At 35.7% G+C, this 72,089-nt stretch overlaps 5 protein-coding genes across 17 annotated transcripts in view; 3 read left to right on the top strand and 2 right to left on the bottom strand.

Moving 5' to 3' along the window:
* Positions 1-2,798: 2,798 nt before the first annotated feature.
* On the top strand, positions 2,799-7,542 carry LOC105173373 (uncharacterized). Of its 9 annotated transcripts, none has more exons than XM_020697714.2 (8): positions 2,799-3,034; positions 3,106-3,404; positions 4,991-5,159; positions 5,715-5,791; positions 5,893-5,932; positions 6,974-7,001; positions 7,080-7,149; positions 7,239-7,542. In XM_020697714.2, exons 1-8 carry the CDS (start codon positions 2,896-2,898, stop codon positions 7,314-7,316), a joined length of 900 nt encoding a protein of 299 aa, XP_020553373.1. In that variant the 5' UTR covers positions 2,799-2,895; the 3' UTR covers positions 7,317-7,542. The 9 variants fall into 9 exon arrangements, with proteins under 9 accessions (XP_020553373.1, XP_011093384.2, XP_020553374.1 ...); XM_011095082.3 differs by having other exon boundaries at positions 2,800-3,034; positions 7,248-7,542; XM_020697715.2 differs by having other exon boundaries at positions 2,805-3,034; positions 3,121-3,404; positions 7,230-7,542.
* Positions 7,543-15,258: 7,716 nt separating this feature from the next.
* On the bottom strand, positions 15,259-16,212 carry LOC105173779 (uncharacterized). Its single transcript, XM_011095658.1, has one exon. The coding sequence runs from the start codon at positions 16,210-16,212 to the stop codon at positions 15,259-15,261; it is 954 nt and encodes a 317-aa protein (XP_011093960.1).
* A 6,194-nt stretch (positions 16,213-22,406) lies between these two features.
* On the top strand, positions 22,407-23,135 carry LOC105173780 (uncharacterized). Its single transcript, XM_011095659.1, has one exon. The coding sequence runs from the start codon at positions 22,407-22,409 to the stop codon at positions 23,133-23,135; it is 729 nt and encodes a 242-aa protein (XP_011093961.1).
* Positions 23,136-24,114: 979 nt separating this feature from the next.
* On the bottom strand, positions 24,115-30,558 carry LOC105173374 (protein EMSY-LIKE 3). 3 transcript variants are annotated; one of them, XM_011095085.3, is made up of 10 exons: positions 30,197-30,558; positions 28,268-28,488; positions 28,067-28,176; positions 27,721-27,970; positions 27,425-27,637; positions 27,280-27,348; positions 25,842-26,084; positions 25,704-25,772; positions 25,553-25,616; positions 24,115-24,526 (listed from the first exon to the last, which is right to left on the bottom strand). In XM_011095085.3, exons 2-10 carry the CDS (start codon positions 28,439-28,441, stop codon positions 24,480-24,482), a joined length of 1,239 nt encoding a protein of 412 aa, XP_011093387.1. In that variant the 5' UTR covers positions 28,442-28,488; positions 30,197-30,558; the 3' UTR covers positions 24,115-24,479. The 3 variants fall into 3 exon arrangements, with proteins under 3 accessions (XP_011093387.1, XP_011093386.1, XP_020553622.1); XM_011095084.3 differs by having other exon boundaries at positions 30,201-30,557; XM_020697963.2 differs by lacking the exon at positions 30,197-30,558 and having other exon boundaries at positions 28,067-28,213; positions 28,315-28,452.
* A 36,353-nt stretch (positions 30,559-66,911) lies between these two features.
* The window catches only part of LOC105173375 (uncharacterized), a 5,236-nt gene continuing 58 nt past the window's right edge, over positions 66,912-72,089 (top strand). The window contains exons 1-7 of one of the 3 annotated variants that reach the window (XM_011095086.3): positions 66,912-67,453; positions 68,039-68,091; positions 68,212-68,257; positions 68,444-68,521; positions 69,704-69,814; positions 70,238-70,317; positions 71,502-72,089. The exon at positions 71,502-72,089 is cut by the window's right edge and continues 58 nt beyond it. In XM_011095086.3, the coding sequence (XP_011093388.1) occupies positions 66,977-67,453; positions 68,039-68,091; positions 68,212-68,257; positions 68,444-68,521; positions 69,704-69,814; positions 70,238-70,317; positions 71,502-71,613 (957 nt within the window). In that variant the 5' untranslated portion in view covers positions 66,912-66,976 and the 3' untranslated portion in view covers positions 71,614-72,089. The remainder of the gene's footprint in view (positions 67,454-68,038; positions 68,092-68,211; positions 68,258-68,443; positions 68,522-69,703; positions 69,815-70,237; positions 70,318-71,501) is intronic. The other 2 variants (XM_020698152.2, XM_011095087.3) reach the window with 2 other exon arrangements.

Consider the following 72,089-nt stretch of genomic DNA (forward strand, 5'->3'; position numbering starts at 1 on the left):
ACCTTCCTATTTGAGGAGGCAAACTGCTTCATTTTAAAAAATATTATAGAGAAATAAATTATTTTTTTTTCTATATAATGATAATTTACTTATTTACAATATTATTGGGAGATTGTTTGCATCTTTTTTTCCTTTTTGTTACCCTAATTCTTTTATCATTTTATATTTTTTGTCGAAACAATTGAATTTAATCATCGAAAGATTATTAATGAGAAGACTCCCAGCACGTCCAAAATTGACCTAATTTGTTTGGTCAAGAAACTGGGAAAGGAGTTTACCGCTCGGAAGAATTCCAACGACTTCAAATTTTATTCCACGGCAGTGGTTTAGATGATCAAGTCCCTTAAGTCAGTTAGACCACACTTGAGTCGATGGATTTTGATTTGATAAAAGGATTTGAAAACAAGTATTTAAATAATTTTATATTAATAAATTTTAAAATTTATAGATATTCGATAAAATATAATTTGGAATTAAAGTCGAAGAATTTGGAATCCTTTGAATTTAGTATTAGGATACTGTTTGTGTCTGATTTTACAAGTGTTTAAAGATAAAATCTATTTCAGAAAAGTTTAAAAAGGCTTAGATAAGCTAGTAAATTCAATTGCGTGTTCTACCTAAAAAATAAATAAATACATGAGAATAACATCGGAAAAACTCCTGTTATAAAATGATGCTTCAATCAGTATCGTAAAGAAGGAAATATGATTAAGGTGGTAAAATTAGTTTTGATAGCCAAGTTGTACGTGGGGCATAGAGGACTAGGATTTATAATTAAAGAGTCCCGAATTATACGGTTACCCGTAATTAATCATTGATACAGAAATGATATATGGTCGTCATGAGCTCTTACGTACTGGAATTCAAGTTGGATCGAAATTGAGTTGATACAAGTCAAATAAGACCGGCACGAATCTTTTATCATTTTTAATATTATTAAAAAAATTGGGGGCTTTGATTTATATAATTTCAATATATCCTTATGTAGTCCATATAAAATAATTTTAAATCTATTAATATAAATAATATATATGTATATATATATATATCTGTGTGTGTACAAATCTATAATCTTAACATTGTTCTTATACTTTGCAGATTAGTCTTACAATCCTGTCCTCTTTTTACATAAAGTAGGAAAATAATATTTTTTGTCTCATATGTTAGGTATATTTTATTTTAGTCCCATTCATCATAGGATTATTCATTTTAAATCTTGTTACTTACAAAAGTTAATGCTTTTGATCATCATTCACTTTTCTATCTATAATTTAACGGTGCGGATCACATGTCTAGCATGTAAACTTTAAGCATTTTCAGCTGAAAGGAAATTGACCCTTCTTCCGATAGTAGCATATGGATGCTCCTTTTGGTCTACCTGAATCACTTGTGGATGACAATAATCTTTATATTATTTGTAGTTAATTGTTTTCAACTTACAGAAATATAGAAAACGCAAGATTTAATTTTTGTGATTGGATTTGTGATAGAAGAGAGAAATCCCCGTTTCTTTACCTTAATTTCTTTGTCGTTTTCTCTCAAATATATTTATATTCCTCCAAACAGTGGTCCCAAATTAGAAAATGTGTCAATTTTTCTTCCAACCAAAAATATTTAAAGCGATGTGCCTGCATTGTTAAATTATAGGCTAAAAAGTGAACGAGGATAAAAAAATATTAATTTTAATTAATTATAAGACTCATAATGCTAATTCCATAATAAATGAGAACAATCTAAAGAGATCTAACTTCGGACCAAAAGTACTATTTTCTCAGCATAAATCAATTGGGACAAAGATTCTTTTAACATTTTACCTAATGCAAGGATTAGAGCAAAGGGTCAACTTGCTATTTGTGGCATTCATATTATTCCTAGTCCTGGAGACATTGTGACGACATCCCTCTTAGATTATTGAACTGAACATTACATTCTTAAACAAATCTTGCACTATTTGAAACTATTTCCTGATAATTATCTCTCATATTTTACACATAATCCATCCTTAACTACTGACACGTACTGCAGATTAGAAGATCCAATTCTTGTTACTTAGTTTTTTTTTTTTTTATAATTGAAAACAATGAACTATTATTAATTGAAATAAATAACTCTGATAAATAATATTAGACAAATTAAATATAAACAACACCTGCTATTCCATTAGTAAACTCTTAGGGCCTTTTTGGTTGTGTTTTCATTTTCATTTTCAGTTACTAACAATTGTATTTATGTAAAAATGCTTTATTGGTTTCTGTGCGAAAACTGAGAATACGTTTGTATTAGTTATTTCCAAATATAGGTATATATGTGTGAGAATTAAGAATATAGGTATATGTATTTTTTATGTAACAGAAATTAATTATGAGGGTTGACCAAAATGGTTGGGAGAGAAAGCAATTTTATTTGATTTGAAACAAGAAAAAACATGCTGACAAGATAAGACAAGTATGACAAACCCATGTGACCTATAATTTCAAAAAATAATGCATTCTCAATAAAAATGTCTTGATCAAACAAAATTCCAACTACCCAAATGGTGAAAATTGAAAATAATCTCATTGAAAACACAACCAAACGGGCTCTTACTATGGCTGTTGAACAACATTCCACACATATTATGGAGTTCGGATGTATGAGCTTTAAAATTATGAAATCTCAACTTCGCCAACTCAACTAAGCCTCGTTAAGAATTTTTATTACTTAAAAATAAGGACAAAACACAAAAAGTCATGAAAATGTGGACATTTCTTGTTGCAAGTGTGCTCATTGGTTCAATCTCCTCCTCCTTGCACTTCTCTCGTCCTTTTCTGCACAAACTATATTAATGATGTTGTTCATTTCTTTTCATTGTTTTTCAATATTATCCCAAAACATTTAGGATTTTAGTGTCCAAAAATGAACAACCAGCAGAGATTTGGATCTCTCAGCAGTTCCTGTTTTGAGCTGCACAGCTTTTGCTCCAAGGGTTTTTCGCCGCAGAAAGGTTGCAATTATCAGTCTGATCATGATCAGTTGACATTAGGACTGTTATCAGGTACTCGTGTTTAATTTCCTGTCATTTTCATTACCAGACTTGACGTCATTTATGAAATTAATGTACTGTAGCATCAGGTGCCGCAGACGGCGAGCGGCTTGACTGTGGTTCCAACGGTGTAGGGTTCCTGTCGCCTACGGAAGACGAGGACGATGACAATGATGAAAACTTTGGATCCGGAGACACTTTACAGTCTCTTGTTCAGTCTTGTCATCGTTGTGGTAATCGAGGAAATAGGTGGCGGGAGAAGCCGAGGGGACCGACAAACGATGATACCCAAGAATGGAAGCACCTACCATCTCAACAAAATAAGTCGAGCTCGAGAAATTTGATCCAATCTTCCCTCCTAAGTTTTGAAAAAAATACTGATGTGAGTATGTTGTTGCAATTCATCATAATTATTTTATTTTATGCTCACACAGAGGGAAAAAAAATTGACGTACACTTTAGGGAAAAGTATTATTTTAGTCCGCTAAGTATGCCTAATTTTAATTTTAATCCGTTAACTATGTCCATTTTTGTTTAGGTCCAGTAACTTATTAAATTGCTTACTTTTAGTCCTCTAGCAGATTTTCGGACAATTTTACCCCTATGAGTGCATATGGACTAAAACTGTCTTTCAAAAGTTGCGTAGGGGTAAAATTGTCCGAAAATCTGTCAGAGGACTAAAAGTAAGCAATTTCGTAAGTTACTGGACCTAAACAAAAATGAACATAGTTTTTGGACTAAAATTAAAATTAGGCATACTTAGCGGACTAAAATAATACTTTTCCCTACACTTTATTATCAAGGGTTATGTTATAATTTTATAATATCTTATAACAATCTCTCTCTATATATAGTTTCTGAAGAAATTTGTAGTTTTGGAAAACTGAATAAGTTTAGGAAAAACTGAAATTTGAAAAGTAAAGGTAGAGGTTTGTAATAAATAATGAGGAGCAGAACATTTGAAATTGGATCATTTGGGGAAAAAGAAAATGAAGAGAATATTACGTTTTTAGTCCTTTAATTTTATTCTATATTAATTTTAGTCCTGTAAATATTTTTATTTTTTATTAAGTCCTTTAAATTTCAAAATTGAGAGAAAAATAGTCTTTCGACGGGTGTAATTTTGATTTTTTGGATGGAAAAAATGACATGGCAAACCAATTGGACATTTATTTGAGTTCTTAATCCTATGTGGCTTTTTTACATGAATTGGAAGACATGTTTGAGAAGGGCGACCGCGGAAGCCTTCCGCTACGGTGGGTTACGACAAGTCGTCGCAGCAATTTAGCAAAATAAAAAAAGTTGATTAATTTTTAATTAATTTAATTAAAAGTAATTAAAAAAATTAAGAGAAAACTAAGTTTCTAAAGAAAGTTAAAAAATATTTTAAAAAATTAAGAAAATTGATTTACTTCTTTTAAATTTATAAGTAATATAAAAAACTATTTAATATTATTTAATTATAGTAATCCCTAGTCAACTTCAGGCTTATGTGATTGTACATGATGCAATACACGTGGATAAATAACTCAACACTTAAGCAATGAAACGACATGCGTGCAATTTTCAGCTAAAATTCAAAAATTGACCAGAAAAATACATATAAAATTCTAAATCAGACTAAATTTCATCAATTTTATAAATTAAAGGACTAAATTAATAAGAGACATATTTACAGGATTAAAATTAATATTGAATAAAGTCAAAAGACTAATTTTTTTTTAAAAATATATATATATACAAAGTTGGAGACGGATAATTCACTATGTATATATATATATATTTAAATATATATAAAATTTTCCCTCCCCCTTTCACTTTCATTTTGTTTTTATTTGAAATTAAACGACCGCTAAGTTAAAACATCATTGTTACACGAATGTTATTATCTAGACCACATAAAACTCGTATATAATTATGTTTGCATAGCTTTTTGTTCCAACAGACGTTTGCACGATTTGATGACAGGTTGGGAATTTCGAGTGCAGCAAAGTTCAACAAGAGAAGCAACTGGAATTTGCTTCTAGCAATGTTGCGTCTGACAAAGAGGCGACGAGGAACAAAACGCGGATTAGATGGACTGAGGAGCTTCACAAGAAATTTATCGACAGCGTCAATCGTCTCGGAGGTGCTAAAAGTAAGTATGAAAACAAATACAAATATGTACATAAATTGAAATTAATTAATTACAGCTACCTTCCTGAAAGTTGACATAATTACAAATATCCAGTCATTATTTAAAAAATTACAAATACTTTCTCAAATAAGAAACAATTGTGCACGCCCACTAAAATGTGATCTACTTTACCCTCGTTTATTGAATTTACCAAAAGAAACATTTAAAAACATGTGAAAGAATTCTGATATTGGGTTAAATAAGTAATCCATAGAGCACATTAGTCCATAACTTTTTAAAATAATATACAAATTTTAATTTATAATATAAAAGAGCATTTTGGGTGGTTTATCACAAGAATTGAATGAAAACTTAACTAAAGCTAACAAAATTGCTCCTTCTCAGACGGGAGTTAGAAAAGTAAAGGGATATTTATAATTTTTCGAATAATCAAGAGGTATTTTTAATTATGTTAGATTTTAAAGGAGGTAGCTGTAATTTACTCGAAAAAAAAAATGACGCAAAAATATTGAAAATAAATTAACATGAAGCACTTGTGTTGTTGGCTGAGTGCAGAGGCAACACCAAAGGGAATCCTTAAGCTAATGAACTGTAATGGATTGACCATTTTTCATGTTAAAAGCCATTTACAGGTCCCAAAAACTACTCATGAGTTCATGTTCTTGATTGTAGATTAGCCCTTTATAGATTCATGAAGATTTTTCCTTTTTCTTTTTTCTTTTCTTTTCCACAGAAGTATCGTATCGCTCAACTCATGGCAGAAGTAACAGAAGGTAACACTTGAATTTACTATGTGATAAGTCTGCTTATCTACATCATTTGTTGGAGGGGTGAATAGCAATTTATCCTACTGTGAAATTGAAAATGAACACATACCCCTATATGGAAAAAATATAGCAATTTACTTCCCTATACTTTTTAAAATGAAGTAATTTACCTCCAATATGAGGAGGTAAATTGCTTCACATATTGGGAGGTAAATATGAGGAGGTAAATTTACCTCCTCATATTGGGAGGTAAATTGCTTTATTTTAAAAAATATAGGGTGGTAAATTGTTGTACTTTAAAAAATACAGAAAGGTAAATCGCTATTTATTTTTTTATAAGGGGATAATTTGCTCATTTGCGATATCACAAGAGGGTTGCTTGCGTTCTCTCTTTGTAGGAGTGAGGGCGTGCGTAATTCTGTTTAACATCTTTTTCTGTAGTTTTAAAGGGTTTTTCCCTTTTCTATTTATTGTTTAGTGGTACTTTTTATTACATGGTGTTCTGTTTTTTCACATAGTGACTAAGTTTTTTGTTGGTCTCTTGTCTTATTATGAGAAGCAATAATTCTAAGTAGTACTAACACAGTATAATGGAATGAACACCCCTGAAAGCGAGCTTAACACAATCTTAAACTTGTGCTAGTTGTTTTATATTGTTTGGAGCAAATTTGTAATTACACAATATTAGGACAAAAATCATATTTTTGATCCGAGGATCTTTTCTATTTAGTATCATTTATTATGATTTTCTTATATTACATTTCATAAGTTGAAAATTTTATGGATGTTAGTTCTCACGTCCATTTTTTGTGTAATAATTAGCAAAAACTGTACGAAAAATCTTTACAAGGGTAGTTTGAATTTAACCCTATATAGTTTGACGGGAGATTGTACGTATGCTATAACCTTACGGAAATTCTATCTTAATAATAAGAACTTGAGCCCTCACAACCAAGAGGTTGTGGGCTCGAGTATCACAAATATAGGTATATGGTCTACTTTTAGGTTGTTACCACTTCAAAACTGACTTATTTGTGCATAATGCAGGAAACTCCGAGCAGCTCGGTCCAAAAACGTAAGCGTTAAACGTCCTGCTCGTTGTTTTTGTCTTTGTAAAACCACTTTCTCGGCACTGACATTCATCCGTCCGCAGGGGTTTGCAAATCGTGGAAGCTTTGCGGCTGCAGATGGACGTCCAACATCGTCTATACGAACAATTAGAGGTTCGGACATCACATAGTCTTTTTCTTGCCGTTTTCACTCAACGTATGGTTACAGTTTCATGTTTTGTTTCTAATTTTAGAGTCAAAAGAAGTTGCAGATGAGGATTGAGGAACAGGCAAAGCAGCTTCAGACAATGATCCAGTGCCAGTTGAAACAAAATAGTTAAGACTTCTGCTTGTCGGGAATGAATAAAGCTGTTAGCAGTCTTCGTAGAGAATCATATTCTTTGACTAATAATCAGCAATATTAGTACCAAGTTTTGCACTAAAACCACTTACCTCGTACTTGTGTGGGATGGATTTATTGCTGGCCATTCTCCCTTGTAAGAGAAATTTCTAGACGAGTTTAGTGATCAGAGTTTTATGCATGATTTTCATAGTGGGTTAATTTTCTATCCTAATTTTTATTTCATTTTATATATATATGTCAGGCGTATAAATTTTTTTTTAGATAAAATTGATGACGTAATCTTTATACATGTGTCTATAATGTTTTTTGTTTTTAACATAGAAAGGAACTTGATAATACAAAATTTACTACAAAGATTTTTTATTTTTTATTTAAATGTAAATTTCATTAAGTAAATGGTAGAGTCATACAGTACAACAATATTTAACGTGTGGGCTCTCCCTCGACAAGCCAAGAGATACACTATGTTTTATAAAACGCACAAGAACTAACAGAGGGAGGTAATGCAGCACTAAGTATCCTCCGCCAAACATCCTTTACAATAAGAAGGGCGAGCGAATCAGCCGTCCGATTCGTCTGTTCAAATCGCCGAAGGTTACGTTCCCGCCATATGTAATAGACATAGGAAGCCAACAATACTGGATATGCCACATTTGGTGATGTTTTTCCTTCTCCATGTTGCTACTTAGATTTAATGTACATAGAAACTTTATCGTTGGATTACAAATATTTGAAGAAGCTTGGATAGTAGTCAAAAACTTGCTTTATATCCGAAGTAATATTATAGTTAGCTAGTATATTTGCAGGCTAGATTTGAACCAGCAATTTCAGACAAGTTAATTAGAAGAAGATTCCCCAAACCTGTTGGATGTTGCTGATGCAGGTTGTTCATGCTATTGGTAATATACATTGAACACTAAAAAAAAAAAATTACTATTTGCTATGGTAAATACTTATTATTAACCACGATAAATAAAATCGATGCAAAAAAATAGTTTTTTCACTATGAAAAAATTATTTGCCACATAAAGAACAATGGTAAAGATATTTGTCATGATTTTTATCCATGATAAATGTTTTATTAGCCATCCCAACAAAAATCACGACCAACAATCATTGTATGGGCATGGTTAATGACTATTTGCTACATTAATTTATTATTAACTATGATAATTAGCCATGGCTAAATGTTATGATTCTTGTACCGAAAAGAGGCGAAATATACATGGAATCAGTCTCAGTAATTAAATTTTGAATGTCGAGATCTTTCGCAAGGCATAGTCCGAACCAAAGTGCTAAGGGTTCTGCTCTATTGTTTGTTGTAATTCCCACTTGATCCGGCTCGAAATCGCAGCTCACTTCTCCAAGCCTGTTATCTACCTTCTGTTCCCGACCACCGATATTCTGAAAATGAGAAACAAACGTTACTTAGCCGGGAAGAGTCCCGACGAAGATACTCCGACGCTCAAGTCAGTTTTCATAAAGATTAATATTCACAGAAAAAAAAATCTCATCTCTGTCTCAATTATCCCAAATAAAAAGAAGACAAAAATTACCTCACTCCTTAGGATTTTCTCCCTTTTATGTTAATTGCCCCCACGTCCTACTAACATGCTCTTTCACGTCTTCATGTCTACTCTCCACTTTACGCAAATGGTGCTAAGTGTCCGAGGTTATAGGCATTAATTATGCCATAAATACGTAACCCTCAAGGGGTTGACTCTTGGTCAAATACCTTCAAGGCGTGAAGTCCTTTTTACCCTTCTTCAGGAGGATATATTGGTCTTTTCCGGAATTACCCTCATCATTACTCCCCCACTTTTCGAGTGACATCACTCTAGAAGTCGAAAAGTCTCATCCGACTGTTGGGCTGGTGATCTCGGAGTGTTTTCGAGCTTACACGTGTCGCTCATCGCCCTATTCTGCGATTTATATCTTTTTGCAGTACAGATGTCGCTTGTTGATTGGACAACGGACGAATTTGAAACCGCCTTCCTTGTGATGTATATACAAATTCATTTCAAATTGTCCTTCTCCTCCCACCTATACTCCTCGACGCCGCTGCATTGAAGAATTTAATCTCCAGTTGTTCTCTCCAGTTGCTTCTTCGTCAACCTTCGATCCTCACCTCCATTGACAGGTACCATGTCTTCTCCTAATACTTTTGACATAGGGTCTAATTCCGCTGCTGTTTCTTCTTCCACTCCATCCAATATACTTCTTAGAGATTTAGTGCCTTCTAGACATAGATCTCGCCCCCCTACTCCCTCGAATAGGTCTAATTCTAACGAAGTCCCTGCACCTGAGTATTCCCAATCTACGTTGCAGCGAAACCCTTGGATGGGGATATTGTAAGGTTACAAATCCAAAATATAAGGGACAAGTTTTTTATCCCCTCTAACTATGAAATAATTATTCTTCGACCTACCGACCGTAGGCACCAGCCTCCTCCCGGCTTCTGTTCTTTTTCCTTTCAACATTTTGAAGCAGGATTGCGTTTTCCCTTGGCTCCTTGCGTAGCCCATATTTTGCGCCGCCTAAATTTATGCCCTATGCAATTGTCGCCCAATTCTATTCGGCATATTATCCTTTTCGTCATTATCATGCGAGTACATAGGTTTGAACCAAGTTTCGAAAACTTTTGGTCACTGTACTCCTTTACGACTTCCGCGCGATCCGGGGATGCCGGTTTTTTCTATCTAACATCTCGCAAAGAGTGTAGGTTTCTTGATCCCCTTGCTTCCAATGTTGGTCCTTGGAAGACAAAATTCATCTTTGTCAAAACTCCTCCTGGTCGCGAGTGGCCCTTTTCTCTTGATTGGAAGGTAGATAAACCTACCCCTGTGATCGATAGTAAGGGCTTAGATAGGGACCAAATAAGCAGCATTACCACCTATCGGTATAATCCAAAGAAGATTTTAGTAGAAGAGATCCTCTGGCTTGCTCACTTAACTCCTGCTCCCCTCCAGGTGGAGGGTTCCTTAGGTGATACAATTTCTCACATCTTATTTCGTCTGGTGTGGCAACTTTTTAACTGAATCCTTCTCTATTTGCAGTGAGCATGGTGAGTCAAGCTCGCATTAATCGGCGTCTTCGAGCCCAATTAGAAGCTCGTGCTCGTGCTCGAGCTACTGCACCCCCTGCCTCCTCTCTTCAGCCTACCCCTGTGGCGTCCTCAACACCCGATGCTGACATTCCCCAAGCCCCTGAGCCCACTCCTACCGAAGTTGGTAGCGAAGAGACCCAATCAAGGAGTTTTCGTCAGCCTCAATCCGTGATCCCTTCAATTAGTGCAAGGTCGCAAGATCGCCCCCTGAATGAAGAAGATCTTGCTGAAACTTCGAGAAAGCGGAAATCTCGTGGTAAGTCCCCCCTTCGACCCAACTCGATTAGAACACGGTCTCAATCTGGTGAGGAGGGATTACCCTCTGAGGAGACTAGGCTGGAAGAAGAAAGGGATATGAACATGCTGCGGAGTATCACGGAGTGTTGGAGGACCGCCAGGTTAGACCTACGTGGCCCAGATCATCCTATAGCTCAATTGGAAGGTGAGAAATGGGTTCTAGACTGGCAGATTCTTGGGAGCTGTACGATGCGAGCTGCCTCCCTTGTGACCAAGCTGCTCTTTTACATACCCCCTTCACCAGAATGGAAGAGCACTGTGCTCATTCCCTAATTCAGGTATCTCTTCTTTTGCTTCTTTCTCTATACTTTACCCTTTTCTGACGCTTACTTTTTCTTGCTAGACGGCTAACTTCATACGAGGCTTAACTCTAAAATGTGCTGGTTTTCGCCAAAACCATCTCCTAGCTGATCGAACAAATCGAGAGTTGAGAGCTCAAATTATTGCCTTCAATGCCAAAGAAGAAGAAGGGTTGAGGTCGAGGTCGTTGATGGAAGCCCGCATTAAAGAGCTGGAGACTCAGATGGCTTCTGAGGCAGAAAAAGCAGCTACAATCGGGGAGAAGAGAGGTTTTGAGGCTGGCCATGCAGCGGGAAAAATTGCAGGGGCCATTGAAGGTCGCGAATCCTTTCTTAAATCCGAAGAGTTCGCACAGCAGGTTCGTGAAACTCGCCTTAACGGTGTCCGGGATTTTCTGAAAACCTCCACTTTTGACACAGCCGTTGAAATTAAGGCAGCCGACTACCTGATGCAAGGATTTGATCGATGTAAGTCTCAAGCTACTCTTCTCCATGGCTTTGCTCCTGGTTTTGATGTTTCTCGCCTCAATCCTTGCCTCGATGCCAACCTCCAACCTCTGCCAGATGAAGATGACTCCCCCGCTCCTGACAATGATGAATTTTCTGTTCTTTTAAGCGAGATTGAAGATATGTAACTCAGTTCTTGGAGTCTTTTGCTATTTTGTTTAACTTTCCTTCTTCTGAACTTATCGCTTGTGATCGTGATAATTGATCTTTCACAAATTCAATCTACATCTTTCATATAATTTACTCGTATAAACCATAGAAGAACTATTTTTTGAAATTCCTAGAACTTTAATTAATCTTTCACAGATAAAGAAAAGAACTTTATTTGCCTTTTCCAGGCCATATTCTAACCTTTCACAGGTTACAACATATATCGGTCTTCTACAGACTATACGTTCATAATCTTTCACAGATTATTCTATCCCGTAGCTGATATCCTTTAATTAACTATCCTTTCTCAGGCACCCTTCTAAGGATATTCTAAAGATAGAATCTTTTAAGATTCTGTATGTTCCACGGTCGTGTTACTTCATTACCTTGAGTATCTTGTAACTTATAAGTCCCTTTTCCGATGATCTCAATGACTTTGAAAGGTCCCTCCCAATTGGGATCGAGCTTCCCAACATGCTTTGAAACCTCCACCTTTCTTAATACCAAGTCTCCCACCTGCAACGATCTGGGTTTTAAATTCTTGCTATGACCTCTCAGCATCAGACTTTTATGGTGTAGCATCCTTACTCGCGCTGCATCTCTTTTCTCTTCCACTATATCCAGGTCGAATGCTCGTTGTCCTCCATTCCTCTCGGGGTCGAAGCTTACAATCCTCTGCGATTCTTCACCTATCTCTGCAGGAATTACAGCTTCAGAACCATAAATTAAAGAAAAGGGAGTTTCACCTGTTGAAGTTCGAGGAGTCGTTCTGTAAGCCCATAGTACTCCCGGGAGCTCATCACTCCATTCTTTCTTTGAACTCAACCTGGCCTTCAAATGCTGCAATATAGTTCTGTTCGTTACCTCTGTTTGACCATTCGATTGGGGATGTCCTACCGCAGTAAAGTTTTGTTGTATCTTCAATTCCTGGAGCCACGCAGCTATCTTTCTACCTTGGAACTGTGTCCCGTTATCGGATATCAACACCCTGGGTATTCCAAACCTGCACACTATGTTATTCCATATAAAATTTATAGCTTCTCTTTCGGTGATTTATGAGACAGCCTCCGCCTCCACCCATTTAGAAAAGTACTCCACTGCTACTATGACAAACTTCTTTTGAGCTTGAGCTGGAGGGAAAGGTCCCAGTATGTCTATACCCCATTGGTCGAATGGGCACGTAACTGAAACAGGGGTCATTGGTACTGCATGCGTGTGAATCTGTGAGGCAAATTTCTGGCATTTCTCACACCTTCGTACGAAGTCCTTGCAATCCTTCATCAGCGTCGGCCAAAAATACCCCTATCGAGTTACCTTCTGGGCCAACAATCTGGCCCCCGAATGGTTCCCACAGCTACCTTCATGAATTTCCCGCAGAACGTACCTAGCTTGTGGATCATCCAAACATTTGAGAAGAGGTCCTTCTATTGTTCTTTTATATAACTGAGTCCCTACTAACGCAAATCTCGGAGCTTTAAACTTTATGCGTCGAGCATGCCCAAGGTTAGCAGGTAAGACCCCTTCTTTAAGGTACGCTGTGATATCTTCTATCCATGGGCATTTTGAAGTTACCACGTTAGTTTCCATCCCTTCTGAGATCGCTGATCGTTCCTTTATCATCACCGTGATTTTCCTGTCCTTTATCCCTGCTAATGTAGCCCCTAGCTTTGATAAAGCGTCGGCTCTTTCATTTTCACTTCTCGGAATTTGCTGGATAGTGCATTTGGAGAATTTCTGCATCCATTCTTTTGATCTCTTCCAATACTCCGTCATAGACTTTTCCTTGGTTTCATACGCTCCCTCAATCTGCATAGCGACTAGCTGCGAATCTGTGTAGACTTCAAGGACCTGCGCTCCAGCTTCAAGTGCTAGTTCCAGACCCAAGAGCAGGGCTTCATACTCGGCTTCATTATTTGTAGTAGGGAAAGATAATCGAACAACGACTCAATCTCAATACCTCCGGGTCCCTCGATCAGTATACCTGCTCCTCCATTGCTAGAATTAAAGGATCCATCCACGTGCAACATCCATGTTCCTGGATCCTCTGGGGCGCCGGATATTTCTATCACAAAGTTAGCTAAAATCTGAGCTTTTTCTGCTGTTCGACTCAGATAGGTAATGTCGAACTCTCCCAGTTCGACTGCCCACTTAATCATTCTACCTGAAGCTTCTGGCCGCGTGAGGATATTTCTGAGGGGCTGATTCGTCCTTACTACTATCTGATGCGCCTGGAAATATGGTCTCAATTTCCTGGCAGTCACGACCACAGCTAGTGCCAATTTTTCGATCTCAGCATATCTGGTCTCCGCCCCTTGTAACATTTTACTCACATAATATACAGGGTTCTGAATCTTTCCCTTTTCTTTTACCAATACCGAGCTAACCGCATTATTCGAAATAGCTAGATAGAGGTACAATATATCCCCTTCTTTAGGATTTGCCAAAAGAGGCGGCGACCTCAAGTAACTCTTTAATTCCTAGAAGGCTCGCTCGCATTCCTCGGTCCAGTCAAATCCTTTCACTTTTCTCAATATTTTAAAGAAATGTAAATTGCGATATGCAGATCTAGAAATAAAGCGATTAAGAGAGGCGATCCTACCTGTCAATTTCTGGACCTCTTTGATGGACGTGGGTGATTTTAGGTTCAATATGGCCTCTATCTTCTCAGGGTTTGCTTCTATTCCCCTCTCGCTGACCATGTAGCCTAGAAATTTCCCTCCAGCAACACCGAACGTACATTTATTGGGATTGAGTTTCATCCCATGTTCTCTCATGATCGCAAAAGTTATCTTCAAATGCTCTAAGTGTTCGTCGGGCTTATGACTCTTAACCAGCATGTCATCCACATACACCTCCATGTTCTTCCCAATTTGCTGAGTAAACATCTTGTTCACCAACCTCTGGTATGTTGCCCCTGCATTTTTCAATCCAAAAGGCATAACATTATAACAAAAAATACCACGATCAGTCACAAAAGAGGTCTTTATTCGATCTTCCGTTGCCATATAAATTTGATGATACCCTTGATACGCATCCATCATAGAGAAAATTTTATATCCCGCCATTGAATCCACTAGGACATCAATCCTAGGCAACGGATAGGGATCTTTTGGGCAGGCCTTATTGAGATCTGTGAAATCTGTGCACATTCTCCATTTACTACCCGATTTCGGTACCAACACCACATTAGCTAACCAATCCGTGTATTGAACCTCGGACACATAACCTGCTCTAAGCAGCTTATTTACCTCTCCCTCAATGATGGTATTTTTCTCACCTCCGAAAGTTCGCTTCTTCTGTTGGACAGGTCGCACTGAAGGGTCAACATTCAACCTGTGTACTATCACCTCCGGGTTTATACCTTGAAAATCTGATGGGTCCCATGCGAACATATCAACATTACTTCTTAGGAAGGCGATCATGACACCCTCAAACTGCCCTAGATTGGGCCCTATCTTGGTGGTCTTCGACGGATCTCTTTGTATCAACTCCACCTCTTTGTGTCCAACGGGCTCTAACCTTCCCGCCTTCAATGTTTGCCACTCTTCTTTCTTTGCTCCCTATATTTTTCTCTTTTCTTTCTTCTCACCCTTTCCCAAGGACAAGTTATAACACCTTTTAGCTTCAATCTGGTCGCACACGACTTCCCCTATCCCGGACTGAGTAGGGAACTTTATCTTGAGGTGGTATGTTGACACTACCGCCCTGAAAGAATTAAGTCCGGGTCTCCCCAGGATAACGTTATAAGCAAAAGGCATATCAACAACTAAAAATTTTACCATTAACGTTCTACGCTTTGGCTCTTCTCCCAGGGATGCGGGTAAATCCACCGTCCCCAGCGATGCAACCTCGCCTCCTCCAAACCCGACCAACGTAGTACTCGCTGGTTCCATCCTTACATTATCAAGCCCCATCTTATTCAGCACTTCTTTGAAAATTATATCTGCCGAACTCCCATTGTCTATCAAAACCTTATGGACCGTGAAATTTGCTATATCCATCCTTATCACCATTGGATCATTATCTGTCACGATCCTTGCACCTACATCTCGATCTCCGAACACGATCTCGGGGTTGCCCGTCATATTTACCCCTTGCTTACGTCGCTCCAACCTACTCTCTCTTTCAAATCTCCTCCTAGCTCTTCTCGACCATCCCACTGATCCCCCTGCGATAGTATGGATGATGCCTTTCACAGGCGCATTTTCTCCTACCGTCTGGTTCTCTCGTTCAGTTGCCCAATTTGGCCTGCGATCCCTGCTTCTCGACCTACCTCTTCGATCACATCTCCTTTCTTCAAAATTATGAAGGTTCTGTCTCCTGAAATACCCCTGTCGAACCAACCGCTCTATTTCGTCCTTCAACTGGTAGCACTCCTCTGTATCATGTCCTTTCTCTCGGTGGAACCGACAGTATTTGTTCGAATACCTCTTAGCTGGAGTAATCCTTGTGTGCTTCGGCCATATCAATACATTATCTTTTTCCACCAACATGAGAGCTTTGGCCCTAGTCATATTTAAAGGGGTATACTTACTGTATTTCGACTGGTAAGGTGGTTCCTTTTCTTTCTCCCTTTTAGGTCGCACATCACGATCTCTACCGAATCTTCCATCTCTCGCTCGTTCTGATGCAACTCTCCATTCCTAATCCTTCATTGCGTTCATCTCCTCTTCGTCAATGTATTTCTGCGCCATCGCCATCAACTGCTCTGTATCTATTGGCGGGTCCCTTGCCAAAGCAGATGCAAAAATCCCTTTCTTCAACCCGTGGATAAGGATACTAGTCATCATATCTATCCTGAGATCCTGCACCTCCAACGTTTCGTTATTAAAGCGTCCCATAAAACTTTTCAAACTTTCATTCTCTCCCTGCCGAATAGTGAATAAATGCGTGGCCGATCTTTTTTGCTTTCTCTTACTTGCGAAGTGGAATGCAAATTTTTGTACCAATTGCTCGTACGACTCTATGCTGCCTGGGGGTAAATTCGTGAACCACTCTTGAGCCTTTCCTGTCAATGTGGTAACAAACAATTTAGCAACTATGGAACTTGACTGCCCATATAAATTCATTACCATATCGAAGGCGGCTAGATGTTCTTGGGGATCTCGTGTTCCATCGTATTTTGGGAGATCTGGCATCCTAAAACTCGGATTAGGCGTTTCGATAAGTATCCGATTAGCAAAAGGTGAGTTACGATTGTGTGCTACTATCTCCCCCCGCTTCTTGAGTTCATCAATTTGCTTTCCCAGCAAAGCTATCTGTTTACTAACGTTGTCTACCTCAGCTCGAGATATAGCTGGTTCCCTTGGACGACTTAGAGCCCTACTACTGGACCCGACCTCCGAAGGCGGATGGCCTTTCTTATTCGCTCCCTGTTTACTCATTCCCTCGAGATCGCGCCCTTCGTCTCCTTCCTGGAACAACCTTTTTCCCGCTACTTCTTTTTCAAGCGGAGTAGCTGTTCTCCTTTCGTATGCTACAAGGGCATTTCTACCGGCTTCTTCCATCATCTGCTGCAGTTCTCGTCGGGTCAAGTGTACAGCTAATTCCCGGTCAGTCACCGGAGTTTCCATTTCTCGCCGTGACAAGTGTGCAATTTGTTCTCGGTCTTCCGCCGGAGTCTCCATTTCCGGCATATGCTCCTTAGAACGTCTCTTCGTCACCTAACGTTCCCACAGACGGCGCCAAAATGATCCGGCTCGAAATCGCAGCTCACTTCTCCAAGCCTGTTCTCTACCTTCTGTTCCCGACCACCGATATTCTGAAAATGAGAAACAAACGTTACTTAGCCGGGAAGAGTCCCGGCGAAGATACTCCGACGCTCAAGTCAGTTTTCATAAAGATTAATATTCACAGAAAAAAAACCCCCATCTCTGTCTCAATTATCCCAAATAAAAAGAAGACAAAAATTACCTCACTCCTTAGGATTTTCTCCCTTTTATGTTAATTGCCCCCACGTCCTACTAACATGCTCTTTCACGTCTTCATGTCTACTCTCCACTTTACGCAAATGGTGCTAAGTGTCCGAGGTTATAGGCATTAATTATGCCATAAATACGTAACCCTCAAGAGGTTGACTCTTGGTCAAATACCTTCAAGGCGTGAAGTCCTTTTTACCCTTTTTCAGGAGGATATATTGGTTTTTTCCGGAATTACCCTCATCACCACTGAACATGCATACTGGGCTTGGCTTTCAGAAAAAAAATAATTAATCACATGATAAGTGTATTACACTTATTTTATAATTGATTAAGTTCGGCCAAATATATCGAAACATGTTTATTTTGTTTAAGTTCCTTCCTAAAGAAGCTATCTAGACTGTTAATCTTGGACATCGCTTGAGTATATTTTTGTGGTTTTTTCACAAAAATGTATCTATTTCGAAATTAGCCAAAAGATGTGCAGTATATGCTGAGAGTTTGAAGGCTGTGATTTTTGAGGGAATTTAGGACCATTTTGAAAATATTTAAACTAATAGGAAATGTTTGATGGATGAATTTGAGAACTTAGTTACATTTTTTAAAGCAGCACTGCACAAAAATTTAATTACCAAGGTAGCATGGGGCCTATAAATTTTAAATAGATCAATTTTGACTAAATTTTAATTTTCAAAATTTTGAATTTTTTTAATATAATGAATTTTCCTATTGGTTGTTCTAAAATTGAAAAGTTATATTTTTAATTATGAATTCATTCTAGTACGTACTGTATTTATATATCTTTATCTATGTCTATAGTATATAAAAAGAAAACCTCATTTTCACTCATAAATAAGGGTTACTTTATAAAAAATATCCTTATGTATTTTTTCAGCCACCTCCTCTCAAATTTTTCTACCCATTTATATTATCTATACTAATATGAAAATTTCATTCACCAATTTTATAGTTGTGTCGATAATATCTCTAAATTTATTTTATTTTATTTATTTATTTTTTTAAATGTGATGTGTTGATTTATATATCTTATTCTTATATATAATCTATTTTAAAGCGTAAATAATTATTTATTATATGCACGCAAAGACGACATGCTATAATCACTAATATATATATATAGATATACACACACATATATGCAACCAAAGAGAGAAAGATATGTAGCATGATGATGACTCAAATGTTGGTGACGGATCTAGGGGTGGCAGACGAGTCGAGCCAGCTCGGAAAGCTAGCGAGTAGTTAAAATTTTTATATATTTAATTTCCTATTCAAACTCAAAATTGATTATATATTATAATTATTAATCAATATCATATATTTTATTTTGGATAATAATAAATTATGATATTTTTGTTTATACATTTAATCTTTATACAAAAATAAATTCAATCAACAACTTAGTAAATTATAATATTTTTTATAATTAAAATTACTTTTAATATGACACATATAAACTTTACGTTATATTTTAATATATATTTGTATTGTGTTATACTTTTTTAAATTGACAAGTAATTCACTTATGATTATTTTTTATATATTTTTTTTATTTTTATATTTATATCAAGATACATACTAGGCATTATGCAATCTATTTTATTACTTATAAATTTATGTCGAAATTTAATGATTCCTAAGAATTAATCTAAAAATCATGATAATAATAATAATGATGATGATGGTTGAATAATTTTAATTATTTTTATTATTATTTTAATATATATAATGAGATCAAAAAATTTAAATAATAATTACGATATCTTAAAATTCGAACACCCGATTCATATTAAATTTAAATATATATATATATAAGACTGTGTTCATTAGATCATATCAGACGGTATGATTTAAAATCACATAGTCTGATTCAATGACACACTATTTTGAATGATTACTCTTATGTTCCAAATATGATATCTCGACATCCATATATCCAATAAGTTTATAACTTTACCAAATGTATTTTTTTGTAAAGTTTGATTATATCTAACGGTTTGATCTGAATTTTGATAGCCCGATTAACCCATGTTGTTCAACAATATAACATTTATAAATATATAAATTTATTGCAGATTGTGAACATATATTAATCTCAACTATAAAATATTTTATGTATTTCAATTGCATTATTCCAGATAATGGATACTTTTCTACAATTTTAAATTATTCAGTATGAATTTGCTTTTTAGTATATTTTACTAATTATATTACTACTAAACTAATTAGTAGTTTATATTTATAACAATAAATTAAAATTTTATATTATATTTTGATATATTTATAACATAGTATACATTACGCAATCTATTTTATAACTTATAAATTTATATAAAAATTTGGTGATTCAATCACATAATTTAATCTAATAATAATAATAATTAAAAAATTATACCAAGTTCGAGCTCGAGCTCACCAAAAAAGTTGAGCTCGACTCATTTACACCCCTAGATGGATCCGATTCCTACAGTTAATAAAGCTTACTCCATGATTCTTTTAGTTATACAAAGGGGGAAGAGGAATTGGGTCTTAATCAATCAGAAAGACATCCAACTGTAGCAAAAATCATCGGAATCACAGCGGCGTAGATCTGTTGATGTTGGGCTGAAGAATTGGGAACCCCTAAAACTGTGGTTATCAAGAATTATGGATTTTCTCAAAAATCTCTCTTCTCTCACACCCACTACCACACCTCACGACACACACTAAACCCCTAACTTCCGTCGGCGGTGATGATGGTGATACGGCGGAGATGGCAGAAGACGTCATTGAGGAGGAAGGAGAAACGATGATAGTGTCAGCAACGAGAATGGCGGTGATCATGCTCGAACAGCGCGAACAGAGGAGGACGGACGCTCGCATGCGACGGGTTCATTGGAACACATCCGGTTACAATTCAACATTGAGGAATTTCTCACTTTGGCGCACAAAGTGATTGATAATAGCGATCACGCCTCCATTCAGGCGCTGGACAATTTGAAGATGAAGTGGAAACAAAAGTTTGGCTTTTTCCATTCGAGTCGTGTTAAGTCAGTGGATGAAAATCTGTTGGTAAACTTGAATTTTGAATTTAATTATATGTAATATACAAAACTACAAACATATCCAACATAACCTATGATGAGCCACGAAATTTGCTCCCATTTCTCTCTCAGAATATTCTACTTTTGTTCTATATAGAATTTGATTCAAGTTAGAACATAAAACAATCCAAAAGTACTAAACAATAATGTTTGTTTGGAGTTATTTTTCTTCTTGTTCTTTGTTCTATATAGCAATAGGAAAAGAACTATATCTATTCCATAGTGTGGTGTGGACAAATTAGAGGGATTCTAATTTGGATCCTAAAGTGAATGGAAGACGAACGAAAAGGGAAATAATGCACGTTGATGCTCATATAAAGAAACAAAAGGTAAAGTTTCATGTTATATTTTTGTGCCTTTTGTTTCATCCCTAGCCACATGTCTTGACATGTCTTAGCCACATGTTACAAAAGGAACGTCCCTTTGAACTATTTTAATTTTTTTTTATTTCACGCTTCGCCGCATTTCCGGACCATACCGATTTTTTCACCCTCCTCTTCCATGAGAAACCATTTTCTCTTTGGACCTAGACAAGATCAAATCGGGTCTTGGGCTTGGACTTCAATGGACTAGGCTTTGAATGATCAAGCCTGATTATGTTAGTTAGGTGATGACTTAATATAACTCTCCTCATTGTTCTTTATCGCACGCCTCATTTCCTATGAAGGGATGAACGTGGGATTGAGAAGTTAAGATGATGAGTATCATAGAGATTGAATCAAATATGTATCAGTAGGAGATGTTGATTAGTGTGTCAGGTTAGTGGACCCGAGACGCAATATGCATCCATATTTGAGATAATGATTGAGACTTTCAAATACTTGGAATAAAGACTCCTTCGGGATAGACCTAAGTGACATAGAGTTTGTAGTCTTCGAATTATATATTGAGATATAGACTCCTCTTAGAGATAATGTTGTGTACACCTATAAATAGAATACATAGTTATGATCAAATTAGAACACACAAAAACACAAATGTGTTAGAAATGAATTGATCACAATACTCTCTCCAAATTTATTTTCTCTAATTTTTCTCTCTATGTTCTTTGTTGGAGCATCACCATAGATTCCTTGGATTTGAGAGGTGTAAATGAGTGGGTTACTCTGATACTAATCCACCGACGCGAGCAAGGCGTGTTCGTGATTTCCACAATGTAAGAGCAAGATCCAACGAGGTGAAGTATTGAAGATGCTCGTAATGTGATCTCAAATCAACAAGAAAGACAATGTGTTCGTGATTCAATCAAAAGCATGAGCTTGCAGACGAAAAAGATTCGAATACATGATTCAACTACTTCCGCTGCTAAAGTTAATTCAATCCACAATTATGTGTCTATATGATTTTATATTTATATACACATAATTACTTAATTATATACAAAATTTATTTATGAAATAATTACATAAATTATCTACTGTTATTTCTCGACAAAGCCAGTCAATTCATGACATTCCAACACAAAATGAGATGGTAGAAGGTACACGTAGTGACGTAGATTAAACCAACTTCATTGATCCTTTCCAAACAAATTTTTAGTGTCCAAACAGTCCTCAGTGGCTCCCGAAATAAAGAGTCTGAAAGCTAAATCCAGCTACCCTAAACACGCCATACCTCCATTAAAATCTCATCTCATCACATCAAAATACTCCATGAAATAAAAAATTCCCTGCTTTCTCGTGAGCAATGAAAGCCTCACTCACTCTCCGTGAAGACCCTAAAAACCCGATTGTCAAAGCCAAGATCCCACTAACCATTTTTGGCGTCCCATTCTCCTCCAGGGTCGAAGCTGGAGATTACAAGGAGCTCTGCATCAGTTTCAGCACCGCGTTTCGCTCCGGCCCGCTGCTGAGGTTCTCCTACAGGCCTAACGATTCGTGCCGCCAGTTTGGGGTGACGTTGAGAACCGGCATCGGGAAGTTCGGATCGCCTGCCGAGTCGCCTATATCCATTAGCGCGGAATTCAACTCCATCGGTAATAATTGCCGGCCCAGCTTTCTTCTCCAGTTTAAGCCTCGATCGGGGGATTTTTCTGTTCGGAGTCTTGTCGAAAGTCCGCAGTTGAATCTGTCTTCTGAGAATTATGAGTCTCTGGCGGTTGAAAATGTTGTCGTCTCGGAAGAGAGACTGACTTGGAATCAGTTGTTTTCTCGTGCGTATGGGGTATTGACTGAAGGGGAGATGCGAGCGACAACGTCGGTGCCAGTAAATCATTCGGTGGTGAGGCTCGGGTGGAGCATGAAGTTTCTTCCTCCGGTAGCGACTGCGGAAGGCGGCGGTGGTGGTTCGTGGGCTGAGTTTTTGTCGAAGGAATTGCCGTATCTAGTGCTTCGGAAAATAGCGGTCGAGCACGTGCCCGGACAAAAGGCGGGTATGGGAAAGAAGATGACGTGGCAGAGGCGCGTTTGGGCTTGAAGCCGGAACTTGATTTGTTAAAGAGCGAGAATCAGTTAATTAAGAAAGAGAGAATGGAGCGACTTGAAATTTGAACTGATTTCTGGGGGGAGAAATGTGGAATTCGACGCAAATAATGTGGGAAAAAACAAGAAAATCGTAATAGTTCTAGACTTGTAGTGGGTACAAAAAAGTGTGTAATAATGATTAGTAAAACGTCATTATTTATTAATAAAGTTATACGGTTTAGGTTTTAGTTAATTTTTATATTATCTATTTATAATTTAATCATTAAAATTTTTATTGCCAAAATACCCTTAAATATATTTATTTACCTTCAAGATGTCACTTTCTTTAATTTTCTCAATATTTTTTTTATTCACACATTTAACATTAATTTGTTTTGTCAAGTTTGGCCAATTATTTATTTACTTCAAATTTTTTATTTAATTTAACAAAAAGTATAATAATAAAATTTTAAATTAAATTATGCCCATAGTATAAATTTATATCTTAATTCTATTAAGATACAAAAAAATATTGTGCTTATTCATTTAATTCGTTTTTTCTTTTCACACGCTCATCCAATGTGCCACCCGCTAATTATAATATTTATCACAATATATATTTGCCATTTCTACCAAACTTTTTTTTTTTTTTAAAGTAAGAGTGATGAACTATTGTTAATTGAAATAAATTGATTACCTACTATTCAATAAAAACAACATCCCACGCAAAAGGCAAGGCTCGAGCCCATAATCTCTAAAATTATAAAACCTTAGACCTCATTGGCCTATATCCACATACCCTTATCCTTGCAACATTGCATAAAACATACCAGTCCCCAAATCCTCTCTGTATTTGTCTAAACATGTTCATATATACCTACATAGACATATATACATATAAATATTAGACTTATTAAGTTGAAGTACTTCTGTAGGGTAAGAATACCTTTTACAAATATTAGCAGGAAACTGTAAAAGAAAAGAGCAGTATGTAAAATCCAAGACCAAAACCTACATATAATAATAGCCCACAGGAACAAAATTGATTTACATGAACAACATGCTATTGTCAACACTAGATATTTTACAAAAACACTAACTTAAAAGGACAAAACAATCCATCCATCCATCCATCCACCTATAGTTTGGTCTATATGCTAAATTACTGAACTAAAGCAATCAAGAAGTTAAAGGGAATGTAACTGGATTTGGCATAATACAACAATTCTAAATCAATCTGTACTTTCCATGATGAGATATAGTTAGTAGATACAGGCTCCTGACTCCAGCACTAACTGCCACACTATCTTACATCCTTCCCCCTATCTACCGACCCTAGATGTTTGCTATTGCATAGTTAACCTCTGTCCATTGCTTGCCCATGTAAGAAGCGACCACCCTCGTCTGTCACAAGGAATCACGATGAGAAGCATGTAACCAGGGATGATACTGTAATTAAACAAAATGTACTAGCAAATCTTTCCTAATAGGAACGTAGTGCAACTTATACAAAGTTTGGCCAAGTCCATTTGCATTGGCAATATGAAAGAGACAAAAACAGCACAAAACTGAAATTTACAGACAAACAAAAACTTGCAGTCCTTTTGGAAGATTAATACACCAATTGTTAGTGTTCCTAACTATTTCACCGAGCAGTGCTTTAAAAAGTGTTGCCATTTTTTCCCCTGGTACATTGTCAACAGATTTCCAATAAAAAATGGTTGTTAGCAAGAAATAAACCAACCGCTCAGTCATTCCAAATTGAGCATCTTGAGAGAGTGTCATATTGGAAGCGGCCTTAACTCAGCAATCAAAAGTCTTACTAATAAAAATGGACTTGAGCCTGCTCTTGTGCATTTGGATCCATAACATAAGAAAACTCTCCAATGCTTTAGTTTCTGTAGGGGCATGCTTTTTCAGATTATTGATTTGATTTCAGTTGTTTGTCAGTGATCTCTTCCTGTAAACTAAAAGGTGTGATATCTTCAACTCAAAGGCCAATACATGTGAACAAAAGACCAGCATTATCATGGTCACACAGTGTATGCTATTGTTCTTTGTATTTATTTATAATTTTTTTTGCTTTTTCTTTCTAGTTTTCTTTTCCCTATTATCTCTTTCAAACACTCAACGTCATTGACCAAAAATAACTGTAATTTGTAGCTATCATATTAGTGGTAGCTTCCCAGCAATCGGATGCCTAGACACACTCGGAGATGAGAACATCAAGCACAACTGCTTTTCCTTCTTTGGGTTCACTAAAAACTGACCAGGAAACATCAGGTTTTATTGTAATCTTAGGTCAGCAACCATTGAGGCATCAGCAATTTAGACTGTTCATATAGCAAACAGAGAGTGTTTATCTGAAAAAATTATATAACTGTCAATGATCAAAACAAGAATCAAGAAAAAATAAATGCAGAAGCATACCACTTTCACCATCCGATAAGTCTGCAAGCCTTGCAAGAGCATCAGTAAGTGCTAGCTCTTGCTCCTGTTCCACCAAAAGCAAAATAATACAACTATCTGAAATAGAAGATTTTGCATGAAATTAAATAGTAGAAAATGTAGAGATCTCAACCTTCAGCACTTTCTTTGCCTTCTCTATCTCCACAGGGTCAGGGTGGGTAGCACCAAAAACCCTCTCCACCTGCCAAGTTTCAAATTCAATAATAAGTAGCAATTGCCAAAATATATATACTAGACCACCATTGCCTACCTCCTTGATTAGAGTATCAGTATGGAGCAACTGAATGTCGTTAGGTCCCTTCTTTCCAATGCCATTCTGCGATGGTGGAAAGTCCTTCCTGGATTGACCTTTTGCTAGTCCCCTCCCTCTTCCAGAACCCGGAGGATTATCTCGAGCAAGAGGTCGGCTCGTTCCATGGGCTGGCCCACCATAGCCTCCATGACGAGAAATTCCCGGGTCTTCACCTTCCCACTGTATATCCTCTGGAGAAATCTACAGATAAAAAGGCAAAGGATCAGTGCAATACTCAACATAACCCTGTTCTTCGCTAAGAATCTAAGATCACTATAGTTTCCTTAATCATTTACAAGTTGATACTTTCATCTGTGGCAGAGATCTCTCTCTTCTTATTATTGTACAATGGTGCTTACGCTACTTGGCAAAGACACTTTATAAGGCAACACGTGTGAAAATTTCGCACACCCAATGCACTCAGCTTGGCTTCTATTTCTTCTTCTTGTTGAAAATTTTTCTTGTCCTAGAAATTGCTATTAAGCTTTACTTTATCCCCATGCTAAAAAGCCTATTCCCTATATCAAACATACCCTTTGCCTCAAAACAAGACATCCCACGAGAAGGAAATTTCAATGAGGTATTACAGGAAAGTTTTCTTCATTATCAAAATAATAAAGGTGATATCAAGATAACATCATCCAAACTATACCGTAAGCCAAATTTTTACATTTGCTTTGCAGGTTAAAACTAGGTATCCAGAAACCACACTTCAAAAGTGCTTGTTGTCCAACATGAATATACACATATAGCTGATAGCTCAAGTGTAACTCTAAATGAGGTGTGCATTAAGAAAAATGTTCCAATGAGATATAACTAAGTGAGAGGAGTAACCTTGACCACCAAAAGTTTTGGTCGGAATATAAATTAGTCTTGAGTGAGTCTCTCCCAAGAGATACTTCAAATATCGCAAGGACAATTAAGGACAGTGTGGACGAGAATGCATGATAATCATCACTTCAGTAATGTTTAAGTAGGGCCATTAAACCACTTAATAAAACAACAATTTTGCATTGCTTCATAATAATAACTTCACAACCAAATAGACAAATAACCAGTGGCGGAGTTAATGGAGCATTAACTAAGACCTGGAAATTAGCAAGGTGGAAAGTAGACCATCAAAATTATAATGAATCGAGCGCCAGAAATTCACTATGCAACTTTACTATGGCAGTACATAGATCATCGCAATGGCAGCAGGAATAGTTGTTTTTAGACACTGCACCCAACACATAAGAAATAGCTTATCTATTGTTAATTCATATAACATAAGAACTGAATGCAATTACCAACAGTGACATATTCATAACAAAGACAACACAAAATGCTCAAAATATCCAAAAAAAACAAATTGAATCCGCAAGGTTCTAGGAAGGATAATGAAGCAAGTGTCTACCTCAGACAGGTTCACCCATTCCCAAGTTTCATTTTCAGTACCTATGTCATAAACAAGAGCATGTCGACCCTGGAAAACCACATAGTGAATTTAGGCACAGAATGAGCAAAACGAGAGTCAATAAATACTGAAAAGTAAGCTATACCTCAACTGGATTATAGTCAGTTATCAAAGCTTCATAGAAATTATTATCGTCAGGCCATCTGGTCCTTACTTTCCTTCCAACCAATGGATCAAACGAACCTCCTTGTGCAGGTTGATTTGTAAGGCCACCAGAAGAAATGCGGTTACCAAACTGACCTCTTCCAGCTGGACCAGGTGGATACTGCATTTTCATTGAAGATGAGCCTGGGGGTATCTGACCAGGAAAGCAAATTATTCAATATTAGCATCAGGAGCTTCATAGCAGGGTTACAATTAGTGATGAAATTTCTAACTCACAGATTTGTGCTTTTTGCCTTTTGGCCCCATCATCTGTCCACGCTTTGCGGCTGATGAGGATGGCTGGTTAGCAGCAGCCACTGGCTGTGTGTTGAAAGGAGATGGCCCACCAAAGGATTGAGAAGGCAATGATGGGGCAATCTTCTGTTTTTTACGAGAAGCTGAGACAGAAGGACTCGGCACTGCCTCATGGACGGCTTGACTGGCACCATGAGCGCCTGGTCGAAGCCCACCAGATTGTCTCCACTCCCTGATATTCCCAATTTTTGGTAACCAAAAAAGGGTCATTTTACTAAATTAAAGAACTTGGCATGATTCCTAACAAAGCTTGTTTTATATACAAAACCTTATTTTTCTGATTGTCTCATCTGCATTAACCCTGCTGAGGATATCCCTGTGCTCCTCATTTGATAATCTTAACTCTTTCCTAAGCTCAGTTATTAAACCTTCCTTATCCTGAAGAAAATACATTTCATTGAGCAGACATATAAACCTGATCAAACAAATATGCCATATTAGATTCATGATCTCAACATGCAAACAGTACCCAAGAAAGGGCATCATCTTGAGCTTTAAAGGCTCTTAGAACTGAACTGTATGCTTCTTGCTCAAGCTGGTGAATTTTAGCTTGCATATCAGTCTCATCATACATTCTAGGGTACGGGAGAGAACCCATGGCTGCAGGCCTTCCATTACCAGAGATGCGGCCACCTCTTGACATTCTATTCTGATGTGGACCATGTGGTGGGGGAAAATCATCATCAGTTCCTGCTCAGTATCAAAACCAAAACAGGGAAGGAAATAAATATACCTCATATACAAAGCTCACTAACCTAAAAAAACAAGTACAAAACGTACTTTGGCACTTGAAGAAAGTAATAGAAGCCATCTAAAGTTTAAACAATTATAAGGATCCGGTTACATAAAATGCCAGATAAGAAATCATGCATTCACATACAGAGCTCTGCAAAAATAATTAATATTAGTGGTAAACTGAGGTTGTTAGCCAAAATTGGCTTTACTAGTTACATACTGCGGTGATCTTGGCTCACAATGATCCAACTCATAAATTAATACACCTTATAAATCATTATAATACTAAAGCCCCATATGCTTACAGTGAGAGTGCAAGGTGATCCAGCTCAATCCACAAGTCACAGAGAAACAAAATTCCAACATTCAAGATCCAATGGATGGTTAACCAATGTTGATAAATAGCAGGAAAGCAAGGTGATACTGTAAAATCTATACATCATGGTGAAACAAAACTTCATACCTTATGTTCTAATGGATCATTATATAAGTTAATGAAGAATCACATACTTAGTCCTGTGAGCCTACATCATTTTGTAGAAAGAGAAAATGAGAGGAAAAGAAGGAGAAAGAATAACTGAAGCAGCCAAATTTGCATGTGTAATAAGCACTCATGATATGTATTTAATTTTGAAAATAGTTGGAGGTATTCACGTTAATGAGTGATTTTAACTGATGCACCCAACAAGAATACTTCATGACCATTAGTCAAACATTTTGCGATATTGTCATGCAGCTTAATCATGTACAGATTTTCCATGTTCCCACCACTTGCCTAAATTGCAATCATTAATGAAGTGTACCCAACTCCATTTCTCTGAAAAGAATGAAGTCCAAAAAACTTGATCAAGCTATAAGGTTTAAATTGTCAAACAAGTGGCACCACCAGGACCTTTATCAGAGTACAAAGAAGGTCCAAATCAAAATCCTTCTTCCTTGACATGAATAAAATGTAAAACAACCACAGCAACAACCAGTGACATATGAATCCAGACAAAATTCTATCAGGAGAAAGGTGGGTTCAAACTCTCCAACTCTTTCACAGGAAAGGCATGTCCATAAATAGAACTTAATCGTATTCTATTCTTGCATTATTACAGACCCGAATCTTTTTCCTTTGAATTTTTTACAACCTAGCAACTGCAAAATTTGAAGAAAACAATACAAATCCTTCTAGCTATCATGGTGAAAAGTCAGTGTTTAACTACAACGTTGATGCAACACAACTTGGGCATAGGCATAGCGATTAACCATCCACAAAAAATGGGTCCTAATACGAATCCGGAACTAATAAAGGTAAAATCCGATGAGAATGTCTAACATGTCAAACTTATAATAACATAAAAACTTCTATTTCCTGGGCTCAGGCTACACTTTGTCCTGCAAATAAGTTTAAAACATAAAAGCAGAAACCAAATGCTGAGCCAAATAAAAAATGCAGTCTTCGAGAGAAAATTCAAGAATTAATACCCCAACGCCCGATTTTGTACGGTCACTATAATCCTAATCACTAATATGCCCCCAGGAACAACAATGCATGCAACTCACAAACCCTAACCCCAATTTTTGTACAAACCCTAACCCAGATAAACTAAACAAATCACTAGGAAACCTAATTTGCTTGACAAACAACGAAATCCTTCGGGCTTTCAAGAAGAATTACCGACCACTACTATCGTACGACTCGTAGTCCATAGCCAGCTTCTGCAGACCCAAAATTCAACAATTTATCGCAGCTCAAAACAAGGAAGCCCTAGAATCAATCCTCCAAATGGCACATGCGGCGCCAAAAAAACCTTCGAAAGATTCCAACTCAGCCGAGTTAACACAGCACAAGCGAGCAACTGTGATCCAGGCGAATTAATTCTGTGTGATCTGCCAGTGCCAGCGTTCGAGTGTGTGTGTTTGGGCGAATGCGGACGTGAACTACGTTAATCGAATTGGGTTAAGATGGAAGGGGGTGAGTTCCGCCTATCTGATTTGTGTTGTTCTCTTGTTCGAAAGGTTTTTTTGCCTCGCCTCGGAAGAGATTACGCACGTGCGGATTTGGAGAACGTTCAAAGGTTCATCAACCATATATTAATTGGCATTTGAGGTAAAGTCATAATAAATATATAAATTCACTAGTAATATGTGTTATTTCTTATGAAACCTATATAAAATTGTAATAATATGAGAATTTTAATTGAAAGAAAAGAAGAAAATATTTTTATATCATTTGATTCGGGTCGAAATCTACACAATTTCTTTGGCCAAATGAACTGATCCTCCAAGGGTTTCGAGGTCGCTACCTCTTCCAAATTGATGTAAGCCCTGAGAAAAAAGAAGCAAATCGTTAAGCTTGTTGGGGTAGCCCCCAACTAATATCCTCCGATGCTTAATTTAGTGCTTAATATCAAGGTCGCGTAAGCAGGTCGCTGTTGAGCTAGCAAGTCTGAGCGATCTAAAGTAAAGAAATAAGTAGAAACGGCGTATTATAAATGTATTGAGCATGGGGTATTTATAGCATATAAAAAGTGGGATTTTGTTGTCCAATTGACATCTGCCATGTGTCTCGGGTTATTGGAGGCGGGTCGCTGGATTCGACCCGAGTGGCAACCTGAACCCGATCAAGAGGATGCAGATCTACTGGGTAAAATTGCATTTTTGAAGCCCTTGAAAGGTAAAACAGTCCCATCATCATTTTATCATATTATCATACAAAATAAAATGGTCTATTTATAGGTTCTAAGATTACAACCAAAAGTTCATCTTTGATGAGGGGAGAGGAATCGCAAGAGTTTACAATTTATGAGAGAATGTAAAAGGTAAGGGAGATGAAGATGAGTTCATTCACAAACTTTAAAATTTCATAAAATTCCCAATTGGATGTTCATTAATCAAGAATATATCTTTTTAAAACCTTACCAAACAAAACCCGGATGGACAAAAACTAGTGGAGGAAAAAGAGTACCTTATTCTTTAATGAGGCAACTACGCAATTATATATTGCCTCATTAAAAATCTTATCAAGAAAACCCAGTGGAAAAAACCATGGTCAAGAAAATAGAGTGCAGTGCGTTTTTACTCACCCTCATTAAAATATCATTACTAGATTCTCACTTGAACGGATTTGTTGAACATCAATATCATTATTCTTTTGAAGATCATGAGTGAAGAAGAATTTTGGTGAAATATGTTCCGTTCTACCCCCTTTGATGTACCCTTCTTTCACTTCAGCAATACATGCCGTTTATCTTCATATAGGATCATCAGGATTATCTTTTCAAATGATAATACAAGTCCCCTAGATGTCTTGAATCATGGGTCTAAACCGAACACATTCTCCACTCACTTTATGTATTGCTATAATTTCTGCATGATTTGATGATGCAGTTATTATTTTTTATTTCATAGATTGCATGAAATTCTTGTACCACCATAGATAAATAAATAGCCAGTTTACAATCGTCCATTATGAGGATAAGATAAATAACCAGCACTTGCATAACTAATTAGATTGGAAGTGGATACATTCGAATAGAATAACTCCATATCCATCATACTCTAAGATAACAAAGTATAGTAAAACTTTTATAAATTAATAAACTCTCTAAAATAATAAAATCTTCTGGTCCCGACTTGGGCCTTTGTAAAAAATCATCAAATTCGATAAGATAATAAGATAATAATTTTTCAAAAAATTCCTTTATAAATATTAGGTCCCATTAAAACTCTAAATTAATAATTCATAAATATTATAATTATAAATATTATGGTAATTTGCTCAATTATAAAGTTTGTAATGCTTTACGCATTGGATCATTCATGGATGATTTTGCGATGCCTTTTAGATGAGAAGACATGGTTGGGTGTTATAAATTATTTTATTTTCGTATTGAGATTTATATAGTATATATTTTATTCATCATAACATGAATATATTTAATTGGCTATAATAGTTATTTAAGTGCAACAAATTAATATAAACATGTATATTTAATAATTCCAATAAATTGATACATGCGTCTATGAATATAATAGTTAATTGTATAAAATGAATTGATATTATACATGAATATATTTAATTAGTTACAAAAAAATTATTACTGCATGAATATAATTAATGAAACATATATGAATTCATTTATTTTCAGTACATATGTACTAAATTTGCTGAATTTAAAAAGTCTCTCTTTTAATTAATAAAATATTAATTAATCCATAAATTAATATCTCTCTAAATTAATAAAATTTCATAGTCCCAAGGTTATTAATTTATAAAGGTTTTACTATATATACTTAATTTCATTCCAATGCCTCGTGTTGGTGAAAAACTATATCTTGCTAATAATTTAACAGCAAATGTTGTATCAGGTCTTGAATGGTTAGCAAGATACATCAGTGCTCCAATTATTCCAAAGTATGGTATTTCAGGATTAAGTAGTTCATATAAGTTGTTGAGGTGTCCCCAAAAAATTTTTGGGAATGCAATAAATTTGTCTCCTTTAACTGAGAGTTTTTTGAGGAATATTTTTCGAAACATAAATAGTTGTTTAAATATGGGAACACAATTCGTTCACTAACCCGCTCTCAAATACCTGCATTCACACTTCGCAGTTGGTTTTATTTAGTCAATCTCCATTTGGATTGCAATATTCCAAATTACGCTCTACTTTCCTTAATCGTATCTATACTATGTATGTTGAATTAATCCACAAGTATTTGTTCCTCATTGTGAAAGAACAATTACACCCTTGCTTAAGGTACTCCTTATAAAAATAAAATAAAATTTAGTATTAACTGAATAAATTTCTTAAAGAAAAAAAAATTAAAGACGAAATTTTATCTAAAAAATTATTAAAAAAGTATGAATTATCAATCATATTACAGTGGCAGTGTGTTTGAAAAATTTAAAAAGAGTGATTTATGAGTAAAGTCATTTCAATATGAATATATATATATATATATCTTGGAAAATATTAAAAAGTATGAATTATCAATCATATGACAGTGGCAGTGTGTTTGAAAAATTTAAAAAGAGTGATTTATGAGTAAAGTTATTTCAATATGAATAAATCAAAAACACTTAACTACACATTAGAGAAACATGTAAATAGTAATATAATACATAACTAAATTTGAAATCTTAGAATGTAGTAAATACAATGGCTCAAGTATAGGCCCTTATTAGACGAATAGAACTATTTTGATACTTTAAAAGGGTTTAGCTAGATGTTAAAAAAAAACAAAAAACAAAGTAAGGTTTAGTTAATACAAAGCAAATTTTTATAAAAATTAAAATAGTAGTATATAATCATGAATAATGTTAAAAATAGAAAAAAATATTATAAAAGATTGTTGGTATATATGTGGCCCAGGACCCAATCTGCTGGTAGGCCCATTATCTCGATCCACTGAACTCATGGCCCACTCGGAAGGCCCTCACCCGACCCAGTATCCGACCCTCATGACCCGACCCAGGTAACACTACTTAAACCCCCAAACCTAACCCTAAGTCAACTCTCCCTCTCTCATTTCACTCCTCTGCGCCGCTGCCGATGAGATACACTATCTCCCTCTCTCTTCTTACTGCTTCCTATGTCAGATTCTTGTTACCATTTTCCACCACCGTTAATGGTGGTGGCTTTCCTTAGCCAAACCAATGGCTAAAGGAAAGCCACCCCAAAACCCTCCTGTCCAACGGCTCTATTTCCTCGAATAAATAGGGGCCATTGTTCTCCGGTGAGGGTAAGAGAGAAATAACCGAGCCATCCTAGTGAAATACCTCTACCCTTCCATAAAACTGTTCTGAGTGAACGGCTGTACTGTGAGGCGGGTTTCCAGTCTTGATCTCTGTGATCTACTCTCGGTGTGAGGTGCAACCGTGGGCCGAGTTTTGTGGTTTCGGAGCTTTGTGACCCGTGACCCTTGTTTCTGCTGAATCTGGCTTGTTCCTGAGCCGCCATTAAACTCACGGTTTTTCATTCACTTATCTCTCTCTTTACTTTGTGTATTATTCCTTATATTTGTAATCTCGGTTTGTAATAATTTAAAGGAGTTTCGTACTCCATATCAAGTGTAATAGTTGGTTAGGCTTTGTTGATAAAGGATACCACCGTGGGTTTCGTACCCAACAGTGGTATCAGAGCACTGTTCCTATCCTCTCCGCGCCGTGGTGGTGGTAACTCGCTTGAACTCCTCCTCTATTTACTGTTTTTTATTTTTTCAGCACTATATATCTGTTTGATAACCGAGGTGCTTATCCCCCTAACTACCCTCCTGGCCGGACCCCTGAGGTCGTCGGGTATCTGGACTGGGCGTTAGGCTGGAAAGGCCTTGGTCCTGTTTATTTCTCTTTCTCTTTGTGATTTGTGAGATTTATTGCGATAACTGCTATATCCTGTTCTCGCCACTTCTCTGGTTTAATATCTTGATCTGTGATTTGAAATCGTGATTTGTGTTCATTATCTTGACCTGTGATGATCTGAGAACATTGTTAATACTCTGGCTGTCTGCACTATTACCGAAATTGACTGATTAATTTCTGTCTCTGTTTCGATATCCTGATTCTGTGTGACCTTTTCTGCGATTGCCATCTTCCAAAGTTCTTCATTTTCTGCTTAAAAATCAAAACCTCTGTTTTCCTTAAAATAGTGACCTCTACCTCTAATTATTTTCAAAATGGCCGGATATAGTTTACAACCCTTTGACGGGAAAAGTGATTTTTCCATCTGGCAACAGAAAATGAAAGGCATTTTAATCCAACAAAAAGTGTTTAAAGCGATTGACGGAAAATACACTGAAAATGTTTCCGAAGAAAAACAATTGGAAAATGATGAGTTTGCCTACTCATCCATTATTTTAAACCTTTCTGATAATGTTCTTAGAAAAGTGGGAAAACAAAAAACCTCTAAAGAGCTTTGGAGAAAATTGGAGGATTTATATACTGAAACATCTTTACCCAGTAAGCTTTTTCTCTTAGAAAAGTTTTTTCGTTATAAATTGGATCTTTCCAAAAACATTGATGAAAATCTTGATGATTTTACCAAGTTGATACAAGACATCAAACTTACTGGTGATGAAAACATTGATGCATACACCCCTATTGTGCTATTGAATGCAATTCCTGAATCTTATTCTGACGTGAAAGCTGCTATTAAGTATGGTAGAGATAGCATCAACCTAGACACTGTGGTTAATGGTCTTAAGAGCAAAGAAATGGACTTAAAAGCTGATAGACCTAGTCAGAATAATCATGAGGTAAATCTTGCTAGAAGTAGATCCAATTTCAGAAACAATGCTTTTAAAAACAAAGGTAGAAGCCACAACAGAGGTAAAAGTAGAAATGGCCGTAGTAAATCCAGATCTAGGGACTACACGTATAAAGATGATAAAACCAAAGAAAGACGTTGTTATAACTGTGGCATTAAGGGTCATTACATCAAAGACTGCAGAAAACCCAAACGTGACAATAGGGATAGAAGCTTTGATGATCAGGAAAAGGTGAATAATGTCTCTGATGAAAATAGTGAAGTCTTTATGGTTTATGAAGCAAATTCTGTGCATTCTGTGAACAAATTTGAATGGCTTATTGACTCTGGTTGTACTTTCCATATGAGCCCTGTCAAAGAAGTTTTCTCAAACTTTCGTTATGAAAAATCTGGTTTTGTCTCTATGGCAAACGAAAAGAAATGTGAAATTTTGGGTCTTGGTGACGTCTCTTTAAATTTCAAAGAAGGTTATAGGTTAACCCTGAAAAATGTGAGATATGTTCCTGATTTGAGTCACAACTTGATATCTTGTGCTGCTTTAGAAGAGGATGGTCTAGAAGGTAGATGGGGCAAAGGCCTCATGAAAATCATGAAAGGCTCTCTTATTGTGTTTAAAGCTGAAAAGAAACGAAATCTCTATCTATGTTCTGTTACCTATGACTCTATGACTGCTTCTGTGAATGAATGTGATATGACTGCATTATGGCATAAACGACTAGGACATATGAGTCTAAAAGGTCTTGGTTTTTTGAAAAAGGATGGAATTTTGAATGACAAAATTGAAAACTTGGATTTCTGTGATGATTGTGTATTAGGAAAACACCACAAAGTACATTTTCCAACTCCATCTCAATCACTCCCTTCCATGTCCTCATGCATCTTAGATTACGTACATGCTGACGTTTGGGGTCCATCTAGTGTTCCTACGCATGGGGGAAATCGTTATTTCTTGTCCATTATTGATAATTACTCTAGGAAGGTGTTTGTCTTTCTTATGAAACACAAGTCCGAAGTTTTTGAGAAATTTGAAAAATGGAAAGTTCTTGTGGAAAATCAAACTGGGAAGAAACTGAAAACCCTTCGGACTGATAATGGCCTTGAATTCTGCAATAAAGATTTTTCGAGTCTCTGTGAAAAATTTGGTATAAAAAGGCATAAAACAAACCCCTATACCCCCCAACAAAACGGTGTGGCTGAACGCATGAATCGAACCTTGCTTGATAAAGTTAGATGCATGCTTATTAGTTCTGGATTGCCTTAGTCCTTTTGGGGTGAAGCTATACTTACTGCTACTCATTTGATAAACTTGTCTCCATCTGTGCCGTTATCTGGTAAAACTCCTGACTTTGTGTGGAATGGTAGAAAATTTGATATCTCTTACCTGCGAATTTTTGGATGTTCTGCGTTTGTTCACCAAAACATAGACAAACTAGAACCTAGATCTGTTAAGTGTGTATTTATTGGTTATCCTGAGGGGACAAAAGGGTATAGACTTTGGGTTCGCAGTAAACCGGGTTTTAAAGTACTTATAAGTAGGGATGTCACTTTTAACGAAAATGAGTTTCCATGCCTTGATAAAACTCAACTTAGAGAAAAAGAACCCACTCTCAATAAGGTGGAGAATCAAATAGGGGATAACCAAGAGGGGGAAGGGAATAATGAAAATATAGCTGAACAAACGACTGATAATGAGGATGTAACCACTGAAAATGAGACAACCATTACTGAAAACCCCCTAAATGACTACCAACTCACTAGAGATCGAGTTAGAAGAGAAACTAGGATCCCTACCAAACTCAGAGATTTCGACACTGCTTTGAACATTGAACTGTCTGAACCCACAAATGTCGAGGAAGCTATGAAATCAGAAAAATGGCTTAGTGCCATGAAAGAAGAGATGAGCTCATTAAAACAGAATAATACATGGACATTAGTCCCTAGGCCCAAGAACTCCTCCGTAGTTGATTGTAAATGGCTTTTTAAAATAAAACAGGAAAACCCATTAAGTATAAAGCTAGATTGGTAGCAAAAGGGTTTACTCAAAAAGAAGGCATTGATTATAATGAGATATTCTCTCCTGTTGTGAAATACACCACTGTTCGTATTATTCTTGCACTCACTGCACACTACAACTGGGAATTGAAACAAATGGATGTTAAGACAGCTTTCTTACATGGTGATTTAGATGAGCATATTTACATGAACCAACCTGTTGGCTTTATTGACAAAATCAATACTGATTATGTGTGCCTTCTCAATAAATCTTTGTATGGCTTAAAGCAGTCCCCTAGACAATGGAACAAGAAATTTGATACCTTCATGCTTTCATTAGATTTTAAGAAAAGCCATTACGATCATTGTCTATACTTCAAATATGTTGATAGTTCTCCTATCTTTCTTGTTTTATATGTGGATGATATGCTCATTGCTAGTCCTAGCCTGCATCTCATAAAACGTTTGCAAACCAATTTACACAAAACTTTTGAAATGAAGGATCTAGGAGATGCTAAACGGATACTTGGTATGGACATTGTTAGACATAAAAATAAAATTTTGCTAAATCAGAAATCCTACATTCTGTCTATCTTAAAAAGGTTTTCAATGAAAAATTCTAAACCTATATCTGTGCCTCTTGCTGCTCATTTCCACCTTAGTAAAAACCAAAGCCCCAACACTAATGCTGAAAAAGAAAAAATGGAGAAAGTACCTTACTCTAATGTAATTGGATCCATTGTGTTTCTCATGGTGTGCACGAGACCCGATATTGCATACGCTATCAGTTGCTTGAGTAGATACATGGCAAATCCTGGCCCTCCTCATTGGGAGGCTCTAAAATGGCTTTTGAGATATCTGCATGGTTCTAAAAATGTTGGAATTCTGTTTGCTAAACGTAGCGAGAACACTCAATTGGTTGGTTATGTCGATTCTAATTATGGGAATGATCGTGATAGTAGGAAGTCCACCACATCATACATTTTTACTCTTTGTGAATCTTGCATAAGTTGGAAATCTCAACTGCAACACATAGTTCCTCTCTCTACAACTGAGGCAGAATACATTGCCACAATAGAAGCCTTCAAAGAGGCCATATGGTTAGAAGGCCTCATCAAAGAGATTGGCGCTTCAAATGAAAAACTGACTGTGTACTCCGACAGCCAATCATCCATTCAACTATGTAAGAATCCTGTGTTTCATGATCGTACGAAACACATAGATGTGAGGTACCACTTTATTCGAGACATCGTCAGTAAAGAGGTAATAAAATTGGAGAAAATTAAATCAGAGGACAATCCTGCAGACATGAGAACCAAAAGTCTCCCTCTTGAAAAATTTCATACATGTTTGAAAATACTGCACTTATTCCCTGACTAACATGTGCTTCCAAGTTGTTTAAACTGCAGGTACGTCCACGGAGAACTTCTTTTGGCAATGATGAAACAAACAGATTCAGCTAAAGACTCCATGATCATTTCCCTCTTTTTTGATGGGTCTTGGTCCAAGGTGGAGATTGTTGGTATATATGTGGCCCAGGACCCAATCTGCTGGTAGGCCCATTATCTCGATCCACTGAACTCATGGCCCACTCGGAAGGCCCTCACCCGACCCAGTATCCGACCCTCATGACCCGACCCAGGTAACACTACTTAAACCCCCAAACCTAACCCTAAGTCAACTCTCCCTCTCTCATTTCACTCCTCTGCGCCGCTGCCGATGAGATACACTATCTCCCTCTCTCTTCTTACTGCTTCCTATGTCAGATTCTTGTTACCATTTTCCACCACCGTTAATGGTGGTGGCTTTCCTTAGCCAAACCAATGGCTAAAGGAAAGCCACCCCAAAACCCTCCTGTCCAACGGCTCTATTTCCTCGAATAAATAGGGGCCATTGTTCTCCGGTGAGGGTAAGAGAGAAATAACCGAGCCATCCTAGTGAAATACCTCTACCCTTCCATAAAACTGTTCTGAGTGAACGGCTGTACTGTGAGGCGGGTTTCCAGTCTTGATCTCTGTGATCTACTCTCGGTGTGAGGTGCAACCGTGGGCCGAGTTTTGTGGTTTCGGAGCTTTGTGACCCGTGACCCTTGTTTCTGCTGAATCTGGCTTGTTCCTGAGCCGCCATTAAACTCACGGTTTTTCATTCACTTATCTCTCTCTTTACTTTGTGTATTATTCCTTATATTTGTAATCTCGGTTTGTAATAATTTAAAGGAGTTTCGTACTCCATATCAAGTGTAATAGTTGGTTAGGCTTTGTTGATAAAGGATACCACCGTGGGTTTCGTACCCAACAAAGATAACGAAAGGAAAAATACTGCATATAACACAGAAATTAATAAAATAGAGGACATTTATCAAAAAATAATATTCAAAAGTAAAACTTCCCAAAAAAAACTCATTAACATGTTATTTGGAAGATGAATTTCTTATAGTTTTCAAAAATAATAGTTTTTCATTCATTATAATAGATTGAAATTTTCATAGAACTATATATATGATATATTTATAGATTGGATATTCATATATTTTTTCAATTCTTTTAATTCATTATTTTTGTACATGTTTTATTTATACTTATAACAAAGCAAGGAACATCACAATCTATGAATTTCTTAAAGTTTTTTAGGATATAACATAAGCTCATTGAGGGAAATTTTCTTATCAAGTAAAACACCTAAATAATGTTTCAACGATAGAAACAAAAATATTGTTATGAACTTATATTTTTTATTGCAAACTATAAATTATATATTTACCTCCAAAAATATATTTATGCAAGTGCACAATTACGCCGTACTTTGTAGTTAATATGAGGAAGTGTTAGAGGTAAATATATCATAGTTAATATTTGCAAAGGATATTAAGTTACGTAGTACTTGTAATTCTTGTATATATTTGTCGTATTGTATTATTGTTGGGAATTTATCCCAAAGTGATGAGTCCAAATTAAGCGACAATTACAGAAATAATGATATTTGTAAAATCTTTGTACAATAATTTACGAACGAAATTATACAAATAAATAAGAATAAGGGAAATGAAGAAGAAAGAGGAAGAAACGATCGACTGAAAATGAGGAAGACAAAAGGGGTTTTAGGGTTAAGAAGATGATGGGTCGGGTTTGTGCGTCGGGTCAACGGGTCATAGGCCAGCAGTAAGTGGGCTACCATCCAGTGAGGGGCCTTGGTGAGTTGGGCTGTGGGCCAAAAATTCAACAATTATGATAACATTTTACGAATAATACCAAATCTTGGTATATGAGATATGCAAAATAATGTAACAAATCCTTAATTAGACTATTAATTAAATGAGTTTAATTACTCATTACGGATATTAATAGTAAGTAGATTTAATTTGTGAATCTTGATAACATGAACAAGATTCAATTTATAAATATCAAAACCACATGTGAATATTGGTAGGTAATTTCTCAATTGATTTTTGCAGGTAATTTCACCCAACATATATTTGGCCATGGTTAAGAAAGTCAAATCAAGACTAAATGGAAGTATGGCACCCTTTTAGACCCTTTGCATACTAGTCACATCAATTGGAATATGTCAAATCATACATACTCTATAGACTGTTTGCTAGAGGACTATTGGAGAACAAAAGAGTTGCGAGCAGATAGATGTTAATGATAATGCATTGGGGAGATGAAACATCGCTGCAAGTCATAATGGGATTCAAAACCAATGGAGAGGGGTACTTGATAATATGGCAAAGCAATCATATCTGTCAAACCCCACTATAGTATAAACCAAGCACACCCTCTTTTCATGAGAAACACTCTTTCTTCCTAGAACCATTCCAAATCCAACTATAATGGTGAGTAGAAAGGTGTCAATGGCCTAATGTAGATACTTCTACACAAAGACTTGGACAAAAGCGGTGGACACTGCTTTTATCAACATACTTTTCAGGCAAACATAGAGATGCTACAAGTAAAGAAACCCCTATCAACCGAATGAGTTTGTGCTTAAGTTTGCATAGATGTCGTCAATCATTTTGCCTCCACTAGTGGTCGATGGATTTCTTCAAAAGTAAGCTGCATTTTCTCTGTCTTAGATTTGACACCTTCCACCGCATTTTGGGAAACCAGGTGTTCACCTGGAATGAAGTAGCTGACCTAATGGTGGGTTATCGGGAGGACTGGAAAAAACTAATCCGGCTACGTTCTTGTTGGCCCCTTATAACCCAATTATGTCGTAAAATTCAGGTTACATATAATGTGAATATCGACATTTAATGGTCGAATTTCTGGCTTGCAACAATGCTTGTTTGAAAGGCCTATCGTTACCACAACGAAGCAAAACGCAATAAACTATGAACTATCTTCGACATGTATGGAGATTCAGGCTACAACGGATACGAGAAAGTGAGGGCTTGCACGTGCAACCTCTTTAGAAGAAGGGATTATGGAATTTTCAATGTAGTATTTAGCATTGGCAAAGCGTGATTCGGGTTCGATAAAAAATTTGTAATCACCAAACACCTTTTTCACTATGCCATTGCAATAATATTTGAAGCATTAATGCCACATTGAAGGAACCATAGACTTTTCATGTAACCAGGACGATCAATAAGCATATTATAAGAAGTTTTAAAGTCTATGATGTGATACAGCGTGGCATGTGATTAGAAGAATCTTCACGAGCGTACCTATCATGAACAAGGGACGGTTATGAAGTTTAGAGCGAAGGAGCAAATCTTCATTAGTGAAAGTAATTGTGGACATACACTCATTAGCATAGAGGATCTTCCTTTTTGAGTAGACCCTCCTTATCATTTTTAGTATCATTTCCATGTGTGGTATTACATGAAGCAGAGTTTTCATCAAAAGATCGATATTTAATTGTAATAGGATTTACCATTGTAGTGTACTCTTCAAGAGAAATTTTACCCTAACTAGCTAATTGCATAACCTTATATTTGAATACGATGCGATCTTATATAGAATTCTCAACTAAGGGTGCGTTTACATGACAAGGTTGAATAACACTAATAATATAAGTTTACCATTTGTTTACTTTACATGATAAAAGGCTCGATTTTGTTTTAGGGCCCCTGCTATTTTACTGTTGAGGTTAGACGACTCAACCCACCTCCCTAGGTGGGTTGAGCTGTTCGGCATTTAAGTATGAGGAAATCTGGTTGTACAAAGTCAATAATGCCCTTAATTTTTCAACACAAAGTACAAGTCTGCCCCAACTACTCCAATTGAAAACATATTTTCTCTCCCATTTTCAAATAACAATAAACGAAGACGGAAGAGGAATGAGTTCCTGTAGCTGCAAAAACTCAAAAGAGGTTTGGATTCTTTTCAAAATCTTGCTAAAATGATTAGACCCAGAATATTTCATCAAATATTTTTTAGGTAACTTGGTTTTCCTTTTATATTTTTCAGTTTAATCGACGTTGAAGGCGACACAAGTTTCTACCAAGTTGAAGGTTGGGTTTTCTCTCATCTTCCATTTTGCAAGTTGCTTTTCTTTTCCTCTATTTTTTAATTTATGGTTGTTTTTACTAGATTAGTTTTGTTGAAGTGTCACTGAACCAATGTTTGGTTATCGAGTATTTGAGTTCTTGAAGTTTTTGTTAGGATTTTTCAAAAAATATTAAATCTGGAATAGAAATGTGTGTTCTCTATTCTTCCGACTTTACTTTTATTTTATGTTAAACTAATTGTTTGATGTGAGATTGTTTTGAAATGTACTTTTCTTGCGTTTTCTTTTATTACTTTGAATTATATGTTGTTGGAAAAGAATGTTCATTGAGTTATTTATCCCAATATTTAGTAAATATTGTTGAGATCAATATTTAATAAGTTGTTTTATTTAGGATGCGTTTTGAAGAAAGATTAGAGATATTTGTTGCAATTCAGGCTTTTATAGTTAATGCTATGAGGTGCTAATGTCGTTTTATCGTTATTATTGTTATAGGAGGTCTTGATTAGATGCAAGTTGTGCTAGGCGCACATCACAACAAGTTAGAGTTATACGAAGATTATGTCAATTAAGTGACATAACGTGTATAGAGAATCTTTGAATGAGTCGAAATGCTTTTGGAAGGTTGTGCACCTTGTTACAATATCAAGGAGGTCTAACGGATACCAAACATGTTACGATACTCTGAAGTTGCTAGCTCATCACAAAAAGAATCGTACTGTCAAATTCAATTTCTTGAGATTGGATCGTACTGCTCCATCCATTATTGCTAGCCAAACCTACCATCGTAACAGCTGACAGTGCTTGTTCTAGGTGGAAAAAGTTTGAGGTACGATTTCTTTAATAAACAACCATTAATGACATGCACTTTATTTTTTGTTAATCAGTTCCAATGATTCAAAACATTATGTTGTTCAACAATCGTACCTTATGTTTGGTTTTGTTTTTAACTTGTTGTGGTGTTATTTGTGGAGATAGAGAGAGAAAAACAAAGATAAATAGGTGTAAGTTAGAGATAGTGTATATGTTTGGATTTGTTTTTGTAGATAATATAAAATAAGTATGTTATCTTTGATGTTGGTTAGTGGGAAATAAAAAGTACTATTTATTGTCAAATCATGTCTCTTATATATATTTATATATATATATATGTATGAATATATATATATATATAATTTATTTAGTTGTGAGTGGATTAAAATAAATAGTATTTTCTAATTATATTTGTACGGAAATAAAAAAAATATAATTTATATAAATACACTTTTATAAATAATTAAATGCACTCTAGTAATCCATTAACAATATTTTTGTTAGACGTTCTATGCAAGGTCATAAATTTAAATACATTATTGAAATAATGTATTATATGAATTAACCGCATAGAATTGACATATTATTTTGTATTTTTTAAATTTTCTAATTATTCCAATGATGTAGAAAAATATTACGTACAAAATATTAAGTGGTTAAAATGAAATATATTTGTATTTAAAAATCAAATACAAACCTTTAACATGTAAATCAACCCTCCAATGCGCCCTTCATTTTTTATAATTTTGAAGATCCACATAATCCAGTATTAACTAATTAAAATTTATAACTATATATTGCAATGTTTCGAAAAATATATTTTGGATTAATACGGAGTAGTGTTCAATTAAACTACGACAATCAGTTCACATGAGTCATTAAATGATAAAAGACGCCCAAAATCATATTCCCGTTAACTTTGTAATTAACATATGACAACAAGTGACTGGTTCATATATTCTACAACAATACCACTATTACTTAAGGACCGTTACGTAGCTGTGGTGGAATTCCTTGTGGCCGCTGTGAGCGTGCTGTACTGTCTCCCTCACTATACGACTGGCCTCCACGGTCGGATTGCACGCCAAAGCAATGAATGTAATCTGTCCATAATCCAATTCCGCCAACTCCAGAACCCATGTCCAGACTTGGACGTGGGAGCTAATGAAATATTGCGCACCAATTGTGGGCCACCATCCCCACGAGCTACCTGTTCCACTACACCCCAACTGGCAATATGGGTATGCGTTTGGTTTGTTGCTGTAGTGGATCCCGAAATGATAATGGGGGCATCTTCGCCACCTCTCACAAAACTATGTGGTGCTTTACTACTCTGGCTATGCCCCCCGTCACTATGCACCTCTATTGGACCAAGCGGCAGTCTAATTGGGCTCTATATCTCGAGCATGCTGGGGTAATGAGGCTCTAGGTACTGGTGGTATCGTTTTCCAACGGGTAGATCTACAACAGGTTTATATTGACAACCAATCATTGAAAAATAAATATTAATTTGGAAATGACAGTTGTTAGGTTGCAATGATTGAATTAAAGCGATAACATGTCATACCCGTGTCGTATGTGGTCGTAGCTCGTCAGGAAAATCCATACAAAATGTTTCAAAGTCATAATAAATCCCTGGTATCTGAGTGATTTCGTGGAACTGACGAAAACGCTCCTTCAATTCATAAAATTTCTGACGGACCTGATCTCGTGTGTAATGATACCCAAAATGCTGTCGTAATGCACGAACCCACTGAGACATGTGTACCTCCGCACGATGATCATCTCTCATGGGGACCCGAGTATTGTCGTCAATGATCGTCCACATTAAGCGCTGCTCAACGTTTAATGTCCAATGCTCATCCTGTGGAAGCCAGCCCGCTTCAACTATCTGCGATATGCCATGCCTGCAAAATAGATACTCATACCATTGTGAAAAATAATGTTAACAAGAATAATTATGTAAGATACGTCGTTGGTTTGGTTTATGATTAGGTTTGCAACATCTAATCTAAGAGTATAAAATATAAAACATGTATACACCGAGCTGATATCATAATTAAATTCTTATGAACATATAAATTATATATTGAACACATTTAAAGGTAGTACACTGGGCTGAATGTAACGACCCTAACCAATTTTGAATCATAATCCTCATTTGGTACTTGTTACACGCTAGTCAAAAGTTGCACATTAACATTACATCCGGATGTAATTACTTTATGTTTATCAATGCCTACGTTGGATTATAAGATGCCCACATCTGCATCGTTATGTTGTCACGGAATATGCGTTGTGCTTCTAATTCATTTACGGTAGGATGTCCTCTATGGTAAAATGCATCCATATCAGGAGGAATTTCATCTTCTGGTTCGTTGAAAATGATGTCATCATAACTGAACCTACGGATGAAGTTGTGAAGTGTACAACAAGCGATAACTAAATCCGCTTGGTGCTGAAGAAGGTAGCTCGGCATCCTCACTGCAATATTGGAAACCGCTTCATCAGTACTCCAAAGCAACGCTCAATTACATTCGCAAACGAGAATGGGCATGGTTAAATAGGTCTTGTGGGGTACGGTATCGGCGACTATGACCCCTATACTCGGCTAGGTGGTATCTAATACCTCGGTAAGGCGCAAGAAAACATTGGTAGTTTGTACATCCAGCATCCACTAGATAATACTTTCCTGCAGTACTTCATAAATCAACATCAGAATTGATAATATAAGAATTGCTAGTCCCCCTTTAATGGTATATAATAGAATTGTGTTAACTAGTTTACTCACCATTTGAAGGAAAAGGGAAAGTTGGGTCCTATGATATAGCATGGTTCAAGACACGGGCATCAGCCGCACTCCCTTCCCACCCAGCATACACGTACGTAAAATTCATATCGAAGTCACAGATAGCCAAAATGTTTTGTGCTAGTTGCCCTTTACGAGATCGATATCGATTTAAATCTTTCTGCGGGACCTATGCAGGCACCAAAGTACCGTCCATCGCTCCGACAAAATCCTATGGTTCGTTGAAAAATATGTTAAAGCATGAATGGAGATTAGTTATATGGATGAATTGCCAAGTAAAGAGTCAACAATGCAAGGCGGACTCTAGTAGCCCATGATGATACAACTTGTACCTTAAAGTATAGGTAGAAATCTGGATTGCTAGCCACCCTTCGATGAGTGTCTGTAAAATTGGGGCGAGTGATTAGTTCGGGTGCCATAGCGCACAATGCGGAAAGCACCCGGTGGAATCTACAGTGAATAATCTCAAGTGAGTGTTGGAATCGCTCCATATTGTCGCGTTGTTGTTTATGCATACCGACCGTCTGCATGAAGAGTGCAACCTCCTCAATGGAGCTAACTCTCGAGGTCTGACCATGAGGTAGCAATCCCCTAGAAATTAATGCATCAACTAATGCATAGAAGCATACTTTTGTCATGCGAATATTGTCGTAAAACCTGCCAGTGTGTGGGGTTGTCATTATCTTGGCTACCCATCCTTCACCTTGCAACGCACTAGTGTTACGAGGTAGAGTCTCTCTAAACAACTCCGGGCATATCAAATCTTTAAAAGCATAAAACTCTTCAGGGACAACAGATTCGTTGCTGCCTGGAGTCCCGGGTGTCCCCGGGCTGTCACTGGAGGAATTTGTGTACTCAACAGCTCTATCACTCGCACTCACCATGGTTCTGCAATTGAAACTTTAAAAAATAACGACAATATGGGATCTCGAGTTGAGATAATAAGCATCAACAATCATAATAAACTGACGAATAATTTAAAGTAACAGAGTAGGGATGTTCAGCCCCATGGCGATTGCGACAACAAACCAATTAAGGACAACATGGCCGTCCGAGATGACAACACATCAATTAAACACAAATACCTATTTAACCCATGGTCGTCCGAGGTGACAAGCATGAGTTACTTTCACAATGAGTACAACCAATGCAATTTGTTCTCATCATCTAAACGGAGGAAGATCGTTCGAATTATGACTATGAAAACGCTCTAATGTTGTTGTGAAGATTATGTCAGGCAGATCCTTAAACTTTGTCAACTCATCTATGCAACGCTCGATAGCATCCGTAGCTTTCTGGCCGGTTCTGTCAATCTTTCCTGCAGTGACTCTTGCAATTTGTCTAGTGTCTCACATTTCTTGTTGTGCAATTCGCTCATCCCGCGCCTTGTTGGGCGCTTGCTACTAGATGGTGATGTAAAGCTTTGTGTCCCCGGAGTAGGAAAATATCCACCAGGTGTCGGCATCAACTATGTGTCGGAGAATGTTGTATCTTCATAGTCTTCCCGCGAACAGCAACTGCCTGAATTCTCACCCGTCATATGATGATCGTCCCCTATAGATACGGTCTGGGCTGCTCGGGTTGGTTGTGCGGAGGACCGTGCAATGCCTCCCGTTGCGGTGTTCCTTGCGAACATTTGGGTGCACAGGTCAAACTGCGCTATTCCATGTTCAACTATTTTTTTATACTCGGAATTTTCCTACATTAGGCAGTTATTAGGCAATTTATGTACGTCGTAAACGTGGAATGTTTCTTTACTAGAGGTCAAACAAGATGTTAGTTGTAGTATGCATTACATGTAAATTTAAGATAGAAAAAGTTAATACTCGACAGAGCTCCTCCAAACGTCCAAACTCATCTGTAACAGTGTTTCGATCATAGTCCCACCCCCACCTAGTTCCCCTGTTCACAAGGTCATTCAATAGGCGCCATGCACGATGCATCCTGTTCAGCTTACCCTTGAGTTGTTTCGGGGTAAACACATAGCTTGGGCTGAATGCCGAATTCATCCTATCGGTTATACGAGCACAGATAGAGGGTGAAAAAGTTGACGACTGCAGGCGGTGGCTTACAAACTCTTCGTGTATAAATTCGATGAAAATTTGTTCCATATATTGGGTCCAATGAATTTTCTCTGCGTGATACGTATGCGAAAAACCTATGTTGTCCGACCGATGCATCTTTGCAATGAGGCGAAAAAAATTAATATTTTTTTAATTTTAATCATATCAAATCAAATTGTTATTCCTAACAATTTTTAGGTTGTAGAATCATATTAATTCAAATTTATTATCTAATTCATGATATCAGAATTTATTTTATATGATTATTTTTTTAAAATTCAATCATGATAACTCTATGTAAACAGTTTTAATATTTAATAAGAAAATAAAAAATAACACGTAACAATTTTACTAGGCAAAATATATTAATATGAATCTTGAATTGATCTCACATGAATATGCTTTACTTAAATAATTGATCATATTTTGATAAAAAATCATCCTTCAGACATTGATATCTAGCAATTCATTGAAAGAAGGTACTTGTCCATTTTATAAATGTTTAAAACATCATATAAGATAACGTTAAGTATATGATATATATATATATATATATATATATATTCTTTTTAAAAGAAGTCCTTATAAGCTAAAAAGATATGCGATAATATTTGCTTATATCATTTTACTCAAACAATTTAAGAATTTAGTTTTAAAATAAATTTTCATTTATTAAAAACTTTAAAAAATAATTTGTAAGAATTTTTAAATATAATTAGTCACAATCGCTAAATTTTACTGGCTATGGAAAGTTAAATTGTTAAATTAACATTTAACAATTGATCTCATATTTAAAATGAGGAGGTTAATGAGTGTCAGTAATTAATTAGCAAATAAGACTGAGCATGCCTTTTGTACTTATACTAAAAGAGATTGTCCCCTGCACGTTGGCCGGCCTTTTTCTCTACAGTTCCGATCCTCCAAGTAAAATAAATAAAATTTACTTACTTTTCTCCTTAACGAAAAAGAAATTCAAAAAGGAAAAACCCAATTACTAGATACATGTGTATATTATTTTTTCAAAAATTGGTCTATTTAAAAATTGATCTATTTAAAAATTATAAATTAAGAATTTATAAAAAAAACATACAGGATGGATGAAAAAAAATAAAAAATTATAAAATAAATAATTCACTTAGTTCATAAAAAAATTTATAACAAAATAAAAAATAAATAAAATTTTAATTCTGAGTATATAAAGACATTTTATTCATTCCACCACAACAAATGGATGTGCTTCTAACAGAGGCCAACGAATTATGTTAGCTGTTAAATGTATGTTAAAATTAGAGGATTATTGGTAATTTTCAAATAAAAAGATAAAATTTGTAATCATGTCAAGGCTAAGACACCTTACAATGTCCTACACTATAATAACCTATCCCTTTTCCACAAATTCAGTGATTTCCCACACCATTGGCAAAGAGGCAACTACTCCTCAAAAACAATACCCATAAAGATAAACTACATAAACATATTTCTAAATATTATCTTTCAGAACAAGCAAGACTGACATTAACCTCTTCATTATCATATGGAATTAATATCCAAGGACAAAATCAATCATTCAGACAAACAAACAACAAAGGCAATAACTTGAAGGCAGTGAATAACAAGTTGACCAATTATCTTCTCTTGTTATTCCTAAATATAAACAGGCAGGATAGGTTCGAAAGCTGAAAGCCTTGAGCTCTATGACATGATATTTTTAAGATGAACTAATAATTATTTTTCATCTGATATTTGAGATAAAGGAAATCAAATAGTTTTTTGTTTCTAAGGTGTAAACAAGTATTTAGGGAGGATACCCAATATAGTTGAGAACAAAAGGCAACAAAACCCCCCTTCCCCAAAACAAACACAGAAATGTAGACATATATTCCAGTCCAATATGCACGTGACATGTGTGCCCATCCATTTTAGAGAGATACAGCTGTATCTGAAAAATATCCTAGGCTGGCTCATGATAAATTCCCATAACTAATGAAACAAGTATATCAGTACGAAGAAAAGAACTACTTATGAAATTCTGGAAAATGGAAAAACCAGAGGCATATCTCAAATAACACAAATGGGGGACAAAAAAAAACCAAAAACAAAAGGTAAGTCAGTCTCTGTACACCTGTAACAATAAATAAACAATAAATATTTATGCCAGATTGAGCAATGTGCCCGCATCACAACAATCCACCTAATTCGCATCTATATAGATGCCTATTGATCCTGTATGAATTGTTCGTCTGATATTGCAATGTAAAGAATGATCGAATCGACAGCCCAAGAAAACTCAAAGGTGGATAGGTTGAAAAACTAATAACAGGTTTTTCATTATACGTCGTGTGTTAACCTCTAGTCCATACTACTATCTTTCAGTGGTAGGAAACCAACAAAACAAGAAATTTATAAACCGACCAAAATAAAACATGATTCAGAATGTATGACCAAAAGAAAACAATATTCAAGCATTTCAAAAACTAGTTCAATCACTGCTTCTATAACAGTCCCAAGAATACAGTTCAAGTAATGAAACTATAAAAATGCTGACCTTATAATAATAGAACCTAAATCAAGGAGCCCAAATGAGGTATCAAAACTGTATAAAGGGCGTCGAAAGGAAGTCACAAAAAGCAATCAATTTACAAGAGACCACCAAAAGAGACATTGGCTACACATATGTATGAATTAACCCAACATAACCAAAATCCACAAATCATTTGAAGGCAAAATGACATCATATTTATAACAAAAGCATGTTATATCAATTCTAAAACATAAACTCCTTTCCAACTTAGACTAAGTCTAACCAAATTGCAGACTAAGCCATATCTTAAAAGCAAATTACATCTCAATATTATAAACCCTATTGAATCTATACACAGACAACAAAGATCCACAAAGCAAAAGTTCATATACATACCTTAATCACAAAAAGTAGTAAAGGACAATGTTAGATGGATGACAAAACTTCACCAACAACGAACATCTCCAACAAAATAAGCGTGTAAACAACTACGACGCAATGATTTACTACAAGCAAAGTAACCAAATTGACTACTCGTACAATGTTTGCGAATGAGAAGAATGAATGGAAGTGCAAAATTCATCTAAAGTTACATAAATATATAGAGAAAGGAGTACACTCTCCACCATTATTGTTTTACGGGCGAAACAGTGAAACATTTTGAAAGTATCGAATCATTCATAAATGTATAGTATACGAGCACTGTTGTAGTCACAACATCTAACAATATGGTAAAAATTAACAAAAGAAAAGCTGATAATATGTTGGTAAAAAGTCAGAAACGAACCAAAAGTGCACATGCTCGGTTGCAGCAATAATATTGGTAATACAGTTGATTCAATAATTCAATTGAAGGGATTTCAATAAATTACCAATAAACAAAAATTGAAACCGAATCCACTCGAAAATACATAGAAAATCAGCCAACCTTTGTGAAATCACCATCAACTGCGAAGAACCATGGCGGTGAAATGATCGGCATTTCGGTGAAAAAGCTCAATCTCGCTGTACAGTTGTCGAAACTCGATGGGTGAGGGTCCGTTGGCCTCGACGGACGATGGGCAGACGAATGGTGGTGGTTCGCCGGCGTAACGCGTTCACAAGGCGGTAAATCGACGCTTGAATGTAGAAGGTGGTTCAATATACTACACATTGAAAAGGTGGATGAAAATTGAATCGAAATATACTGGAATGTTCGCCTTGAGGAGGGGAGTTGACGGGTATACATCTCGGCCTGTGGGACATCAGAACGGCGATGATGGCGGCGAAATCAGAGGTGGAGAGAAGACGTTCTTTTGCCGTAGAATGATGACGTTCTTTTGCCGTACGTTCTGTAATTTAGTTGCAGAAATTAGAGTGGGCCATAGTTTGCAAAATAAAGAAAAACACTTTAAAACATGTTAGAAAACTACAACATAATATGATCCAAACATGCAAAAGTTTTGGCCCATCGTTGAGATGGGCCAAAAACAAAAACAAACATAGTGGTAGGGTTGTTTGGGGGCTTTAGATGAAACATACATTGATGTACGTATGTGTGCTCAAGATAAAATTAGATACCGTATGTGAAAAGGATCAATTGCTATAAATATGTTAGGGTTTGTGATAGGAAAATGCGATTCATTTATGTTTTATGTAGGTGGGAAGGTAGTGCAGCTGATAGTCGAGTATGTGTGATGCTATAAATAGACGGAATGATTTATGAATACTTAGAGGTATGTTTTACTTGCTAGTATAATTAATGTCATTAATTATGTACTTGTAGGTTTTTATTCCCTTAAGCTTGTAATTGTTGATCCGTTTGTGTCATTTAAGTGTTTTGGAGCAAATGATACGTAAGAGATGTCCTTCTAGTGGATTGAAAGCAATCCCTCACATTTCTTCCAAAATTCATGTTTGGAAGAAAACTTATGGGACTCTGTTGACTATGCTCACACATTCTGGTTTTGGGTGGAATATGAAGAACAATACTCTTGATGCTAAAGATGGTGCTTTTGAGAACTATGCTAAAGTAATGATGTACTGCATTTATAATTGTTTCTCTACTTAATACACATTTAATTCTAAATTTGAATGCTTTATTCCATGCACATGTGTTGTAGAGTGATCCATTTGCATGCTCACTATGATTTCAAATCTTTCCCCTTCTATCATGAATGGTGCGAAGTATTAGGAAAAGATAGAGCCACCAGTGAACATGCCGTCAGTGCATCTTGTAATATTACCTTTGACCCTATTCTCCATACCCCTGAGTATTATGTTCCCAGTCCTGATCCAAGCTTGTTCCATGACGATGTTGAGTTCATGAATTCCTTCACTACTACTGTGGGCCAAACTAACTTTGAGGCTAGTGACATTGAGAGAACTAGTTCAAAGAGGAGAAAGGTTTGGAGCAAGGACTGACTTATTATAAAATTGGTCATATTTTGGATGTTAGCAAGTTTAACTTTAAGGTAATGCAATGTAGTGGGTTTTGTTGGTGCATTATTTACTATCGGATAAACATTTCTATGCACCACATTTTATTTCTAATTTTTAAGGCAATATACGTCATCGTGTGTACCTGTGTATAAATATAACAGATTTAATTGTATTTACATTTGGTTAAATGATGACATGATACTAGAAAGCTAATACCCAAAGATAATAAATTTGCATTATACATAAGCCTTAACGTACCAACTACACAAAGTACGCATACATAAGCGTTAACATACCAAGCATACCAAATAATTTTTGAACTCCAACCATAAAACCAAACAGACCAAACAGACAGAACATGTTTGCCACACTAAACACACTAACCACAGCCATTTATTGCTCTCTATTCCAAATCAGACGGAACATGCATCATGCCATCATTCTCGACAATGCTATCCTTGTCAACAATCTTCAACACTTCATTGTCGTTGGCATGAGAAGTAGCACTTGTAGATGTATTCGAAGCTACCTCTGAAGTGCCAAAAATTACCGATAGAACAGTCTAATTGGGTTCCCCATGCTCGTAAGTATTCGCCAATGGATATGTCTACAACAGAACATAAAATAAGTAAAATGAAAAATTGGATTGAGAAGCAAATGAAAAACCAACAAAATAGAATAACGTCTTGCCTCAACAACACTCTCCCAAAATGCAGATGGTGAGTCATAGTATTGTCCCCCCGATCCTAAACTACTTCTAGACATGAGATCAAATAGCGAAATGTTTCGAAACGCTCACGCAGCTTCTCTAATTGGTGTCGATTATGGTTAGAGTTAAAGGATTTCTTTAACAATAGGTTTATTGTTTGGTGGCCCGTTGAAATGCATCATCAAAAAGCTCTCCACCTTCCTTGACTGACCCTTCTGTGACCTAATCCCACAAGGAGTCCACAAACACTTGATCGTGTGCAGCCATCTAGATTGGAGTGTAGAGAAATTTCTTTTGCCACGGTGGAGAGGGGCTGGATTAGGAACATAGTTCCAGTCCCTATAGGTAGCAACTTAGGCTTGTGAAGGTTTGGATCTCGTCATTTTTGGAGAGAAAAAAGGCAGCAAAGACAAGGTATTGTTTACACCTTTGCACACGGTCATTTATAACAGAAGAATTTGAAGGGTTCTATGAAGAATAGAAATGAAGAGGCACATTGTTCAGTTAAAAAGAGGCAATAATGAGCTTTTTACACTCCCAATGCTATAACACCAAAACATTGAGAAGATGCATAAAAAAAAGGGTCTAAACAACAGTGATTAATGTGGTCTTCTAACACACTTTATACACCCTACATTAGTAGCAAATAATATATGCACCTAAAAATATTAACTAGCTAGCAGAAGACTAAATCTCATCAGAACCATTTTCACTGTTTGTAGGAGACAAACTAATGAAATCAAAATCTTCATTACCATTTTCACCAGCTACCAAATAATCAACATCGTTGTCTGTTATCTGCAACTCGTCAAGATATGTAAAAATCTACGACAACTCATCCAAGCAGGATCTGAAAGACCAACATACGCCATCACTATACATTTCGTCTAAAAATATTAGAAACATTAAATTAGTATAATGTAAAAAAAATATAGCTACACTCAACTTAGTCCATACCTCACAAGCAATGGCTCAAGCACGTGGATCAACCCTCAATCTTTTTGTATGTAGATTATACGCTACTCCTGAAAGAGAAATCACCCAATAAAATGCAAGGAATCGATTATATTCATAGTGATCATATTCAAAAGTCTTTCTATATATGCTATTTACTTCTCGCATGCCTTTTAGGATCGAGTAAGGATCAGGGAAACCTTGTTCATCAAGACCGCGTTCAGTCTGTTCAACAATTATGTTCAAGAATGTTTTCTCCATTTGTCTACTCCAATTGAGATCATAAAACCATCGACGCTGCAAAATTAGCTGCATTTGAAGCCATTCTTTATGGATGGATGCAAAATATCTGAATGCTGAAACCAGTTACAAGCACGTAGATATATACACATTATTTTCTTCTATGAGTTAATAAGTAAATAGTAGTGAAAAACTTATCAAGGAATCGAATCTTTACGCAAAGATGTGGAGTGCACGTATTATCAACTCAATCAAGTTGTAAAGATGTTAGAAAACTTTCCCGCAATCACTTATACAACGTACGAAACAAATATGACTGGACATAAAATAGATTTCATACATATTGTTCAAACAAGATATATGTTACAAAATACCTCATTGCTAGTGACATTTCTACTCTAACCAAGTTGCGATTGAGGAGGCATATTGCTTATATATACTTTCCCATAAGATCCTAACATAACTAAAAAAAATTAAGAAGCATAATACGATAATACACACACCAAATCTTCTCCTTAGACTCCAGATTTGCACGTACAATATCAAGCTCAATTAATTTCTTCTCGTAACTATTTATTTTCTTTAGTAGATCGAGAATAAGTACTACACTCCGAGGGCACATTGGTGGATATGACAATATCCACCCTAGTATTAATAAAAGATAAATACTCAGTTTGTAAAATTAGAACAAGAATAAAAATTTAGAATCTCAACATATGAAAATTTTTAAATAGTGACATTAAGGTCTAAACAACCTCGGAACCTACAACTCAGGTTCAAGTTTGTCCATGAAGTTTTTGTAACAAGTGGGTTGCCAAAATGCACAATTCAACCCATCGGCTCTCGGGAGAGGAGTACGGATGTCACTTGTTCGTACTTGAACCAGCGAAAAACGTGCTGCTAGAAAAACTCAACCAATCAATAGCCATGTTCTTGAGCGCCCTACAATGCGAATACAAAGTACTTTAACCTAAATCTACCAACATATCTTGAGGCCAAACACAAACATAGAACAATTGCACACACATAAAAAGCAAACCCACCCAGAAGAATATGTAAATACAATGCTATATGACCAATATACAAGTGAAAAGAAAAAACAAAAACACAAGATTTAGACCAAAAGTAAATCTTTCAAAACAATTTATACTTACCGAGCTATTACATACCGTGGAGAAGTGCTTGTGGAGAAGTGTTTATGGCAGATTTAATTTCCGATCTAAAAGTCTAAGGCTTGTTTACATGAAGATTGGAGATTTAAATAAATAGGGGTACAAAAGACATTTGTATTTGAAAAATAATCAATCCATCAAAGTAAACAAATGCAAAATATAGTCAGCAAAAAAAAATCCTACGAAGTAAACACCTTAAAAGTAATCCAGGATTCTGTTTATCATTCATTTAATTCACATTTATCCTATTATCCATTTAATCAAACACTCAAAGTAAACGCACCCTAAGCAATGATATTTGCAATATTTAGATCATCTATCCATTCGGCTTCCTCAGGTAGCTTCATTTTAGGTAGGTTAGTAAGACTAACCTCCAATAAGTCATCAAATACTCTAGGGACCTCTAACTCAAGGAATAGATATTTCTTTGCTTGCATTTCCTTTAAGGTTAAATTAATTTGTGGTTTCTTGAGAGGAGCATTTTTCTTTAGATAACGTTGTCATTCGCTATGCTTCGAAGTTTGAAGGGTGCCATATTTACCGCCATTGATTCCTTGCTTAGAGCTTTTGGAGAAGGCTTGCCCTTTTTATTTATTTCTGGTTTTTCCATAGTTTCTTGACTAAGTGGTCCTTCAACCCCACTCGATGTTATGCTTAACTTCATATCTTGTGCTCGAGTGGCTAATTCTTTGAAAGATTTGGGTAAAATTCCTTGTAAATTATATCAAATCCCTTGAATGCACATCTCATTATCAAAAGTTTCAGATAATTGATGCTTGTAGTGAGGCTTAGATTCATCCATCTATTAATCTAATCGATCACAAGTTCATCATTCTATTGATGGGAATTTGTAAGCTCAATCATGTTGATAGTTCGCCGAATGCTATAGAAGCAGTTGAGAAATTCTTACTCTATTTTTTGCGTCCATCAATTGAGCCAACCTCTAAGTCAGTAGACTAGTGAAACAAATTGCCTTTCAGTGATCGCACAAAATTTTTTAGACTAGATGATCTGCATATGCTCCAGTATTATTGCACGTTTCAATGAAATGAACTATGTGTTGCTTGGGATTGCCTTTGCAATCAAGTTGCTGTAATTTTGGTGGTTCATAACCTATTGGCATCTTCAAGCTGTCAATTGGTTAAGGTAAGGCTTGAAATAAGTAAAGGATAACTTAGAGCGCCCCTCAATCTTACTTCTGATGTTCTCTCTAATAAATTCTTTCAGTTGATCACAGGAATCAAACCATCAAAAGAAATTTGGAACTCTTTTGAAGACTTATCCTTCTCTATATATATATTGTGCATGCCTCTACCTCATCATGAGTTCAACTTGTTTTTCTATGATGTCGCTCATGTCAACATTATCTGTCTTATTGATCAATTTAGTAATTTAAGCAACATACTCTTGAGCAAACTTTGTAAATCCATCAATAGGTCTTGTCAAACTATCAATTTGCTCTTCTGTAGTTGTAGCATTCGTCGCTATGATTGGAGCCACATTGGTAGTGAAATCGTAACTAGACATGGAGTAAGGAGAGGTTGGAGGAAATTTGTTTCCATCATCTTCACTTATGTCGCTAGATTGGATAAAGTCCTTTTAGACAGGCTCAACACAAGGAGTCATTTGAGAAAATTCATTAAGTTTCTTGAACATACTCCTCGTATAACACCAAAAATTGGTATTGAAGGTTGAGGACATCAAGGTGGCGAGTTTGAAATTCATCATCTCCAAAGATTTTCTTCAGCATCCATTTAAGTACTTTATATCTTAATGAAGGAAAAAGATGAGAGGTAGAAACGTCCTATTGAGAGTGCTAACATTTGTGAACACAAATTTTGCTAGCTCTGAAATAGCCATTTTAGAGGGTAATCAAAATTAGCTGAGAGGTAAAATAGCTAAAATTTATGAACGGTGTTAAGAATGGTGCATACTGAATGAAGAACCTGCAACTCAGTTGCAGAAAATTGAGGACAGGGTAGGAAGAAGCAGCTGAAACAAATGAAGGCTCATTCGAAAAAAGGAGAAGAAAACGCATTTCAACCAATACGCTTTTGTGCCATAGCATTTTCACGATTCTTTAAGTAAAGAATGCGTTTATTGTATATCAAATATATTGCCTTATATTTTGAATTCTTGTACGCAACTTCCTTAAGTTGTTAGGCGGGATAGTTAGTTAATTAGTTAGGCTTCGTATGAATATATTTTCACTGTGTAGACGTCTTCTACACAACAAGATATCTACTGCAGAAAGATTTTTCCTTCTTTGAAATTAAAACAAGAAATTTTCCAGTTCTCAGTTTATGGATTTTCTCATAGACTTTGTAGCTTGAATTTTTATATGGTATCAGAGCCATCTTTTATTGGTCTTTGATTCTTCCAACGACAAAATACAGTTCTTGAACAAATTCAATCCAAGAATCACAAAAGGCCATGACTAAGGATCTAGAAACACTCAAACTCAATCCTAATGATAATCTAGGGCTTAGCCTGGTTACTATGCCATTAGATGGGTCTAATTTCTTGTCTTGGAGTCGTTCTATCAAGATTGCTTTAGGGCAAAAATGAAATTAGGATTCATAAATGGGGAAGGCCATAGACCAGAAGAAGGAAGCAAGGAAATAGAGCAATGGATAAGGGCTGATGGTATGGTTACTTCGTGGATTTTGAATTCCATCTCCAGAGACATTGTTGAAAGCTTCTTCTACACAAATACTGCAAGAGAGTTATGGTTAGAGCTTGAAAGTCATTTTGGGCAAAGCAATGGACCCATGATTTATCAATTGAAGAGATAAGTAGCATCCATATCATAGAGTTCATTGTTTGTTTCTGCATACTTTTATAAGATTAAACGTCTTTGGGATGAATTGGCTTGTATTACCCATGTTTCTCAATGTTCTTGTGGAGCTAACAAGAAAGATGCAGACAACAAAACTACAGATCAATTAATGTAATTCCTTATGGGATTGAATGAAAGCTATGACCATGTGAGGAATCAAATTCTCATGATGGATCCACTTCCAAATGTAAGTAGGGCCTATTTAATGATCATTAGGGTGTAAAAACAAAAAGAAATCATTCAAGGGTATTCTTACACATCAGAAAACATGGCAATGCAAGCATTCAAGAAATTTGAAGACCAGAAAAATTTTCAGAAGAAAAGGAATGTGGTTGATAAGAGAGGACAAGTTTGTAAGGAATGCGGCAAAACAGGCCATCTCAATGAAGTTTGTTTTGAAATTCATGGCTACCCTGATTGGTATAAAGCACTAATGGATCAAAGGAAGAAAAGTGCACCATCCTCTAATAAAGTTGTTGCTGTTGTTCAATCTGATGAAACAACACGTAATGCTGCAAATGCAAAATCAATTTCAGAGATGATAAGAAGTGAAGTAAATAAGTATCTAGGAGAACGGAAGTCACAGACTCTCACACTAACAGAGGGACCTAACTGTGAGTATTCAGGTAAGTGCATTCAAAGCTCAACACTTTATAATTTGTTACCTGATGTTTGGATAGTGGATAGTGGTGCTACCACCTACATGTGCAATAATGATACATTATTTGACAAACATACAAACAATGATACTACTAATACTTTTATCCATCTAGTTGATGGATCAAGACATAAAGTAAAGAAATCAGGAAATATAACACTGTGCAACAGGATTAATCTAGAAAATGTGTTGCATGTACCTAGCCTTGAGTTTAATCTATTATCTGTCAGTAAGATATGTAATACCACATCCATTATATTTAAATTTATTCAATGTTATTGTGTTGTGCAGGACCACAAGACTAAAGAAGTGCATGCTATAGCCTGTCAAATAGGAAAATTATACAATCTCAAGAATGAACACTTTGACAGAAACCATATAGACAAAATTCTAAACTCCTGCAGTGAATTAGGTCTTACTGTATCATCTATTTCTTCTAAAATTTGGCATAGAAGGCTAGGCCATGTATCCCAAAAAGTAATGTCACACACATGATTAATAAATGATAAACAATTACAGTCCTTACCTTGCGAAGTCTGTCCACAAGCTAAACAACACAGATTATCCTTCCCTTTAAGTATTTCAACCTCTCAAAACTGTTTAGGTTTATTGCACATAGACCTTTGGGGACCCTATAATGAGTATTCTATCTCTACATGTAACTATATGTTGACATTTTTTTATGATCATAGCAGGTGCACTTGGACCTTTTTGATGAAACAGAAATATGAAACTCCAAACATGTTAATAAACTTTCATACAATGATCTTAACTTAGTTTGAAAGAAGAATTAAAGCAATAAGAAGGGACAATGGAATTGGATTCTTAAGTCAACAAAGCCAAGATTTCTTTAAAAAGGAAGGAATAATTCACCAAAATAGTTGTACATACACTCCACAAGAAAATGGAGTTGTTGAAAGAAAACATAAACATCTTTTAGAGGTAGCTAGATCCTTAATGTTTCAATCTAATTTACCAAAAATATTTTGGACTGATGCAATCTTAACAACAACATATATAATTAATAGACTCCCTACACCTATTTTGAAATGGAAAACACCTTATGAAATCCTATATAAGAAATTTGTCAATTACCTACACTTTAAAACTTTTGGTTGTTTATGTTTTGCAACTAATTCTAATAAGTCAAAATTTGATACAAGAGCCTTAAAATGTATTTTCTTACGATATGCTATTAATCAAAAGGGATATAAGTTGTATGATTTAAATAGAAGGATCACATTAGTTTCAAGGGATGTAACCTTTCAAGAAAATATATTTCCATATCTAGGACAACAAACAGACCCAATCACTTGTTCTATTCCACAAATGATGTATGAAACAGAACCTGAAGCACCTGAAAATCAAGAACATAACATAGCAGTACAGCAAGAACCTAATAATATACAAATTGGGGAAATAATTCCAGAAAATCAAAACAGAAATGTTTTAAGGAGATCTTCGAGAACCATTGTTAGATCAGCTAGATTCCATGATTTTATCTGTTGTAACTCATATGAATGCTCAAATATACCTATTGTCACACACATTGATCATGTTCAATCCTGTATGCTAACAGCATTTTCATTACCACAAGAGCCTAAGAATTTCAAACAAGCTATAAAGGATGAGGAATGAAAAAGGACAATGGACAATGAAATCCAAGCATTAGAGAAAAAACCACACTTGGGATATAACAAAGCTACCTTCACAGAAGAAAGCTTAGGGTCTAAATGGATGTTTAAAACTTAAATAAAAGCCTGATGGATCCATAGATAGGTATAAGGCTAGATTAGTAGCCAAAGATTACAATCAAATAGAAGGTTTTGATTACATAGATAGCTTTTCGCATGTAGTTAAAATAGTCACTATTAGAATTCTATTAGTATCTCAGCAAAACTGCACTGGCACCTTCATCAAGTAGACATAAACAATGCCTTTTTACATGGATTTTTAGAGGAAGAACTCTATATGCAAGCACCTGAGGGGTATAACATACCAGAAGACCATGTATGTAAATTGAGAAAGTCACTTTATGGACTTAAACAAGCTTCAAGACAATGAAACTTAGAATTTATAACAAAACTGAAAAAGTTTGGTTTTAACCAATCTAAACATGACCATTGCTTGTTTACAAAAATGACATCCACAGGTTTTTATTCCTTGCTTGTACATGTAGATGATGTGCTAATTGTAGGGTCATCTGAGCAAACCACTGTAGAAATAAAAGGTTATCTAAATGATACATTTACTATAAAGGATTTGGGACCAACAAGGTTTTTCCTTGGACTGGAAATATCTAGATCTAATGCAGGTATCACTATCACACAAACTAAGTACACAAAGGACATTATCACTTATGTCAAGCTTATGGAAGCAAAGGCCATAGCATTCCATTGCCAACTGGAACTAAACTCACAAGCTGCATAGAAGAATATCTACCTGATCCTGAAGTGTACAGGAGGCTGCTGGGGAAATTGCTTTATCTTAGGATAACAAGGCCTGACATATGCTACTCAACACAGCAATTGACTAGTTTATGCAGCACCCACGTAAACAACATTGGGAAGCTGCCTTGCACTTGGTCAAATACTTAAAAGGAACAATGAGTATAAGCTTCTTCTACACTGCAAATGAAGGATTCAACATAAGAGCCTATTGTGATGCTAACTGGGCAGCATGCATAGACACAAGGAGATCAGTTTCAGGCTACTGTGTTTTTTCTTGGAAATAGTTTGATTTCATGAAAAACAAAGAAACAAACAACTATCTCGCGATTATCAGCAAAAGCTGAATACAGAAGCATGGCATCCACCACATGCGAGCTGATTTGGATATACAATTTGCTTGGTCATCTTCAAATTAAGGTGCCTACCCCTATACCATTTTATTGTGATAATCAAGCAGCCCTCTATATTGCTGCTAATCCAATGTTTCATGAGAGAACAAAATACTTGGAAATCAATTGCCACGTGGTTAGAGACAAATACAAAGAAGGTTTTCTTGATCTTTCACATATAACATCCCATAATCAACCTGTAGATATCTTTACCAAGCTCTGTCAGGCCCTTGATTTATGTCTATTACCTCCAAGTTGGGCCTCATCACAGTCTTGACAAGTCCCACTTGAGGGGGAGGGGTAAAGAATGGTGCATATTGAATGAAGAACCTGCAACTCAGTTGCAGAAAATTGAGGACAGGGTAGGAAGAAGCAACTGAAACAAATGAAGGCTCATTCGAACAAAGGAGAAGAAAACACATTTCAACTAATATGTTTTTGCGCCATAGCATTTTCACGATTCTTTAAGTAAAGAATGCGTTTATTGTATATCAAACATATTGCCTTATATTTTGAAATCGTGTACGCGACTTCCTAAAATTGTTAGGCGGGATAGTTAGTTAATTAGTTAGCCTTCATATGTATATATTTTCACTGTGTAGTCGTCTTCTACACAATAAGATATCTGCTGCAGAAATTTTTCCTTAATTGAAATCAAAACAAGAAATTTTTCGGTTATCAGTTTATGGATTCTCTCAACACTTTGTAGCTTGAATTTTTACAAACACAAATTCAATGAGCTTTGAAATAGCTACTTCATGGGGAAATAGCCACAAACTTGATTCCTTTGAAAATCTCATTTAGAGTAGGGTGTTCAATTTGATTAACTGAATCGCAAGTTCGGTTAACCAAAACTTCAGTACATCGAAATAGAGAGTAGAGTGTTCAATTCGGTTAACTGAACTGAAAGTTCAATTAACCAAAACTTCAATACATCAAAATAGCATATCGTATATCGATCCAAAATGTTCGGCTCGACTTGGTAGAAACCAAACTTATTGGATGCGGTTCATTTTTGTACCGAACTAACCAAAAATTAAAAAAAAAATAATATAATATTAATTTCTTTATTCTAAATTATTTATCAATCAATAATATAATATTAAATATGTTTATTCAAGCATATCAGACGAAGCCACATGGAACCACGGCATGTACATTCCAACCAAATTAAGACAAATAATTTTAATATTTATCTCTTTAGAATGTATAAAAATTAAGGACCTAATGTCAAAATTAAACAATCATGTCATTCCAAATATTTAACGTGTTATTCTTTAAATTAAATTAAAAAGAGATAATACAAAAAGATGATCGAATGCATCACAACTCAACCTCTTTGACACTTATATAAAGGGGTCATTGAAACTCATTCAAGACACACAAAAACATAGAGAATGAAAAGTGAAACAAGAGAAGAAGCCAAAAGATTTCTCTCTACAAAGTTCCTTGAGTTAAAAAATATTCAAAAATTCTAGAGTTGGAGATCGAATCATTCATAAAAGGTCAGTAGCAAATTCTAGCATTTAATTTGGAATTATTGGTACTAAGCTCTCGAATTAACATTATAAATATTCAAATGAATTTTCAAGGAGATCCAAATGATAAATCTATTTCTTGTGTATTAATTTTTAAATTTGCTAAAATTTTGTGTTCACAGTTAGTTAAATGAGTCAAACTAGTCAAGCATGCCAATATCAAATTCATTTAAACAATTATCAAATTTCAAAAGTTATATTTGGACTCAGTCTAACTATCACTAAAATCCAGTCATCATGAATTTCAATTCCATTTAACATAAATCCAATTTGAATAACTTTAAGTTTTTAGATATATTTTATTACTTAAATTTGAATTTGAATTAAGCTTCAAATTTTATCTCATAATAAAGGACTTTCCTTCCTTCGGGTTTAATGTAATTACATATAAATTTTATGTGATTTAAAAAACTACATATGATATTTATTCTCGTCCAACAAATTACTTTGTTAAATTCACCCAATTTACTGATATTAAAAAAAAATTAAATGAAAATCTATACTTACTCTTGATTGACTTTTTACAAATTTATTATAGGTCAAAAAAATATTTTTGAATTAAACTATTGTAATACATTTTTCTCGGGGCTAATATATGTAAGTAGATACATTTTACTATTATAAGGGTAGTTTAGCCAGAAAAATTTGGTTCACATGCAACAAGTTAGTAGTAAGTCAATGGGGATAAATATGAATTTAATTCAATTATTTGCTTTTATCAGTAAATTTATTTAATTTTGACTAATGGAGAGATTTATTTGTTAGACGAAATAGATGTAATTTTTTAATTTAAAAGAAATTTACATATAGTTGCACCTAAAATTAAGTTAGGGGAGAGCGGCATAATTATTCCAAAAAGAAAATATCTTTAGCTTCTATTTATTATAAAGGAATTGAGCTTTTAACAAGTTTTTATTTGTCAATAAGCCCTACTTTAGTTGTCGAAACTGAGGCCGCATGACTTTAGAGATCCTGGGTTCAAACCCAGCTATTTGCGTGGGATGTTGTTCTACTGTGTATGTATTGTCTATTGCAACAGTAGGTGTTGTTTAGATTTTATTAACTGATATTACTTGTTGTTTAAATTTCGTTTATCTTATATTATTGATTAGGGTTTGATTATTGTAATTGTCTTTGTTAGGTATTACTATTTGACAGGAATAATTGTAATAACATTATTTCAATTAAGGGCAAAATGCACTTTGCTCCCCTAAATTACTCTTCGTATAACATTTACCCCCTAAACTAACAAATGTAACACTTTTCCCCTATAATTAAATTTTTGGACAACATTATCCTTCTATTATATGTATATATATTTAGTTGAATGATCTTTTTTTAACAATTTTTCATTTTAAGTTTAATTAAAATTTTCTTAATAAAAAAATCTAATTAGTCATAATAAAGTAAAATATAATTAGTGAATTAAATAGTTTAAATTTTATTATATTTTAAAGGCACAAAATTAAGTAATGAATGAAAAAAATAGTTACAGAAAAGAATTTCATGGAAAGATTTTATTAATTTGGTAATAAAATAAAATTATTAACTATTTTTTCTTTTAGATAAAAATTAGTAATCGCATATCAATTTTTTAAATATATTATTTAAAAGAATATGATAAAATATAATTATTCATTTCTTTTTAAAAATATTTAACTTTTGACTATACATATATATATATATTTGTCAATTTCTTTTAGAAAGCATATATGAACTGTTGGTTATATCATATTTATTCTGTATCCACTATATATATTGATTTATACTCTATTTTTAATTTAAAATTTTTATTTTAAAAAAAATTAATTATAAAATAATTTAGTGATGATTTAATATAAAAAATATTAAAATATATTAAAAATAATATAATTATTGAAGGTATAAAACACGTTTTTATCCAATAAAAAAGATAAGTGCTATATTTATTAATTTAAAAAATAAATACAACAGTTCATCGCCTCAAATAATTAAAAACAAGAATTGATGTGAGCGGAGAGGCCTCCAAGAAAGTTTGGTAGCCACTTCACATGTAAAACGACACCGTATGACCCAAGTTTTTCCAGTTCGTATATAAGCCATTAACCGCAGCATTAGCTGAAATTTCAAAATCAAGCTCCTCACCTCTTTCAAAAACCCAAACCCGCGCCACCACTCCGCCACTGTGGTCTATGGCCCCCTCCACCCCTCCTCCGCCGCCAGATACTTCTAATACCGCCGCCACAACTACAAGACCAGTCTTTCAGAACCCTCCAAGACCTCCAAATTCTCACCCCTTCTACTCTTCAGCCGCCGCATCTAGACTACCTTCCAATCCTAACCCTAATTACCCGCAATTGGCGCCCCGCCCGCCCCAGCCGCATCCCCACCCTCAGGATCCGTCGCAGCTTCTCTACCCCGTGGCCTCCTCTGGTCGTGGCTTCCTCTCCAGGCCCGTAGCCATGCCTGCTGCCCGTCCCTCCCCGAGGCCGCCATTCGTGTTTCCTTATCTGGATCAGGGTCAGGGTAATCCAGGTTTCGTCAGGGCGAACCACTTTGCGCACGTGTTCCTTGGGCCCGGGCCGGGTTCAGCTGGTAATGCTTCATCTGGAGGGGTAATGCCAGGTGTGGTTAAGGGAATTCCTGTCCCCCCTTCGCACCCCCAAAAGGTACTTCAATTTTCTTTTGTTGGACAGTTAAGATGCTTGTGATTTAGTTTCTTGATCTTCAACTTAGATAGGTTTAGCTGTTTCCTCGACTGGATATCTTCAGTGATGAAAACAATTTGATGTTCAGTTATAAAAACTCGAATATAAAAATGGAAGTTCTGATATTTGTGGAAAATTACGGTCACTCAGTTGATTTCAGGAAAAGGAGAGCATGCTTAATATATTATACGTCATGTTGTTTTGGCAATTGGCAATGCATTCCATTTCCTTGGTAACTTAGTTGAGTTCTGGGAAAGGAAGGTGCATACCTCAAGTAGCATCCAAACCAGACCTTGGCCCCTATGTGAATGCATTTATTTTTGTTGTTAACCTCTGTGTGTAAGAGTTTTTGTTGGAAATGCCAGATTGTTGCTTTTTCTGTGCCAGAATGTCATTGCAACATTTAAATGGCCATAAAAAGGATTGCTTGATAAAAATCGAAAGTGAGGTTCAATTTGGTACAGAGAATTACAAGCATGCAATCTTTGTTCTTATGCGACATCCTTTTAATCTGTCCTTTATATTGTACTGTCCGGGCTTTATTAGGTTGGTCCTCCTTCAGCTTCAATTTCTGATAATAATGGCCACAAAGATTTAAGGTAAAAGATGTTTAGTCATTTTCTTCTTGTCTCAGTCCAGTTTTCATCCTGACCTCATTGTTCTTATTAAGGTGCTAATTTTCTGTGTTAGAAATTCTCAGCTGTCCTTCTTGTTTGCAGGGACAAAAACAAGGATGATAGTTTTGCAATTATAAGAGATAGGAAGGTAAGCTTTATAATTTTGATAATTTTAGTCTTTTAGATCATGTCTATGGAGAAAGACAATAACTTGTACTATCATCATTTCTCAAAGAAGATTGATGAATGACAGTTTTATTCTATTTCTGGTCAAAGGTGTGGCCTTTTGTCATTGTTTTCTGTGTTCTTATTAGCAATACATGTTCTGTTGCAGGTCCGAATATCTGAGAATGCCTCACTTTATACCCTCTGCCGGTCATGGTTAAGGAATGGTTTTCCTGAAGAAACTCAGGTGTGCTCCTCTAAAGCTTCTCTGGATGCATTGCGAATCTTACACTCAATTGTTTCTTAGATTGCCTTTTTATATTAGTTTTGGCATCCAGGGAATGCTCATATTTTGAAGAGATTAGAAGTACTCTACTTAGTATCGGGCAAATATTTGTAATTGTCCTGGTTTACTGAAACTTTATGTTTAGCTAGTTGATTTTGTGGAAAATGCAATGATAAGTTGTCCCATGCCACTTGCTTCATTTCCATCATCTTCATAACAACCTATACGGTATGATAGTGCATTATGCTGAGGTTTGTTTGATTTCTGTTTTAGATTTAAGTTATTGCTTGATTTTTATTTGATATGAGTTTATAACTAGCTCTAACATTTTCTATTGTTCCTTAATACTCCCTCCAGATGCAGTTTAACTTGTAGCAAGTCTTGGGCGCTAGTTAAAAGATTATGAGATTTGTGTTATTCTGCACTATTCATCTTAAAAGTAACACCTGAGTTGCTGTGTCAATGTGTCATATTATTACTTTGACACACAAATAGTTCTGAGGAAAAATTTCCCACTTTGAATTTTATTTTGAGAAGTTCCTAAAAGAAAATGGGAGTAAAAATAGGGACTGAGGGAATATGCAAATTTACCATGTATGCACATTGAAGCATGTGCTCAGAATTGATCATAGTTTCTTCCTCACTTTTTACTGAGCTTTAATAACATTTGCTGATTCTGCTTGTTATCAACTTTGTTCGAGAAAAATTTGGAAAGTGGATATACTCATTTTCAGGAGATTCAATAAGATCTCGTCTATGAAGCCTTGTTTTGGATCAACATATATGGTGGCTATCTCAGTCTACTAGATATTATTGGAGTCACCAATGAATTTAGCACATCTCAAATCCTTGTAGTCTTGTATGCTTCAAAAAAATGTGAAAGAGTAGAGAGTCTATTTCCTTAGAAAGAGGATAATTAGATCCGGAGAGAATTTGGGGGACGAGAGTATTTCCTTTGTAACGGGGTAGTATTATTTGAGTTGCCATTAGGAAAGGGATATGTTTATGGTGTGTTAATTCTTTGTACTCTTTTGTTAGTAGGGAGTTTGCATTTGGATTGTACATGCTCGTAATAACAGTTTTAGGAATGCTGTTGATATGTGATTTTAGACATATTCTTGATCTTATATTCCACTTCTTTAGCAGCCACAGTACCTGGATGCTGCCAAATCCCTTCCCAGACCTTTGCCTGTAGCTGCACAAGTTGTAGATTCACCAGATAAAAAGTCAGGAGACAAAGAAGAGGAAGATGAGGTTGGTAGTATAAACTAATAACACCTAATCTATTTAGGCCCCATCTAGACTGCAGATTGGTTAAGGTTGGAATTAGCTATTGGTGAAAGTTCCAGCTGCAGGGTGTTAATCTGGTAGCTTTGATAATATTGAGATTTTGTTCTTTGCCTCTTCAGGAATGTATGATACCTTTTGTTGAACAAATGGGTAAAATGGGTTTTTCGCAATAAAACTCTGAAAGACCTAAATGCTTGGAACTTTATGATCCTGATTTATTTCTTACTTAAAAGCTAACCCTATTAGAAGTTTGAAAAACCTAGATAATGAATATATCCATATGCATATGATTGTTATAAAGTTTACTTAGTTTCATTTGCATCTCACTGTGATTTGTTTTTCCTGTGAATCAAAGGAGTAAGCAGATTTACCTTCATCTAATTTCAGGATGAGAGTTCAGTTGAGAATTTGTCCGAGAAAGAGCTATTGCAAAGGCATATCAAACGTGCCAAGAGGGTTCGATCACGGTAACCTTCTTCCTTCTTTTTGGCATGGCATGTGTAGATGTGCCATGTCTTAGTTTTCAGTATTCTCATATATGGTGTCTATGTGACCATCTGAATATTGATATTTATGATTTTACCTCTTGACGTGCGATGTGGGTGTGTGCACATTTGCATTAATGGGCTTTCTATATGAGGGATTGCAGTAGTTGATTTCTAGTATGTAGCACATTTATGTATTTGCTTGGGTATTAGTAGTTGTGAACGTTCTAGTTTTGATCTGTTTACAAATATACTTTTAAGTAAAAGTTCAAGTTATAGCACTTGTAATAATGCATGTGAGGAGCTTAGAGATATCGGATGTTGTTCAGATTGATATTTCAGGATAGTTGCCTTTTGTTGCAATATTTTCTGAGTTTTCTTTGTTGAGTTCACTTGTTAAACAGAGCTAATATATGCGAATTGCTTATATGAAGAATAATGTTGACGTGCTTTGTCAATAAGCATGGTTATCACAGGTAAACTAACAACACCTTGCCCAAAAAGAATGTCAAATGCCCTTGTGCGCACATTTTGACTTGTTATTTTATGCTATATTAAGCTAGTTAGCTATCCTTTCACCGTTGGTCTCTTAGTTTGCACTGAATTTTGTTGGAATGTGGAGAGAATTGCTAAACGGGCATCCAAGATGCCATAATTAAATCTCCATGATGTGTGAATATGCTTTCAGGATAATTGCAGGTGAGGTTCACAGATTTAGCGTTGAGGTCCTGTCAATCTCTTTTTGTGACAGTTTAGTATGTGCTGTGTCACTGTGTGGTATTAATTTGATCCACATTGTTTTCTGCGATTGTTTTAGAAAGCGTAAGCTTTTAGATTCTGATATGCCCTGGAAGGGGATTTATTATTTTTTCAATCTGCCAAATATCTTAGGAGTTGTTTCGGCTTTTCTAGGTTCAAAGATGCTCAGTATCTTTTTCATTATTTGTTCGTCCTGGTTCTGACATCTGATAATAGTTATCTACTGAGATCTATATGAGGCTTATTGCTCAGATGGCTAAATTCTCACAGATCACATATTTATTATTTTTGGCACTTATATATATCTTTATTGGGAGAACTCTTCTTCGCCTATAATTTTTGGAAAAACTCAAGTGCTGTTATTTGCCTGGTGGACATTTTTTGATATTGCTGTGCATTATCTGCAGGCTAAGAGAAGAAAGACTTCAACGAATTACAAGATACAAGACCAGACTTGCTCTTCTCTTACCTCCCATGGTAGAGCAACACTTCAAAAATGAATCAGCTGTACCAAACTGAAAAACGCTCGTAATATTGCTTCCTCTTTGTCAATATGATCTGCTGTCCACATTCACATAACATCCCTCAACAGATCGTGCCTGCTAATGTTTTACAACGTTGGAAAAGCGAAGCCCCCAGATTGTCGACTTATAATTGATGGGCTTCTGGTGCTTTGGAGCCTTGTCAAGCAAAATCCAATTGATGTTTCCATTTGCTTATCCTTATTTCCCTCTTTTCTTCCTTTAGGCCCTTCCACTGCTATTTCTATAGTTGTGCCGGCCTGACATAGAGTAAGCTCAATCGATAGTTGTGATCAGATTGAAAAGCATTCGTAGGATGAATGCTCATCTGTAGTACAATCGGGGCAGCTTTAGCTTCGCCAATTCTAGGATTAAACTCTATATTTAAAAATTTAGCAGCTCACCTGTAGTTAATGTAATTCATCTGTCTCTGTTGAGGTTGTTTTTGTATCCAATTTGCTTTAGTACGGGTGG

The sequence above is a fragment of the Sesamum indicum genome, linkage group LG11 (assembly GCF_026168435.1).
Source record: "Sesamum indicum cultivar Baizhima isolate 11 linkage group LG11, ASM2616843v1, whole genome shotgun sequence".
Classification (NCBI taxonomy): domain Eukaryota; kingdom Viridiplantae; phylum Streptophyta; class Magnoliopsida; order Lamiales; family Pedaliaceae; genus Sesamum; species Sesamum indicum.

Coding starts and splice junctions, on each gene's coding strand:
- LOC105173373 (XM_011095081.3), top strand. CDS start 2,896: ATGAACAACCAGCAGAGATTTGGATCTCTCAGCAGTTCCTGTTTTGAG. Junction 3,035..3,105: donor GACATTAGGACTGTTATCAG/GTACTCGTGTTT, acceptor AATGTACTGTAG/CATCAGGTGCCGCAGACGGC. Junction 7,150..7,229: donor GTCTATACGAACAATTAGAG/GTTCGGACATCA, acceptor TTCTAATTTTAG/AGTCAAAAGAAGTTGCAGAT.
- LOC105173779 (XM_011095658.1), bottom strand. CDS start 16,212: ATGACTAGGGCCAAAGCTCTCATGTTGGTGGAAAAAGATAATGTATTG.
- LOC105173780 (XM_011095659.1), top strand. CDS start 22,407: ATGAAAGCCTCACTCACTCTCCGTGAAGACCCTAAAAACCCGATTGTC.
- LOC105173374 (XM_011095084.3), bottom strand. CDS start 30,228: ATGGACTACGAGTCGTACGATAGTAGTG. Junction 28,177..28,267: donor AAGATGATGCCCTTTCTTGG/GTACTGTTTGCA, acceptor TATTTTCTTCAG/GATAAGGAAGGTTTAATAAC. Junction 25,617..25,703: donor AGGCAAAGAAAGTGCTGAAG/GTTGAGATCTCT, acceptor TTGGTGGAACAG/GAGCAAGAGCTAGCACTTAC.